Consider the following 71677-nt stretch of genomic DNA (forward strand, 5'->3'; position numbering starts at 1 on the left):
TCTGTCACATGAAGACACAACCAGAGCTGTTCTGGTTAGTTTTATGTCAACTTGACACAAGCTAAAGTCATCTGAGGAGGGTGCCTCAATTCAGACTCTGTCACATCTGACTGTAGGCAAACCTGTAGAGCGTTTTCTTAATTAGTGGGTTGATGGGGGAGGACCCAGCCCATTGTGGGCTGAGCAAACCATGAGGAGCAAGGCAGTAAGCAGCACCCCTCCACGGCCTCTGCATCAGCTCCCGCCTCCAGATTCCTGCCCTGTTTGAGTTCCTGTCCTGGCTTCCTTCAGTAGTGGATTACGATGTGGAACTGTAAACTGAATAAACCCTTTCCTCCCCAACTTGCTTTTGATCATGGTGTTTCATCATAGCAATAGAAACCCCCTATCTAAGACATCCGGAATGTGAAACCTGACCTTGGACTTTTGTGCCTTCAGAATAGTAACAGATGTCGTCCTCTATAAATGACCTAGTATATACCAGGCCAAATAGATTGAGACAGCATTTATCCACTCATTTTAATTAATTTATTTTGAGACAGGGTCTTGTTAGCACAAGATGGCCTCAAACTTGCTACATCCTCTAGGGTGGACTTGAACTCCTGGTCCTCGTGCCTTGATCTCCCAAGTGGCATGCACTATCATGCCTGGCTTTCCATTCATTGTTAAAGTCAAGTTGAGGGCCCACTGCATTCCAGGAATTATTTCTTTTGGGGTAGGGACAGAGAGAACAAGACAATTCAGCACACCTACTGTCTAAAACGTTCTCCAGGCTACAATTAAAGAAACTGAGGCTCAGGAAGAAGGCTGAAGGCTGAGTATGATGCTACTCACTTGTAATCCCATCACTCAAGGTACTGAGGGTCATGGGTTCGAGGTCAACCTCGACTATGTAGTGAGACTTGTCAATAATAATAGTAACAACAATAATAATAATGGAGAGAAGGCCCTTGTTTGTGAATAGAGGTGCCTGTGCCTGTCATCTAAGCAAAGAGCTGTGGGAGTTGGATCATCTTATGTCTGCTTAGTTTCTTTTTTTTTTTCTTTTCTATTTTTCGGAGCTGGGGACCGAACCCAGGGCCTTGCGCTTGCTAGGGTCTGCTTAGTTTCTTGACTGAGGTTTGACCATACTTACAAAGGACCCAGTGATATGGGGCTGCATCACCATGCGTGATCAGCTGAGGGATACAGGGGAATGGACCCCAAGCCCAGATGGGTGCGGTGAGACACGCCCTTCAATATCCCCAGAGTTTGAGTGACTAGTAGAGCCCTGGTCTATCAACCGTCTAAACTATGTCTGGTGTTGTGGGGGAGGCCATGGACATTACTGGGACCCTTTCTTTCAGAGGATCCAGTTGGAGACAAGGTCTCAGTGTGTAGCCCAGGCTGGGTCTGGATGCCTGGATCCATCCTCCTCAGCCCCTTGGAGGCTGAGATTACAAATCTGCAGCACCTTGCCCTTCCAGAAGACTGTGAGGCAGTCATCACTGTCCCCTGAAGAAGAGATGAACCGGAACAAGGTGACTTGCTTAAGCGATAAAGCCAGGGACTAAATGGGATCCTGAACAGAATATGAGGTGTCCCCCCAACTCTGCCATGTGCCTGAGTTCGTCCCTTTAGTCTGCCTCAGAGGACAGGGACAACAGGTCAGCACTGTGCTGTGCTGAACAGAGGCACATCACACTTAGCCGTCACAGCAATTGTCTGAGTCCACAGAACTCTTTCTAGACAGGGATCACCATAGGAAACGGGAAAGACAGGGTGGGGTAGGCTTGGAATCATGGCATTCAAAGTGAGGCAGGGAAATTGTCAGTCTCGAGGTAGCCTGGGCTACATAACAAAACCTTGTCTCTAAACAACAACCCCTAAAATATGATTGAGGGCTGGAGAGACGGTTCAGTGTTAGAACACTGGCTGCTCTTCCAGAGGACCCAGGATCAATTCCCAGCCACTCACATGATGGGGTAACCCTCCCTCCTGCTGCTCCTACCGAATCTCTAGCCTTCTCCCCCACTTCCCCACCCTAGTCCCTACCTCCGGGAACTGCCTAGGTCTCCAGCCTGGGTTTAAGGAAAGTGGACACAGTGTTCCCAACTATAGAGTTTGTTTGCAACTGTCCTTCTGATTGCAGGTTACCCTGGGGAGGTTTCCAACTTCTCTGATCTGAATTCCTTCCAGACACACAGACAGCAGCGCCAGGTTACCTGGCTCTCAAACATTTGTATCTTCAGCCTCAGGGGATCTGACGCCCTCTTCTGGCCTCTCAATAACTAGGCATGCGTGTTACTAGGCACACATACAGGCAAGTAAAACACTCGTATACATAAGTTGTCCTTAAGGATAAAGAAGAAAGAAAAGAAAGAAAGGGGGAGGGAGGGAGGGAGGGAGGGAGGGGGAGAGAGAGAGAGAGAGAGAGAGAGAGAGAGAGAGAGAGAGAGAGAGATGTGGAGCAGAACGTGACAGCATCCTCCCCTGGAGTTGCTACACACTGGTCTGGGGAAGAGGGGAATCTGGGAAGCTTAGAAAGGGCTTTTCAAGTAAAGCAGGAGATTAAGATTAGGACTGAAGAGCTCAGTGTTACTCCTCTCTCCCCAGGGAGTCGCCTCTGAACCTGTAGGAGGTGCAGCCAGCAGAGCTGACCTTGGTGCTGTGGTTTGAGGAAGAGGCTAGAAGTGAAGCCATGTTCTCGGACCTGGAGCTGTACAACCTTCCCAGACCTGCACATGCTCTGGAGGGCCATATTCCTTTCCCATGTCTCCCTAGCTCCTGTCCCCACCCCGCCTCACCACACACAACCATGGGCAGACCCGGAGCAGCGCCAACAACTGCTGGGGTGAAAGACAGGAAGAAGCCACACATCTCCACCTTAGTGGAGAGAATCAAAATTTTCACGTTTAGGTCACACTCTCTGTGCTATCTGCATGAAGCCAGGCACTGTGACACTCTCTGTCTCTGGGGAAAGAATTCAGATCTCAGCTGGGAGAAGCTTCCCCAGGGTACCCTGCAACCAGAAGGACAGTTGCAATCCAACTTCTATAGCCGAGAGCATGTGTGTCCAGTTTCCCCAATCCAGGCTGTAGCCCTAGGCATGGCTCTCACTCTGGGCAGGGTGGGGTGGAAAAGCTAGGGGTGGGGGAGGGGCAGCAGGGGGTGGGGGCCACCCCACCTGTTGCTGCTGCCTAGCAGGGCTGGCAGGAAGAGACGGCCCTCCCCTCTGCCTCCACCCTCACCATGCTCCCATCCATTGTCACCGCTCTGTCCCAGCGCTGCTATATTTAAGACGGTTACAAGGCTCCGGGATCACATTCTTCACTCGTCCTCACTGAGCTGAGGGCAGGAAGAGACCAGGGAGCTTCTTACTGTCCTGAGTGGACACCGCTGTTTCTGTGAGTCACATGCAGGGATGCCTGCTGAGGAACACCCCAACTTTCCACAGCGAATGACCTATGGGGGTGGTATCGATGGTACATGTGTAGTGTAGGTAACTCTAGTGTATGTGTGTATCTGTGGTGTATGGGCTTGTGTATGTGTACATGATGCGGGGTGGTCTGTGCATAGGTTTTCATGTATGTGTGTCTACTGTGTAATAGGGGTAGTATTTGTGTGACAATGATGTGTGTGTGTTATAGTGTGTGGGGTATGTGTGTTTGTATGACGTGTGCATCTATAGTGTTTATGTGTGTATTGAAGGCTATGTGTCTGTGTGTGTGTTATAGGGTATGTGTGTATATGTGTGTTATAGGGTATGTGTGTGTATTTTGTAGGGTATATGTTTCTCTGTGTGTGTGTGTGTGTTTTATATAGTATGTGTCTATGTGTGTGTTGTAGGGTTTGTGTCTGTCTTGTGCTATAAGGTGTGTGTGTGTGTGTGTGTGTGTGTGTGTGTGTGTGTGTTCATGTCCTGTAGGGTATGTGTGTATCTATGTGTGTGTCTTTATAGTGTATGTGTGTAAGTATGTTGGGAAAGGAGTTTGTTTGGTAGATTTGAACTTGGCTACCCCAAGTGAAAACAGGGTACCCCGGAACTCCATGCCTCGTTTCACTAGTCTGTGCAGCCCTGGGTCTTCTGAATGTCTCATGGAAGGTCCTCCTTGATATGAAAGCTAAATATAAAGAAAAGGAAAGGCCCTTGGGAATGATACTTGGAACTGGAGTCTTCGCTGTGTGGAGCAGCAGCCAGTCAGGGAGCCCAAGCTGGCAGGTCCAGCAGGTCCAGCAGCAATGGAGTGTGCAGGTTGAATCCTGGTTGTTCGACCCCAGAGGCCGAGAAAAAGCACAGACCCTGCAGTCCCAAATCCTCGGGCTGCCGTGTTCATCCCACACAGGGGATGAGGTCACAGGGCTCTGCAGGGAAAGGAACATCCTCCGCTAACCAGGGCCAGATCATCACAGCCTTGGTGAAGCAAGGAAGCCGTGCCTGTCCCGGCCTGTGCCGACCCACTGGCCAGGGAGCATCCAGTCCCGCTCATACTGCTTCTCATCCTGTGGGAAAGGGCAGTGGAGGCCACTGACCTGTCCTGCTTAATCCCACACTTTAGTCAGTGCTTTAAAAAGCATTCATGGCTCACCACAGAGGACGGGGTCTGAAGGCCAAATGCCAGTGGGCCGCTGTCCTCATTAGGACAGAGAGAGGGCCAGGGCTGATGTCAGAGCACAGGAACCCTCCTTGTTGGCTGGAGCCTTGCTCCCCACCCCCCCACCCCCGGGGTCAACCCTGTGGGCTGAGGAAGAACCGTTAGCGTTAGCATTAGCGTTAGAGTTAGCGTGAGCTGGCTTGGCTAGTTCTCTGCCGGCAGAGATGCTATCTAGCCAGGAGGAGTCACAGCCAGGCCTGAGTGGGCAATTGTCCTCTGGCTCTGCTGAGATGCTTGTCAGGAGCCAAGGGACCTTTGGGAGCGGCCCTTAATGGTTCCCGATTACTGCAAGCCAATGACCTCCCTGATGGTTACAGCTGGGGGCAGCACAGAAAACCAAACTTTAAGCCCATGGGCGACACTCAGTAGCTAAGCCCCACAACCAGGGAGTCATAAGCAGCCTACATACAGGCAGGAACTGAGCAGGAAGAGGAGGCGCTTTCTAAATGAGAAGCAAATTATAGGGTGCAGGTTAAAAAGACCAAAGGGATTAAAGAAGAGACCTTCTAGGCCTCTTGTGTTTTGACAAGGCTTCCGAGGAAGTTGGTGGGAGTGTCTGACACTTAGGTGGGACTCGCTTCTCCAGGCCTTCAGTTAACCTTTTGGTCGCCCATCCCAGGAGTGTGCTGGACACATTTTATCCAAGGGAAAGCCAAGTTATAAAGTCCAAGGCCACTCCCTTAGAAGCAGGAATGAGAAACTAGGGTCACAGGATTGCACCGGGTCACAGACTCATAGTCCCCATACTGTGTATTAACATGGCCCTCAGGCTAAGTCTGGAGGAGTGGCTGGGGTCAGGAAACCAGCGAAGGCTCAAGGGTATGACTAGACAGAGAGAGGATGTCTGCCGGTTCTGAGACTAGACCCAGCCTGGGAGAGCAGCGTGCAGTCTCTCATCATCTGGAAAGCCAAGCCCAGGAGAGAGGGGTGGACAGGACTGCAGCTGGCAGCCAGGGCTCTGCTCCTCACTGGGTCCCTGCTCACCCACTGCCAAGCTACAAGGGACAATAGAGAAGCTGTGTCACTGCGGTCCCTCACCTTCTCAGGCCTCAATCCCTATGCTCCTATAGAACAGGGGTTCTCAACCCCTTTTGGGGAGGGTCACATATCAGATATCCTGCATATTGGATATTTGTATTACAATTCACAACGGCAAAATTACATAAAATACTTTTATGGTTGGGGCCACCACACCATGAGGAACTGTATTAGAGGGCGGCAGCATTAAGAAAGTTGGAACCACTGCTGTACAGAGAAACAACCTCTCGTGCACGCGCCCGGAGCACTTGGGAAGGGTAGGACGGCTGACCATGCATGCACCTTGGTTTTGACAGGTTATTGTGCTTGCAGCCATGACTCTGCCCCACAGTCCTGGAAGTGCCGGGGAGCCCCAAGCCTCGCAGACCGTGCAGGTCCACAGGCTGGAGCACAAGCATGAGGAGGAGCAGAAGGAGGAGCGGGAGCACAGCCTGCGTATGGGCTCTTCTGTGCAGAGACGAACCTACCGCAGCAGGTGTGCCCTGGCCCTGTGGCCCCTCCTGGCCGTGGCTCCACCCCAGGACCCCAATTTGAAGGGGATGCATAACACGTCTGTCCAGAGACTGCCATCTTAGATGGGTAGCACAGGCCCACCTTCTGAGATACCCCACACCCCCAACTGAGTAAAAGTGACAAGGGGGCAGTCTTCTACAGAGAGGAGACACAGTGCCTCAGGAAGTGTGTTGGGGACTTTTTGTCCCCATGACAAAGTACCTGAAAAACACATTAGGAGAAGAAGAGTGAAGTTTTTGTTGATTTATTTTGTTAGTGTTTGTTTTCCTAGCCCTTTATGGGCTTTATGGGGTGCACTTCAGTCTTAGCTCTATTGCTTTGAAGCTGACGAGAGGCAGAACAAACATTATGCTGGCAGGGTAGCCAGGAACACAGAAAGAAAGAGGGAGGGAGGGAGGGAGGGAGGGAGGGAGGGAGGGAGGGAGGGAGGGAGGGAGGGAGGGAGGGAGGGAAGGAAGGAAGGAAGGTGGAGCCTGGACCAAGGCAAAGCCCCCATAACCTACTTCCTACACCTCTAGATGTTTTTCTTCTGCTTTCTATAAAACCACCAAACTGAACCCATCAGGGATTGGTAATAATGAGTACACAGTTCCTGTGGCCCCCATGGTCCTGTGGTCCTCGTGGTCCTGTGGCCCCTGTGGCCTCTGTGGCCCTTGTGGTCCCTGTGGTCCTGTGGTCCCTGTAGCTCCCATGGTCTCTGTGGTCCTGTGATCCCTGTAGCCTCCATTGTCCCCGTGGTCCTGTGGCCCCTGTGGTCCCTGTGGCCTCTGTGGTACCTGTAGCCCCCATGGTCCTGTGGCCTCCGTGGTCCCCGTGGTCACTGTTGTCCCTGTGGTCCTATGGTCCCTGTGACCCTGTGGCCCCTGCGGTCCTGTGGCCCCCATGCTCCCTATGGTGCAGCCCCTTCTCAGTGAGTATCTCCAACAGCTGAGGCCTAAGTTGCCAACACAAGTCCTTAGGGGATGCCTCATATCCTAAAAGGAGGCTCAGCCCTGTCCAGGGTGGGTAGACATCCTTGCTCTCTGAGACCCCCACATCGAGAGGGAGGTTCAGTCTGAGAAGGGAGCTCAGGGTTGCCTCTGGTACCCTAATGTACGGCCATGGTCTCAGGGACCCCAGGAAACTCCCCCAAGATCCGTGACCTCCCTTTCTCCTGCCAGTGAGGAGGAACAGCAGTTCAGCCCTGAAGACTATGCCCTGGCTGCTGCCCTGGCCCTCACAGCCTCCTCAGAGTTGTCCTGGTAAGTCACACTGTCACTGGACAAGGAAGGGCTGTTTTATCTTGACCCTGTCCCTGGTCTCCAGTCCCCTACCTCTCCGTGGGCTCCCACTGACACACAATGGATCTGTCCAAAGTTCCATTTGGAGGAGAAGGCCTGAGAGGAGTACGAACCAGACACTGTGAGGCCAAGCCTCACACCACCCCCTGGACAAGTCCCCACGGCAAGAAATGACTGTCCCCAAGCAGCCAGTCTCATTACCACAAGGTTTCAGAGAGGAACTTTGGTCATGGGGTACGGGCTGGTAACATTCACAAGCAAGGGAAGGTCCCTGCATGCCTGTGACCAGAGGGACCAAAACTCTGGGACACAGCCATGCTGTCCTTAAGCAAATCATTGGACTTTCCTGCCCTGTGAAATGAGGAGGGGACATCTGTCCACTTGGACACATTGAAAACCGGCCAATTGTTTGTTAAGGAGTCTTACACGCTCCGTTCCTAACTACACACTCACTAAACTCTGGCCGTAACACGCACACAGCTACATGTGCGCTTTTTTGAGACAAGGTTTTACATGGACTAGGCTAGCCTCAAGCTTGCTACATAGCCAAAGATAGCCTTGAACTTCCGGTCCTCCTTTCTCCTGAGTGCTGGGGCTGAAAGCATGTGTATTATACGGTGCTGTAGATCACACCCAAGGGCTCTGCGCATTTGAGACAAGCACTCTGCTAACTGAGCCACATCCCCCAGTCTCCTTCCACTGTGTCTGCCAGATCCAAGGATACAAGGCTGAGCTTCTCCCTAAAGGGTATTTCCAAGTACCGCTAGCGTGTGAGTGCGGGGTAGGACTGCTCCGGCCTCTACGGTATGTCTGAGTCCTGTCTTACAGGGAAGCTAAATTGAGACGCCAGACCACCAGAGTAGAGCTGGAGGAGCGTGGACAGAAGCGGATTGGCTTTGGCAATGACTTAGAGCGGATGGAGATGGCCTTCCTACGGACGCAGAGACTGCTGCGTCAGAGACGAGACAGGAAGGCCCTGCGACAACGGGTGAGGCAGGCGCTGGGGAGACCCCAGCCTTGAATCTGACCCCTGCCCATGCTCCATCCTCACTCCTCCCCCTTCTGCACTTTTATTCAGGAAAAGGCCCTAGATTCCGATTCTGATGCCCCTACCCTTAGCTAGGTGACCTGAGAAAAGTTCGGGCTCTTCTTGAGCCTCAGTTTCCCCTCCGTGACTCGGACGTGGTTATGGCAGCTCTGTGCTGAGGTAGAAATCAAATGAGCTTAGATTTTTTTTAGAGCGACTTCCTAGGGTCTAGAAGACCAATTGTGGAAGGTCTGAGGTCCCTTCCCTGCGCCCTGCCCAGGTCACACTTCACAGGGCTTCTTTACATAACCCCTGTGTGCTTCACAGATTGATTTACTCCTCGCCACAATCCCTACAGAGATGAGCAAATAAGTCTCTTCACTGTCCTCATTTTATAGGCGATAAGAATGAGGCTCTGGGGGCTGGGGATTTAGCTCAGTGGTAGAGCGCTTACCTAGGAAGCGCAAGGCCCTGGGTTCGGTCCCCAGCTCCGAAAAAAAGAACCAAAAAAAAAAAAAAAAAAAAAAAAGAATGAGGTTCTGCCTGTACTCCCTTAACATATTCCCTAGAGCACATTCCCTGCCCATTGAGCAGCACTGCCTCAAGATGGTGGGGATGAGGGCTCAACCAGTGTCAGGGGGCAATGTGGTGGGGAAGCCATCCCTGGCCTCTGGAAGTCACACCCCCCTTCACCTCCAGACAGAGCAGAAGGTCCTGGAGGCCAAGGAACTGATTGAGCTGTGCTCTGGCCGGGGCCCCTGGTTCTGGATCCCACTTCGATCGCACGCTGTCTGGGAGTACACCACAGTACTGCTGACCTGCACCATCCAGGGTTCATTTCCATTCCAGGTCACCTGGTAAGCCCCTCGGGCTGGAGATGAGTCTTCGAGTTATTCGGGGGTCTCCCATCTTCACCCAAGGTTCCTCTGCTTCAGCAAGGCAGACTCTGAGTTCCGCCCACCCTACACACAGAGCAAGAACAGCTGCCTGAGAGTCTCAGACCGGCTTGGGACTTAGTTATTCTTAGCCTGGGTGGGGAAGATGGGAGCCCCCTGGAGAGCCAGCCCTTGTAAAAATATGATTCCGTGACCTGAGAAGGCAGCTGCTCTGTGCTGGGCATCTTCAGTTCTGGGAGTCAGAAGAGAAAGCCCAGAAGCTAGGGAGGAGGTGGGGAGGGCAGGACCCTGCTGAGAGGATGGGCTCAGATCTAGAGTGTGAGCCAAAAGCCAGGCCTAGCTTTCTCTCCTGCCACAGAGTCAGGGCGTGGCCACAGATAGATGACTTAACCCCTTGGATCTGCTTCTGGTTTTGCTTCTGCTTCCAGCCCAGATAATAGGCTGAGGACCCTTATGCAGCTGATTCAGGCTAAGAGTTTAATGCCCCTCAGAAGTGCCTCAGAACTTGACAAAAGCTGGGAAAGAACCAGGCATGGTTGGTGGCGCATGCGTGTGATGCCAGCATGCAAGAGACTGAGGCAGGAGGGTCACGTCTAGAAAAGAGAAGTGGGAAGAGCTGGGAAGACAGGAGACAGCATTTCTTGAAGCATACCAGCACCCCAGACGCCTTATAGCTGGGGGATCCTCTGAGCAAGGTGCTGGAGATGGGGTGCTTGTGGCCACTTCCTAAGGAGCCATTGTCCACAGAGTGGAGTCCCTGATTGCTGGGTCTTAGAACTACTGCCAGCAGGCCACAGATTAAGAAAGGAGTTTCAACAATAGTCGTCATCAGAATCACCATCCCAGGCCCTGTCAGGGTCTCACTCTTTTTTTTTTTTTTTTTTTTTTTTTTTGTTCTTTTTTTCGGAGCTGGGGACCGAACCCAGGGCCTTGCGCTTCCTAGGCAAGCTCTCTACCACTGAGCTAAATCCCCAACCCCAGGGTCTCACTCTTAAAGAATACTCTGCCCAGGGAGAACTGGCCACAGAGAAGTATTTTCAGGGTCCTGCTCAGATCATTGTGGAGAGGGCGAGAGAGGAAGGAAATGGTTATCCTGGCCTGAAATGTCCAGGAAGGCTCCTCAGAAGAGGCGGCATGGGAGCAGGAGGATGAATATCACATGGTCCAAAAACAGAAGTAGAAGGCATCATCTCGCTGGGACCACCTTTACACAGACGGGCACTCTGGTCCCATCTGAACCTTATCTGAAGTCGCATAGCCAAAGTGGACCAGGATTCAGATTTGGGGGTTCTCCTAGCAGTCACAAAAGCAAGAGAGCAACAGGTTAGGGTTTTGGAGGGGTCTGCTGTTTTATTGTTGTTTTTAACTTAAAGCACACAGGTGCTTGAAGAGGGGAAACGTAGGCGGGTCACGACCAAGGGTGACATCTGAAGGAAGCTGGCCTCCAGGCTGGCCAGTTCCAGCTGGCACACTTTCAAAGTCATGCACTGGACACTGTGCTGGGCAACGGGGTGCTGTGGAGACCAAGGCAGTCCCACCTGCCAGTGGCTGGCCCCAGTAAGAGGTCTGCTTCCAACTCAAGTCTGGGCTAAGTCAGCAGAGGGCAGGGCAGAAACCGCTGGCTGTCTACCTGTGGCCAAACCCCACCCACCCTGGCACTTAAGCCCACATCTATGGCATTCCATAGGAGCCTCTAGGAGGGGGGCTGGTTTCTGCTCCAGCTAGCAAGGCCAGCACCACAGAGCCAAGCGTTCTTGAGAGGGTAGAAGCCAAGGCCAGACCCACTGACTTGGTGACCCCTGAGGTTCCTGGCTTGGTGATCCTGGATCAGAACCATAAGACTGGTCTCTGAGGGCGTGTTCCTGTTCAAGAGCCAGGCTTGTCAGGAGAGTGTGTTCACTCAGTACCTACTGAGCATTTCCTAGATGCAGAAGCACTGAGAGGACTCAAACGTGCAGCGTTACCCTAGTGAGGCAGACAGGCTGAGCACTTGGTTACAGTTGCTGAGGACGGACTAGCTACGTAGGGCAGGCAGGGGTGGGGGTGGGGGTGGGATCTGTTCTCAGGATGGTGCATACTTGGGACCGCCGCACATGAACAAGAAGAAACCCAAGAATACCCCTGGGTATTTGGGGGAGCTCAGTGCTCAGAGGCGTGCTAGGAAAAGGCAAAGGGAGGAGACAGCAACTGCTAGAAGTACCCTTTAAAAATGTAATCTAGGGTTGGGGATTTAGCTCAGTGGTAGAGCGCTTGCCTAGCAAGTGCAAGGCCCTGGGTTCGGTCCCCAGCTCCGAAAAAATGGAAAAATATGTAATCTAGGGTTGGAGAGATGGCTTAATGGTTAAAAATGAATACTGCTCTTTCAAAGGACCAGAGTTCAATTCCCAGCACCCGTGTTGGTAGCTCATAACTGTCCACAACCCCAGCTCAACGGAAGTCAAAGACTCTGGCTCCTTTGGGCTTTGCATTAACACAATTCCCCACATACCTCCTGCACATAAGTTTTTTTTTTAATTAAAAATAAAAGGCAAGGCAGTGGTTCTAGGACAAGAGTAAGACCCTGTCTCAAAAAACAATAAGTAGATAGATGGATAGATAGATAGATAGATAGATAGATAGATAGATAGATAGATAGATAGATAGAATAGATTAGAATAGAAAGAATAGACCATGTAATCAAAATATACCAGGAGAATAAGCATAGAGACACAAACCTGTGATCCCTGGCCTCTGGAGGCTAACACAGGAAGGCCACAAGTCTGAAACTGACCTGCGCTGCCCAGTAAGGCAATATCTCAAAGTTAACAATGGAAATTTTAGGCAAATAGTAAGTCACTTTCTTGAGGCCGCTAGGCTGGAGGGGCAGGCAGGATGAGGCTCAGGGTCTGGCAGCTGCTGCGCCTTGAGAGGAAGGCAGACCCTGGACAGCCAGAGGTGTCTGGAATGTTTCCGACAGGTGTGGCTAGTGGGCCTGGCCCTCGGAGCCTGGAGAGATGTGTGCCCAGATTAGGCACTGCCCTCCCAACAGGAGACTTAGATGGGCCCCTTTCCTAAATGGGTACAGCCTGGGGACAGCGTGGATGTGCCACTGTTCCGTGGCCATGGAGATAAATAGAGCAGCCAGAGAAACAGGCCAGGGCCAAGAAGGCTGGTCCTGAGGCTGGGGCGCCCTCTGTCTGCAAGAAGACACCTTCCTCTTCAACCTCATCTGTCTATGCTCGAGCCGGAAGAGGCATTTCTGCATTCACCCCTGAGACACACATACCACACAAGGCACCAACACTGCCACTGCTGCCACCACCAGAACACAAAAAACTAGAGGTTGTTTCGAGTCCAGCACTTGCCTAGCACTTATAGGCCTAGGAGTCAATGCCTAGCCGAAGTATACACATATGCATATGCATACACACACATGCACACACACACACGCACACACATATGCACATACACATATGCGCACACACATGCACACACAAGCACATACACACATGCACACACATACATGCACACTCACACACATATGCACACTCACACACATGCACACACGCATGCACATACACATATGCACACACACATGCACACATATGCACATACACATATGCACATACACACATGCACACACATACATGTACACTCACACACATATGCACACTCACACACATGCACACACATGCACACATACACATGCACACTCACACACATGCACACACACACACACACACACACACACACAACACCAGTATCCAGGTCCTATACCCAGAACTCCTAATTTTACTGGGACACAGCACTAGCCACTGGCTGCTCTGTCCACAGCCTCCCAGCCTTCTTCCAGTCACAGGACACAGAGGTGGTCAAACTGATGCAAAATGGGTCAGCTGTGGCCATGTGGCACCTGTCCCCACTTGCTGTTGACCATTGTCATAGGACCAACCAGCCTCCCAAAGGCAGGGCAAGAAGACAGGTAGTATTTTGGGATGCTCCAGGATAAATCCTGTTTCTTTAGCATTAGAACAGTGATTCTCAATCTCCCTAACACTGGGCCCTTTAATACACCTTCTCATATAGTGGTGACCCCCAACCATACAATTATTTCATTGCTGCTTCTTAGCTGTAACTTTGCTACTGCTATGAGTTGTATTTCCCGATGGTCTCAGGCGACCCCTGTGAAAGGGTCACTGGAGTCTCAAGGGGGTTGCGACCCAAAGGTTGAGAACCACTGGTTTAGAGGGCCCTGATATGGCAAAGCAATGTATGCTCTCTGATGCAGGCCCCACAAGGCTTGCGTTCCAACACTGTCCATAATAAAAAGCCTTCGGTGTCATTGAGACAATTCTGGGTCTCATGCATGGTCTAGGCAAACATCCCACATGCAGCCTGTACCCCACCCCCAGCTCCAGGCAAAGACCTTTAACTTTCCTTGGGTGGTTTAATTGACAGCTAAAATTAGAGAAAGAAAGCCAGATGTGGAGGTGCATGCCTGTTACCCCAGCCTTCAAAAGGCTGATCCCTGAGGATCTCAAATCCAAGGCTCATATGAACTACATAGTGACCCTGTCTCCAAAGAAGATGGAGGAGGACCTTGGAAAGAGGAGAGGGGAAGGGGATGGAGGAGAGGGGAGGGAGATAGAGAAGGATGGGGGGGGGAGTGGGAGAGGAGAGAAAGAGGAAGCAGCAGCAACTAGGCTTGGTAGCTGCACACTTGTGACCCTAGCACTTGAGAGACAAAGGCAGTAGTATTAGCGGTCTGTGGTCATCCTCGGCTATGTTTCTAAATAAAAGGATATCCTTGGCTACTTGAGACCCAATCTCAAAACTAAGGGGAAGCAACAGCAACTAGGCTTGGTAGCTGCACACTTTACAACCCTAGCATTTGAGAGACAAAGGCAGGAGTGTTAGTGGTTTGTGGTCATCCTTGGCTGTATTTCTAAATCAGGGCTAACCTGGGCTACATGAGACCCACTCTCAAAGCTTCAATAAAGAAATAGCAGTACTTATAAGCATCTGCCCTGGGGAGTTATAAAGAGAGGCTTGGAGCTCTCATTGGTACAGGCCCCTCAAAGAGGAGTTCAAATACAAGGCCTTGTCTCTGGTGTGCCCGGGAGCGCCTCCGGCAGCTACTCCGGACTCAAACGGATCTTTGAGCATCTACAGTGAGCAGGACCAAGGAAGTGTTACCCTATCTCAGGGGCGCAGGAACCCTGCAGAGGCAACCCCATGTACAGGGCCAGCCCAATGCATTCCCATTTTCCAGATGAGGACAACTGAGTCTGGCAGTGAAAGTTCCACCAGGGGGGTAGCCAGATGGGGAGCAGCACATTGCCGAGGCTAGAATCCCGGTCTGAAAGCTGCATCCCACCAACTCACCACAGCTACTGTGTCTCCACAGGTACAAGGACGACATCCAGATCGATCCCCGCCTCTTTCCTGCCGGCAAATACCGAATCACCAACAACTACGGACTGCTCACCCTGGAGATCAGGAGGTAAAAACACAGGCAGAGCGCGGCCCATCCCCCATGACTCGGATCCCAACACCACTGAGGCTGGGCTCTGGCACCCCGATTTAGCCATCCTCAGAGGGCCTAAGGGACCAGGGGGAAACTTGTGGATCGAGCAAGAGAGATCTTACCTGAGGTGCCAGGGAACGCTGGGCACCGAAGGGCTCTTGGTTTGCTGATGGGGCCAGAGAGGCACATTCTCCCGCCTACTCCGTCAGGGTTCCTGGGACAGGAACCAGTCAAGCTTCTCTGAGGCACATGTGGGGTTCTTCTGGCTGCTGATGAGACCCAGGCCTGAAATAGAAGGTGTGGGCACTGTACCTGGCTCTGGCATGGACCTAGGCCTCAGCAAGTCTGCTGCCCAGTGTGAACAGAGGAAACTCTGTTCATGAGTTTTGAAGTGGAGATGTCAATAGGGCTGGAAGGCAGAGCCTGAACGAGGTGCAGACAGCTGGGTTAATGTCAGTTGCTGTGTGACTCTGGGAGAATCGCTCCACCTCTCTGGTAATAACGCGGCAGTATGCTACATGATGTTTTCAGATCCCTTTCCCGTGTCATATCCCTAGTGTTTCACAGAAATCCAGGGTCCATCCCAAAGACACACAGCCCTGGGTCTTCCCCGCGTGCCACACCCAGCGGGGTGTGTGTTCCTCATGGAGCCTAGCATCCTCTGGGATTCCCCCCTCCCTCCTTTTCAGGTGCACGGTTGAGGACTCAGCCACCTACACTGTGCTGGTGAAGAACGCCTTTGGCCAGGCCTCTTCCTTTGCCAAAGTCCTCATCCGCAGTAAGTCCATCCATCCCCAACAGACCAGGCCCCACAAGCCGATGGCCATCAGAAAGCCATGAACCTAAGATAGTACTTTAGCTGAGACTGGGGACCTGGAGCCTCCTCTCTCAGACTAGCAAGGCCAACTAGGTGAGTTGATGGTGGAAGTTGATGAGAAGACAGAAGCTCTGTCCCTGGGGAGTGTGTGGAGAGCCACCAGGAGGAAAAGGAAGGATCACCCCTCCCCAGAGCTCTCATTATGCATCGAGTACATACAGTCTGTCTCTATCCTATGCTGGCCTTGACCTGACCTCTGTCTGCAGAGTCAAGCAGGCATGGGTCAGTCACTAAGCTTTGTGTGACGTAGGTAAATGGATTAGAAAGGGGGACTGTGGGGTTGGGGATTTAGCTCAGTGGTAGAGCGCTTGCCTAGCAAGCGCAAGGCCCTGGGTTCGGTCCCCAGCTCCGAAAAAAAAGAAAAAATAAAAGAAAGGGGGACTGTCCTACAAGTGGGGGACAGAACAGACCGGGTTTCAGGCCTCACTGCCCCTGACAGACCTCCATGAAGAACCCAGCCAACTGTTCCAGGTGACCTTGACAGTCCATCTCCATAGCCTGTTAGAGCCGGCCCAGATGAGGGCCTCCAAGAGAGCACCCAGGAGCAAAGGCTGTGCCCTCCCTACTCCCTTCCCACTGCCCCTCCTGGCTTTCTCCTGTGTGCTTTGCTATTGGACTCATCCCTCCTTGACATTGCTCTGTGACTATTCAAAAGTCACAGCTTACAGCAGGTCGGATACATAGGCTTCAGCCAGACCTGGGCTCCCATTCTGGCTCTGCCTTAGGTTCAGGGGGGCCTGGACCAGCCTCTAACCTCTCGGAGCCAGACGCTCATGTCTGGTCAGCAGATAAGTTTGACATGCAGCTCTTGGGAGAAGATGTTGTCTTTTGTCCCTTTGTGAATGCCATACCTGGCCTTAAGGGCTTTGGAGTGAGAGGCCCCAGGTGGTCTATTCTCTCAGTGTGTGTGTGTGTGTGTGTGTGTGTGTGTGTGTGTGTGTGTGTGTCTATCTCTACATCTCTATTTCTGTCTCTTTATCTCTGTCTCTCTCTCTGTTCCTCTCTGCCCTCCCCCACGTCTGTCTGTCTCCCCTGCCCAACCAGGGCAGCTGTCCAGCCCTGCCCTCCTAGCCTGTCACAGTCTTGTTAGACTGTCCTTTGCAGTCCTCTACTGTCTGTGCATTCCTGAGATAGCTCCTGGGAGGCAGCTGTCCCAGTCACCCGGCCAGGTTCTCCGTGTAGACATTTGAGCTGCCCCATAGGCTATGCCCAGAGTGAAACCCAAGGTCATACACTGTGTCTCGCTATCCAGCCTCCCTCCCTCCTTCCATACCTCTGCCCTTCCCTCTCTCCATCAAGGCCAACAATTCAAAGATCCCCACTGGAGGCATGAACTCAGAGACTCTGCTACTGTCCTCTGTCCGTCTCCATGGTGACACGGGGGTCTCTATGCGTATTCCCTTGCTGGGAGACAGGATCCCAGGGTCTAACACCGAGTCTCCCGCCAGCTCTGTGTATCACCTGGAACCTACCCGTACCCTTCCAGACCTCACTCTGGGGGCCAGGAGCACATCATGGTTCAGACTACTGGGGCTAGCTGGGTAACTCGGCCTCAGTTTCCCCATCTGTGAAAGTTGACAGAGTTAAGCTAGCAGGCAGTTGCTCTTAGCTGTCTCTGGGGGTCATGTCCACTTCACTCTGAACCTCCAGCCAACCCTATCAGTGATGATTCCTCCAAAGTCTGGCCAGGATTTCCCCCTTGAGGACTCTATATGATCCCATAGCAAGTTCAGACAGAAGAGAAAAACCAGCATTTATGGAACCCCTACTGTGTGCTGGGCATTGACCAGGGGCTTTATGTATGAAACCTAATTTGTTCATAACCCACCCCACTGAGGAGCAATTACAGCTCCCATTTTGCTGAGGAAGAAACTGAGGGACAGGAACATAAAGGGGTTTCCCCAGAGCTGTTGCAGGGGCCACTGACAAGTCAGAAGTCAAGCCCACATCCACGACCATGTCCCCAAGTGTAGGAGGACTGTGGGGTCTGAGATGTCCCCAGCTGCGTTTGTCTTATTTTGGCAGCTTACCTGGGAAAAGACGCTGGCTTCGACTCAGAGATCTTTAAACGTAAGTGGGCTGGGGATGGAAACAGGGCATGTGGGATCCCCACAGTCCTTCTCAGAAGAGCGCCCATTGCCCTCAAAGCCTATCCTTTGATGGAAGACTGTCACAGGTGCTGATCCCCAACTGACGAGCTGACTTCTTGGTTCCCCCTTCCCACCCCAGGACGTTTTTCCCTACTGATGTACCTTTAAGAACTATAAATCACCAGCTGTGGTGGTGCACACCTTTAATCCCAGCACTGGGAGGCAGAGGTAGCTAGAACTTTGTGAGTTTGAGGCCAGCCTGGTCTTTAAAGAGAGTTCTGCATGGAGGAACCCCGTCTTGTAAGAAAGAGAACAAACTGTGACTCCTGACCCAGAGGAATGGGACAGCCCAGAAGAGTCCTTGCTCCCATTTAGACGCAGAACAGGTTGGTGTCTTAAAAGACCTTGATCTCATGTTTCTAGGATCTATGTTCGGCCCCACCGTGGAGTTTACATCGGTGTTGAAGCCAATCTTTGCCCAAGAGAAAGAGCCCTTCTCCCTGACCTGTTTGTTCTCAGATGATGTGTTAGAAGCTGAGGAGAGAATCCAGTGGTTCAGAGATGGTGAGCCCATGGACTTCCCAACCCAGGGACAACACCCATCCCCACCCCAGGGGTCAGCCATGCCCCTCTCCCGAGCACATGCATACACATGTTCAGAATAAAGAGCTCCTGGGTGGCCCGAGAAAAGGGCTAGAGCAGGCTACTCTGTGAGTACAGCAGGCAGCTGGCCCCCTGATCCTGACTATGACCAGGCCTGCAGCCTAAGGGCAAGGAGCACGGCCACCTACCCTCCTCGTGCCCTTGCCCTGAGCCTAGGAAGGTAGCACCTGCTGGGCAGGGTAGAGTAGGGGAGCCTGAGGGACAGCTGCAATAACAGATGGCTGTGTTCCCAAACCTGTCTATCATTCGGAACAGCGTGCTGACAGGGAGGAGGAGCAAGGTCTTTTCTCCAAGGCAGCTCAGGGCAAGGCTGCTCCCAGAGCACCACACAAGGTCACAGACTGGAGTCTCTCCACTGACCTCTGCCCTCCTCACTGTGTGAGACCCTGGTCCTTTAGTGAGCTCTTATCTCTCAGTAAGGCCCACTACCTACGTGGATAGAGTGCTTGCCTATCATACACGAAGCTGGGTTCTATCCCCAGGACCCCATAAATGGGGTGTGAAAGTGTATGGCTATCATCCCAGCACTCAGGAGTCAGAGGGAGACATAGGCTGCCGGAGACTTTATCTCAAAAAACAAACACTACTTCTGTCCGCTGAGTCTCCTTACTGAGGCTCACGCAGGCTCCTCTTTCCCACAGCCCCCCTAGTTATCCTCCTGCTCACTGCCTTCCTAACCCTTAACACTCTCCTTCAACCCCACCCTCACTGAGCCCTGATTCTGTCCTTCTGATCTCTTTGAGGAGAGTTCAGAGTCCATGAAGTCAGATCTCTGAAAGCCCTCAACACCTACATCCACCACCCACCTGAGCCTCAACCTTCAGCCACACCAGCCCTCTCCTGCACCTTCCGGGGTCTCCAAAGCCACAGGCTTCTATGAGCTCCTGGGTGAGGCCAGGATTCCCCCCGCCATGAGTTCACACTGGTCCTTCCTCCCATCCACAGGCAGGCTACTGAGGTCTTCAACACGCAGGCAGATACTCTACGCAGACCGCCAGGCATCCGTGAAGGTGTCCTGTGCCTACAAGGAGGATGAGGGGTTCTACACCATCCGAGTTTCTTCTCCCTTTGGGCCGCAGGAGCAGAGTGCCTACGTCTTTATAAGAGGTAAGGGGACCTCTTCATCCAAGGCTCCTGCACTCTCGGAACTTGAGTTGCTCTTATGAGGAGGCCGGGGTTGGTCTATAAGAGTCCCTGCAGTAGCATTCTGTGGATCTAAAGGACACAGCCAAGTCTCCACAGTCTCCAAGAGGAGGTGTGGTGGGGACTAGGAGTGGTGGGGACCAGGAGGGAGGGCTCTGTACAGTGTTGGAAGGTCCTCCTTACTGTTGATGTCTTGACCCTGTCTATATTCAGCCTCTGACATGGTCAACTGTTCAGGTCCTTGGTAAAAGACGGGCACTCCCAGATGCTGCTGTGTAGTGGCGGCCAGGTTAGTCCCCAGTACTGGCTGTCCAGGTCAGAACTGAGACCCTGGAGGACTCAAGGGAAGAGGAGGTTAAATGGGTTGGGGGTATGGACATCCAGCTCTCAAATGGTCTCAGGCTGAGGATGAACCCTTTTTTTATTTCTGGGATTCAGATGCTGCAGCTGAGAAGCCAGGAGCCCCAGGCTCCCCACTAAATGTCCGGTGTCTGAATGTGCATAGAGACTGCCTGACCCTGACGTGGGTGCCACCCAGCGACACCCGGGGTAGCACCATTACTGGCTATTCCATTGAGCTGTGAGTTGCATTCTGGTGTGGCAGAGCCCCTTGGGCAGGGTACTGACTAACAGCAGATGGGAGGGGGTGCACAAGAGGTAGAAAAAGCAAACTCCATGCTAGCATGTTGTTTTGTTAAACCGTTTTGAGCTCCTGGCGATTTGCAGGTGCACACCCATTCAGGAGTCATCTCGGATCCGTGGATGAAATACATACACACGTTAGTTTATTTTTAATATGCTTTTAGCTCAGTGGCTGGGTACTAGCCTCCCATGGCTAGTGTGCCCTTCCCTCCATTGGTCCTGGCTAAACACCTTCCAAATCTACCTTTAACTTTGCTGTTCAGTTACCTTCGGAGAAGCCCATTGGTCTTCCCAAGATGCTTTCGGGATGCCCTTCTGGGGACTACTCTCCTTTTCTGCCTACATTTTGGAAGATCTCCCCTGCAGCTCTACGTCTGTCCCATCTCTCTCCCCCAAGAATCTTGATTCTCTTCTTCTCTCCTACCTGTGGGAACCTGGAAGTCCCCGCCTTTTTCTTTCCGCCCAGCCATTGGCCACTGGTGTCTTTATTGATAGATCAAAAACCAATTGGGGGCGAGGACCTTCAGCGACTGTAACACAGATTCCTGATCAAAGCATCAGAACCAGCCCCCTCCATTCAACATTGATTCTCAGAACTAGGCAAGGGCCTGCCTGTAAGAAACAGTCTGGGGACAGTGCAAAGGTGTCCAGGTTTTCAAATCTCTTTCTCATCGATGCCTAGAATTCTGGTACAAACTGTTAAGGACTTTGAAGCCTGGGTACCTGTACCTTTGGTGGCTAGGTCAGATGCCAGAGAGGGATACACTGATAGGGGAAGGGTGGGCGGAGAGACACCTCAATATTCATGTGCTATGGAAGGGTGGGCAGGGAGACAGACCTCACTACTACCTCCGTGTGCTATAAACACTGACGTTGGAGCTAGTGAGAAAACCAGGCCTAAGAGGAGTGGGCCTAGTGACTGCCGTGTGTGTTCCTTGGCTTGCACTCAGTTTCCTAGCTCTCTAAGTATGTATGCCCTGTAGAAGTTAGGGTCTGCCTCTTCCTCCCAGCCCCGTGCTCCTAGAAATAAGACTCAGATTCAAAATATATTCACAAATGCCTTGTCCACATAGCTAGGCTCTTCTCTGACTAGAATCACAACTTGAGATAACCCATTTGTTCTAGCCTACATTCTGCCACGTGGCTAGTTACCTGTGCTCAGGTCAGGTACCATTCATCTGTCTCCTTACATCTACCCGGTGGATCTTACCTGGCTCTCATCCTTCCTCCCTAAGCCATAGGCCATAGGCTTTTTAATAGACAGGTAATGTATCCATGCAATAGGCAAGATATTCTCTCTCCATTGCGGAGTGATTGGTAAGGACAGGGGAGAACAAAATGGCGGTAGGTGTGAAGGGCCCATCATGGTGACAGGGACATGGCAGGCTCTTCCAATCAGTGTGGTGGTGGGAGACAGTGAAGGGTGTCAAGGTCTCTGCTGGAGCAAGGCTTCTACGTGGGAGAAAACTCGCATGGTCACAAGGGAGCTGCAGCCTGTGCACAGGAAATAGACTAAGAAGGGCTGAAAGCCAGGGTCTGTCTCCACAGGTGCCAGGGTGATTCAGAGGAGTGGGTGCCCTGCCTTAAGACCCCTGGGGGAACCTGCCGGTGCCCGATCCAAGGCCTCATTGAAGGGCAGAGCTATCGATTCCGAGTGCGAGCCATCAGCAAGGCCGGCACCAGTCTCCCTTCCAAGGCCTCAGCAGCAGTTGTCATGGGTGACTATGATACAGTCCAGAAGAAGACGGGTAAGATCCTGAGGGAGCATTGTAGGGACTCAGGCAGTGCACTCAGAAGGGACTGCCTCAGGCAGGAAGAGGTGGCCTGGTTTCCCCTTGAAACTGCTGTGGCAAAGCTACCTAACCAAAAAAAAAAAAAAACAAAAAACAAAACAAAACAAAAAAAAAAAAAAACCTAAGAAAGGAAGTGCTTGTTTGGGCTCCAGTTTGAGGGTACAGTCCATCACAGCAGATGAGCCATGAGCCCACAGAGAGGCATGACCACCACTGGCTGTCTCAATTTCTTCTTTTTACTAAGTCCAGGACCCCAGCCCATAGAATGGTGAGACGCATGCTTAGGAAGGGTCTTTCCATTTCATTTGACTCCTTCACAGACACTCGGAGGTTTGTTGCCATGGTAATTATAAACAAAGTTGACAGTCTAACATCAACCCTCATGGGCTGGAGGGATGGCTCAGCGGTTAAGAGCACTGACTGCTCTTCCAGAGGTCCTGAGTTCAAATCCCAGCAACCACATGGTGGCTCACAGTCATCTGTAATGAGAGCTGATGCCCTCTTCTGGTGTGTCTGAGGACAGCTACAGTGAAATTATGTATAATAAATAAATAAATCTTTAAAAAAATAAAAATAAACCATTAACCATCACAGGGACTCCCGAACCAACCTCCAGGAAGCCCTAGTCTCAGACAGAGAAGACAGTGCCCAGGGCCTACTGTGATGAGAACTCATAGTCTTACACTTAGGTACCCTTGGTCTGATGGAGGAGGCACAGTCCTGTCTTTAGGAACCCCTCCTCAGAGAGGGAAGAAACAGCTAGTCTGATGGAAGACACCAAACCCATTTCCAACAGACACCTATCCAAGCTCCAATCAGAGCTGCTACTTGAGGTGCCCTCAAAAGCCCTATGTCTGGGGATGTTGGAGACACAGCTCTCCCAGACCTTAGAAACCACCCTGCTTGGGTTTGCCCCAACTCCATGGAGTCCAAGCACACAGCCCCAGTGTCTTTCTCCATCTACCACGAGCAAGTACCCACTTTGGACTCCAAGAAAGCTAGACCCAACAGGCCCAGACCTAGGGCTGCCAGGCCAAGCAGGACCAGGCAAGATACAGAACCTGAGGTGACTCACTGACGACTCCTGATCCGATCCCCTATGCTCCATCCGGCCTCCTAGAGATTCCCTTTGACCTGGGCCGCAAGATCACCATCAGCAAGAACGATTTTGAAGGTATGTGTGAGCTTCCCTGGCTCTGCTCAGTTCTGGAGCTTGCCTGCATTGGCTGACTGAACAGGGAGCTGGCTAGTCACCTTCAGGGTATAGGAGGGTCTAGCCAGAGGAAACCAAGAATGTGTGTGTGTGTGTGTGTGTGTGTGTGTGTGTGTGTGTGTGTGTGTGTGTGCGTGTGTGTGTCACTGTAGACTGACTGGCTGTGCTTCTGTGTGGAATAAATGAGTTTCTAGGGAAGAGACCTGGGCAAGGCCTCAGGGGACCGGAGTCTGGTACTGGCTCTGTCTAGGTTTGCTGGATAGATTAGGAGAATCTCCTCCCTCCCCTCCCCACCATCCCATGCTTCCTAGCACCCTCTGTGGAATGCAGGGCTGAAATTAGGGGTCTTTGAGGCTCTTTGAGTGCCCACTCATCTCTCCTTTAATTGATTCTTCATTCCAGATGCTGTGACCATTCCCTCAGCCCCAACCAATGTCCACGCCAGCGAGATCAGAGACACCTATGCAGTTCTGAGCTGGGAGGAGCCACACCCCCGGGGCAGAGCCCCACTGACTTACACTCTGGAAAAGGTACCGATGGGAGCGAGGAACACCCCCAGGATAGGCAGGCTCTGGGGTCTGTGGAGGAGGAGCAGAATGTGGAGAACCCCAGGAACAGCCTTGGTATCTTCAGAGATGGGAATTACTGCCTGGAAGGGCCTGAGCAAAGCCTTACTCTGAGGCAGGAGGATGGACTACATGGTGAAAGTCTAGATACTCACAAATAATGTTCCCTACGGCCAGACAGTTATAACAGTAATGAAATCCACTGGTTTACCGGACACCGCCGTACCCCCAGGTCAATGGCATAGAGGCACACTTAGGGGCCAGTGCTCCAAGCTATGTTGGGTGGGAAGCGAGGCCTGTATTTATCAGACAGGGGTGTGGGGGGGGCATGTCTAGCTCTAGGAAGCCATACTCACTAGGGACAGAGACAGAGCTGGAGAGACTGTGAAGGAGCCAGAAGGTGACAAGGCCGATCAGAGGACAGCATTGACAGGAGTCAGTCAAATCTCTGCTGTAAGAGCCTCAGCCAATTCTCTAAGCTCGTCAGTGACTCGGCGTCCTCCATCTTAGATTGAAAAGTCTGCCAGGGGGTGAGGGGTAGGGGTGGGCAGATAAGGGGTGTGGGGGAATAGAGAGGGTGAGGGGAGAGTACCACACATAGCCGGGCTGTGAATATGGTACTACAGAGCTGGAAACTGCGGCTCAGTCTCCTCCCTGAAGGCAGAGTCTGAATTAGTAGATGTCCCAAGGCCTTAACTGAATCCATAAATTCAAAATGTCTAGGGAGGAATCCCCATATCTGATTATCCAGAGAGTCTCTCTTCACCTAACAGATAAATAGCCCTTATTCTCTGGCCTAAGAGAAGTGGAGATAGTTGAATATGTGTGGAGCTGGGAAGACAGTTAAAATACTTACTGTTGGATACCCAGCATCCACATAGAAAACCATCGTGGCGGTGAGCTTCTGTTACCTCATGAATGCATTCAGAAGGATCTGCTCTGGCCATTCAGCCTAGCCAGTGAATAAGCTCAGAGTTCAGTGAGAGGTAGAAGGGGTTGGGGATTTAGCTCAGTGGTAGAGTGCTTGCCTAGCAAGTGCAAGGCCCTGGGTTCGGTCCTCAGCTCCGAAAAAAAGAAAGAAAAGAAAAAAAAACGAGGTAGAAAACAAATGAGGAAAAGTGTCAACATCTGGCTGCACACACACACACACACACACACACACACACACACACACACACACATACTTCCACACACGGGCACATGCTATCCCCACACACAAACATACGTGCAAAAGATATTTGTTTCCTAGACTGTGGGAATCAGATCTGACCTTGGGGTCAGGCTGCCTGGGCTCAAAGCCTGCCTCCGCTAGTCAGTAACAGTGTGACCTTGAGCAAATTGTGTTCGCCCTTCTGTGCCTCAGTTTCTCCCCTGGTACAGTATACATAATAACAATATACACCTTATAGATCTGATGCGTGTGTCACCCGAATGTGCAGAGAACAGAGCCCAGCACACAGGAAGTGCATGGTAGCGTCCACTGAAGCCTGTGGTGATTTTTTTGGCCATGACAGCCATGTGGGCCTTGGGGAAGAACCAGGGAGGCAGGGTCAGAGGGTTTGCACTGTGGCTGGTGACCCTCCATTTTCCAGAGGCATGGGAACAGTTGCCTTCTGGGCCACTGATACAGTGAAGAGAAAAGGGAGCTCGTGCAGCTCACACGAGTTTGCACGCCCTGTCCAGATCCTGCTTGATGGGCGAGTACAGACATGTTATCGGAAAAACCTCAACACCCCCACTCCCTCCCTGGTGAGGAAATTACCATCCACCTTGCAGGGCCTTCCTGAGAATTCATTGCCTTAGTCATCCACTCTCCTCACGTGGGCTGAGACCGACCGACCCTAGGGATACGGTGAGGTGGGGCGTCTGAGAAACAAACTGAGGACAAAAGTCTGGGTACCAAGGAATGAGAAGTAAAATGGGAGGCTTCTGGAGTCTTAGGTATGACTGGAGGCCTTCCCAGTTCTTAGTAAGGAGCCAAGACATTCTAGAACATTCCTGGTACAGGCTCCAGCAAAGTACAAAGGCCCAGAGAGCAGACCGGGGCCTCTGGAGAGCAACAGGAAGACCCAAGACTAATGTAGTGGATAAAGGAAAGTAAATTATGGCCGGATAGGAAGCAAGTCGCAGCGTTTGTAACAGGACGTGGGAGCCTGGAAGGGTTCTGAGCAGACAGCAGTCATAGACAGTGGCTATAGAAGTCGCTCTGACAGCCTGTGAAGAAAAGACCGGAGTGAGGCATGGTGGTGCGTGCCTGTAATCTCAGCACTTAGAAGGGAGAGGCTAGAAGATTGAGAGTTCAAGACCAGCCTCAGCTGAGTTTTAGGCCAGCCTGAACTACATGAAATCTTGTCTCAAAAATCAAAAAGGAACTGGAGATATGACTTGGCAGTCATCAGACAACCAGAGCACCTCGCAAGCACCTGTAACTCCAGATTCACAGAATTGGATGCCCCCTTCTGGCCTCTGGATTCTCTCTCTCTCTCTCTCCCCCTCTCTCTCTTTCTCTTGTGCGCACACATGTGCATACACACACACACACACACACACACATACACACACACATACAAATAAAATGTTTTTTAATTAAAAAAAGATAGCAAAAAGACAGGAGGTAAGAAGGAAGAGAAGAAAGACAAAAGGGAAGGAAAAGTTAAAAGTTAAAGTGTCAGGGGTCAACTACACAAGTCATTCAGGCAACCAGAGAAGCTGCCCTGAGTCAAGGGTGTGTCGGGAAGTGAGAGGTAAAGAGTTAGAATTAGACCCTGGATGTGTTTTGAAGGTGGAGTCCACTGGCCTCGTGGCTAACACATAGATCAGGGTCTCCCGTTCTAAGGGCTGGGGCCCAAGTGACTGCAGGTCTGAATGCCATTAGTACTGTGTGAGCTACAGTGGAACCCACAGTTAGGACTGGCCATGCCTTAAGTGAGGGGCTTAGCAGGCATCAGAGTGGGGAGGTTGAGGAAGCAGACAGAGGAGGAATCAGATGCTCAGGGGCCATTGACGCTGCAGACAGCTGCTCTAGAAGCCAGCAGGGCTAGGGCCCAGCCCACAGCCAGGCTCCAGAAGCCGCTAAGCCCACTCCGGCCTCTCTTGTTCTTCAGTCTGTCATAGGCAGTGGAACCTGGGAGGCCATCAGCTCAGAAACACCCATCAAGTCCCCAAGATTCGCCCTCCTGGACTTGGAGAAGGGGAAATCATATGTCTTCAGAGTGAGAGCCTTGAACCAGTACGGCATGAGTGATCCCTCAGAACCCAGCGAGCCTATCACCCTGAAGGGCAAGCCAGGTACCAAGTAACGCTGCTCCATGGAAGACAAAGACAGACTATCTAGACTGTCAAACCTGGGCTGGGAACTCAGGCTTCAGAGAGGGGCCTTGCCTGCTTCCCTACCACTGCAGCTGAAAAGCAATATGGCCTCCAACCTATAGAGTTTTGAGGTGTCAGAAATCATGTTTCTCTGGGCAGCTTGGGGAGTGATGGGTGTTCTCTCTAGATGAATGGTCCACAGGTGCTAGTGAGTGAGTGACCCTCAGTCCTAAGGTCTCTGCTGAGCCTCTTACATGGGTGGACTTCCTACACAGGCCCCACTCCCTCCACAATGGCCAGACCATATGAAAACTGGCTCTCCAGGCAGACCTAGTGTGGTCGCTTGCCAAGCTCACCCTTCTGGGAGCCCTGGTGACAGTTGCCTCCCCCACCTTTTGACTTCTCCTGAGTTCCCCATGGCGGCTCCATCCTACCCTAATTTCTCAAGGCCACTCCTACTTTAAAGCCTCTGGATTCTGAGGTTTCCCATTCTTTGAGGAGAATCAGATCTGAAGGCTCCCTGGTGTAGCCATCATCCCTTGAGGAGCTGTCCCAGAAAAGTCTGGTGGCTGTAGGTCTTGCCTGGAGAGAACATCGGAGCCCTGGATTTGCCCTGCTTCAATTACACACACACACACACACACACACACACACACACACACACACACATTTACACTCAACATATAAACCATATACGTTTATATATAAATTGTGTCTGTGTGTATTAGTCACCACTCTATTGCTGTAAAGAAATACCATAACCAAGCAAGAAAACTCTTACAAAAGAAAGTATTGCTTACAGTTTCAGAGGTTAGTCCATTATCATCATGGCTGGGAGCATGGCAGCACACAGGCAGACACGCTGCTGGAAAGAAACTAGGCCTGGCATGGACTTTTGAAACCTCAAAGCCCACCCCCAGAGACACACTTCCTCCAACAAGGCCACACCCCCTGATCCTTGCAATCCTTCTCAAACAGTTCCACTCCCTGGTGACCAAGCATTCACCTAGATAAGCCTATGGGGGCCACTCTCATTCAAAGCACCGTAGTCTGTGTGTCTGTAGCACACATGATGAGTTAGTGGGCAGTCAGTATTTTCCTTTGATCCTGGTCTCATCAACATTTAACTTTGATTATGGGCCTCATCAGTGAATGGTTTGTGATTAGATGCCCGCAGCAGCTAGATCAGGAGAAGACACTGGTACAATTCAGGAAAAGAAAGGAAAGTTGAAAAGGGGGAGAAAAAAATAAAAGACATTTCTTTGTATTATAAAAGTAGATTTTACTGAAGAGAGAGAGAGAGAGAGAGAGATAAAGAAGGAAAAGAGGAAGGAGAAAATGCCCCTCTCCTCATGGCTTCTCCTGTGGGGGTCACAATAGTGAACACCAAGATCATCAACTTCTACCCAGCCCTCCCATTCACCCACTCACCCACCCATACACCCACATACATGCACACACACATACACATACACACTCACCCACCCCGCATACATGCACACACACTCACACACTTCATATACATGCATACACACCCCATACTTGCACACACACAACCCATACATGTACACACACACCTCATATATGTACAGACATACTCATCCACTCCATACATGAATACACACACCTATATATACACACGCACTCATCCACCCACCCCATATATGCACACACACACATATACACACACAGAGCCATTCATTCATCCATCTTATATGCATGCATACCTCCATATATACATACAAACATCTGTCCATCCATTTAGCAAGTCACAGAAGTCCCAACTCAAGCAAGTTTGTCATTGGGAACCATAAAAATCAGTACACAGGGCTGGAGAGATGGCTCAGTGGTTAAGAGCACTGACTGCTCTTGCAGAGGTCCTGATTTCAAATCCCAGCAACCGCATGATGACTCACAACCATCCGTAATGGGATCTGATGCCCTCTTCCGGTGTGTCTGAAGACAGCAACAGTGTACTTATATATAATCAATAAATAAATCTTTTTTAAAAATCAGTACAGAAGTTTCAAGAATAGAAAATCAAGTTGTTTGGGGGATTTGTTTCTAAGACTGAAATTAAGGACTGGGAAAAGCTGGGAAATTAAGCTCTGAAATTAAGCTGGGAAAGGACTGAAATTAAGGATTGGAAACGGGTAAATGGGAAGGAGGGAAGGAGGGAGGGAAGGAGGGAGAGAAAAGGAAGAAGAGGGGGAGAGAGCAATTGACTGGGATTAATGTAGAAGGCCTTAGAGCTTGAGTTAGGAAATAAGACGGCTTGTAGGACAAGAGAATGAGTGACAGCTTGAGTGGTCCCAAAGCTCTGTAGCAGGTCTGGAATCTAGCCACTGCTTTGACTGCTGTGGAAGTCCTCCCAAATCCCCCATGCTCCTCCTCCCCGCCTCCTCATCTATCAGAACCATAACTCAGTGTCCTCCCTCTGCTCCTCTGTTTCCCAGCGACCCTCCCTCCTCCGGCTCAAGTTCAAAGTTTCCGAAACACTCAGACCTCTGTGTCCCTTACCTGGGAGCCTGTGGATGGTGGCTCGGAACTCCTGGGTTATTACATCTACTCCCGAGAAGCAGGAGCATCAGAGTGGCAGACAGTGAACAACAAGCCCATCCAGGACACCAAGTAAGTCTGTGTCACCGGCTGCTGGCCAGGATACGCCAGGCCGGCCACTGCTCTAAGTTCCGTGTGTGCACACATAGGTTTGTGCACATGAGTGTGGAGGCCAGAGGTTGACACATGATGTCTTCCACAGTCAATCTGTGTATGCACATATGCTCACACATGCACATGTTTGTGTGTGTGTGTGTGTGTGTGTGTGTGTGTGTGCGCGCGTGCGCGCGCGCGCATACCATCCCGAATATTTGAAGGTCAGAGGACAACCTTTAATGTCGGTCCTCATCTCCCAACCTGTTTGAGACAGGGTCTCTTGTTCACCGCTGTGTACATCAGGGTAGCTGACCTGTGAGCCCCGGGCAATTCTCCTACCTGGTTCCCCATCCTGTTTTGGAGGACTAGAACTGCAAACTACCACATCCAGCTCTTTGTGGCTGCTGAGGAGCCAAGCTTGTGTCCTCAAGCTTGCTGTGCAATGAGCCGTCTCCCTACTCCTACCTTTAAGAAAATGTTTTTAAATTATGTTTATTTATCAACCCGGGCGCATATTGAGGTCAGAGCCTGTGGAAGTTCTTTTTCTATCATGTGGATCCTAGAAAGCAAACTTAGATGGTCAGGTTGAGTTCTCTGTACAACACTTTATCTAATTCTCTGAGGCAGGGTCTCTCAATGAACCTGGAGTTCACTACTTGACTTGGCTTGGCTGGTCGGTGAACCATAGGGACCCTGTCTCTGCCCTCACACATACACCCTGAGCGGAAGTCATACATACACACAACCACACTCCGCGATTGTATTGGTGCTAGGAACCAAGCTCATTTCCTCAGGCTTGTGTGGAACACACTTTACCCAGAGTGCCATCCCCCAGCCCCTCATCTCTGCATGTGGGTGAGAGATTCTAGAAGAATGGGTATTCTTTACAACCCGAAGGACAACATCCTCCGTGGGCCGTTTCATATATCATATAAGACTGAGGCAGTACTTTAGACTAGAACCTTGTTTTTTGGTTTTTTGTTTTGTTTTGTTTTGTTTTTTTCGGAGCTGAGGACCAAACCCAGGGCCTTGCGCTTGCTAGGCAAGTGCTCTACCACTGAGCTAAATCCCCAACCCAGCCTAGAACCTTCTACTCCTATCCCGCTGCTGACCATTTCTCCCACAAGGTGATTGATTCAGATAATGTCAGCTCTCTGGATGCTCCTGACAGCTGAACTTTTCTCTCTCAGGTTCACAGTTCCAGGGCTGAGGACTGGGAAGGAGTACGAATTTTGCATCAGGTCGGTCAGCGAGGCTGGGGTTGGCGAGAGTTCAGCTGTAACACAGCCCATCAGGGTCAAGCAAGCTCTAGGTGAGTCTAGGCTGGCACCCACATGCAATGCTCAGGGAAGCCTGTCCTGGCCGTGCCTTGGAAGGTCTGATTCCAACCCTCTGTCAAGGGAACTGGAGCTCTCTGCTCACCCTTTCCCTCAAGGAGAAAGTCAGGGGACAGTGACCAAAAGTCATTGCGTATCCTGATCCTGGGTCTCTCTAGGCAGTGGGAAGGCTCCCAGGCTCAGAGATGAGACTCCAAGACACCCTTCAAGGGAGCAAGACACTTCTGGCTCAGAGAGGGCTCCTAGATCTGAGTGGGCACCCTCAGGGGAGGCTTCCTGGAGCCCCACTGCCCAGTTCAACCACCCTAGGGAGCCTCTCCTCAGTCCTTGCCTCCTACAGCCACCCCATCGGCCCCATATGACTTTGCACTCCTAAACTGTGGGAAGAATGAAATGGTCATTGGATGGAAACCCCCCAAGCGGCGAGGAGGCGGCAAGATCCTGGGCTACTACGTGGACCAGCATGATTCAGAGGAGTTAGACTGGCACCCAGTCAGCCATCAGCCCAACCCAAGCCGAGTGTGCAAGGTGAGGCTGGACAATGGGCTCAGCTTCTATCACCACTGCACAGGGCAGAAAAGCATCCTGGGAAGTCTTTGCATTCCCCGGGCTCTGCTGCCCAGGAGCCCCTGGAACAGTCCATCGGAAGCTCCCACAGGTCTCCTGTTCTGGCTGGCCCATTGCCGTGATGCCCAGCCCCCTTCTCTGCCCCAGCCTCAGCTTGCACCCTGTCTGGCTTTCTACCTCTGTAGGTCACCAACCTTCATGAAGGCCATTTCTATGAGTTCCGAGCCCGGGCCATGAACTGGGCAGGCATTGGCGAGCTGTCGGCACCCAGCAGCCTGTTTGAGTGCAAAGAGTGGACGATGCCGGAACCAGGTAAGAGCTTGAGAGCCTGTACCCAGACTTGTCCCCACCCTCCCTCATCACAGCAACAACGTGGATGCCACTGCCCGCCCTGGCCCTGTTAGTCCAGACCCCACATTTTACACAGGCTGACCCTGTAAAGCCTGACACAGACTATCTTAAGCCTGCCTGTCCCTAACCACAGCACTGCTGTCCCCAACCTTGACATCGTCTGAACTCTTTCTGGCCAGATACTTCATTGATCCCCAGGTCACACTGTCAGAATAGTCAGTTCCTGGCTTGCCCGGGTCTTTCAATTCACCACCCCTAAACCCGGTATACAGAGATAGTCGTCCACTCTGAACACTGCTCTTTTAACCTTCTGCTCTCTCACAAATGAGCCTCTTAGCTCTCCCAGGAAGAAACGGTCTCTGCTGCCACGTTCCCCTGGTTTGTCTCGATTCTGTGTTCCCCAGAGAACCTTCCGCAAATGCTGGGAAGAACTCCATGGTGGTGGAGCATTTGTTAGCCTATGGGATCCCCTAGGGTTTGCTGTGTGGGTGCGTTCTGCGAACGGCCTCTCTGTTGCCCTTCACAGCCCCATCTAATAAGAGCAGTTATTGCTTCTCTTGAGAGGCAAGGAGACAGGAACACAGAGGCTAAATAACCCCTCGAGTCCCCAACACTGGAAAGGGTAGAGCTGAGACATGTCCCTGGCAGTCTGTCTCCGGAGGTCATGACCTCAGCCTCTACCCTTGACTCTAAAATGGCAAAAGTCTGGGAGGGTTCACGCTGTCTCAGACGGGGAGTGGAGAAGAAGGTCAAGGAGGCTTCTGGGAGGAGGTGATGTGGAGCATATTTTAAACAGTTAACCAAACGTCAGGGCCAAGGTCAAATACTGGGAAACCAAAGCTGGCCAAGTCCCACACACCCAAAGAGAGTGCTTCCAGACTTCGTGTTAACTGGCATCTGCCAGCTTCTACACTGACTGCTGAGCTTGCTGGCTGGCTGGCTGGCTAGAAAGATGGACAGTTGGCTGGTTGTTGCCTGGCCAAACAAACCCACATCTTTGCTCATATTTCCTCCCCGACAGGTCCCCCATATGATGTGAGGGCATCTGAGATTCAGGCCACCTCCGTGATGCTGCAGTGGGAGCCCCCACTGTATATCGGAGCTGGGCCAGTCACAGGCTACCGTGTCAGCTTCCAGGAAATAGGCTCTGAGGAGTGGAAGCCGGTCACCCCAGATGCCACCTCCGACACTCACCTCAGGGTGAGTCCTTGCCCCTCTCTCCTCCCTGCCACAGCATGCAGACTTCAATAGTTCTCAGCAGGCATTTCTTTACTTAATAGCAGCAGAGGACGGGAGAGAGAGACTTGCTCAGGGCCACATGGTAGTAGGTTTGGCTGGTTGGTGGCAATACCTAATCCATGCTGGATAGATACTTCCTAAAAACTCACCCGAGAAACGATCAGTTATAGTAGCATTTAGACACATGCATCTTTGACCCCCAAAATCTGCTTCCGTGATTTCAAGGGAAATAATAAGACATGTGTGAGGAGACCCAAGGACAGTGGCATATGCTCCTTATAATTGTAACTGTAGAAGTGACTTAATGTCTGTCACTGGGGCGTTGGGTGCTGAACTAATTCAGAGTGTGTCCTTCAGAGGAACCGAACGAGAGGGTGCAGAAGAGGTGATGGAATGGCCAATGTGCTTGAGCAATGCGTGTGTGTTGGTTGATGTGAAAACATACATCATGTGTAGGAGGAAAAGTAAACCATAACGGTGTGCTTAGATAGCGTGCATCTACCACGTCATATGATGACATGTGAATATGCATACATGCATATATGCTTTTTGATTAATTTGGTAATAAGGGCAAAAGTTCAGGTATGTACTCTGTTTATGTCCCTGGGTTTTCATGAGAAGCAAACTCCAAAATTTCAGCAGCCCAGGATATATTGTCCTATCGCAGTGTCACGCAAAATGCGTGTGATGTCTGCTCGCGTGACCTACAGTCTGTGGGCACATCTGGATTTATCGGGTGGCCCAAGACAGTTCTCCGTCCAGTGTTGCCCAGAGAAGGTAAAAGGTTTAACACTTCTGCAAGTCTCAGCCCTCCGGGTAACTTATCGATCTCGAAGTGCCCTGAGTCCTGTCCACTGGGACCGTGACTATTTTCGCTTCTGCACACAGGGAAGGAAAGGTTGCCCATGAGGATGACCTGCAAGCATTTGCCTGGGTCAGAATATGGGGGAAGGGCGGTACCCAAGGAGCAAGTCGCTGACTCAGAAAACAGCTCCGAGCTTCCGGTCCCAGCACAGAGGAGGGGAGGCAGAGGCAGGAGAAGCTGAGATGTTTAGATGATGTTAGGTCTGCCAGACAACGGGGGGGGGGTGTCAGTCTCCCCAGAGTAGGGACAGCCAACGCACGGTGATGGCCCTCGCTCTTTCGTGTGTACCGGCCCAGGCCAGGGCAGATGGCCTCAGTAACTTGGCCCTGGTTTCCACCTTGGGATGCTTGGCCGCCACTCAGTATTCACCACCCACTTCTTGACACCTGCTTAGTGCCAGATCTGGAGCAGGTCCCAGACCTTTTAAGCTAAACATGCTGTGGGCGTCTGTGACAGGTGACACCATTTGTTGATTAATGCTACAGGGATCAGGAGGGATTCTGGGAGCCCCGTGGAGGGAAGTCAGAGTCGCTCCCTAGCCTCCTCTCAGAGGCCACTGCTGAATAAGGAAGCCGGAGTTAGGAGCCAGTTGAACCAAGAAGGAAGTGGGGCGGGGTGCTGTGAGTGGAGACCTCAGCCAGGTCTGAGGCCAAGGACCCTGGAGAGGTGCGGAGTGAAGGTCATTTATGCAGGAGAAAGAGGGCAGAGGCTCAGGTGCCTTGGGACACTTTAGGTCATAAGCATCAGACCTTGAAATTGACCCTGAAGACCACTGGAAGACTTAGGCATCGTCAGCTCGGCAGAAGTAAAGGCAGCCTGAAGAGAGGTCCCGGGAGCAGGGGCACCGGAAGCTGTGGAGCTAAACCAAAGCACAGCTGGAACACAGACAGGGAAGCCTCCCCCAAGACTCATTGAGGAGCCACACTGGGCAGTGCAGACCATAATCCCAGCTTCCCAGAAAGCTAAGGTAGGAAGATAAATTCACAGCCTGCCTAGGCTACAGAGCAAGCTCAAGGCCAGCCCGGGCAGTTTACTGAAACCCTGATTCAAAATAAAATTTTAGAGCTGAGGATGTGGCTCAGATAATACCCAATGCCTGCCTAAGATACCCAAGGCTCTGCATTTGACCCCCAGCCCCATGGAAGCCAGGCATGGCGGCGTATACCTGCAATCTCAGTACCCAGGAGGTAGAGGCAGAAGAATCAGGAAGTCAAGGTCATCCTTGAAGACACGTCTGACCTACATGAGACTGCCTCCAAGTTGTAATTAACTTATTTGATTAGTTTTGAGTTGGGATCTAGCTGGCCTGGAACTTATATATAGACCAGGCTGGCCTTGAACTCATAGAGATCGGTGCTTCTGTACTAGGACTAAAGGCATGCACCATCGCATCCAGTCCTTTTTTTTTTTTTTAATGTTGAGACTGTAACTCAATGGTAGAGTGTGTGCTTAGCATGCAGGAGGGCCCGGGTTCAATCCCCAGGACCACCAAAGGAAACAATGGAAATAACTTATTCAGGGCTAAGAAAGGAACGTGGCAGGTGACCCAGGTGCCTCAGCCTCTGAAGAGAAGGCAGTATTTGTGAGAGGTGAGGAAAGATGGGAAGATGTGAGTCGTGTTTAATCTGGTTCCAGGCATCAGCGCCAGAGAACAAAGCCAGGCAGAGAGCCCCAGACAAGATTGGAACCACTGGGCAGTGGTGGTGCATGCCTTTAATCCCGCCACCAGAGAGGCAGAGGGGAGTGGATCTTAGAGTTCGAGGCCGGCCTGGTCTACAGAGTTCCAGGACAGCCAGGGCTACACAGGGACAGCCTGTCTTGAACAAAAGGAAAAGAAGAAAGGAAGGAAAGAAGGAAGGAAGGGAGGGAGGGAGGGAGGGATGAAGGAAAGAAAGAAAAAGAAAAGAAAGAACACCAGAACTGATCAGTAGGCACAGTGGTACACACCTGTAATCCCTGTTCGTGGGAAGCAGAGCCAAGAGAATCAGGAGTTCCAGGCCAGCCACAGATGCATAGAAACTTCAAAGTCAGCCTGAGTTGCAAGAGATCTTGCCTTTAAACAAAACAAAACAAAATATTGGAACTTGGAAGCCAAGAATGATATAAGCCTTTAGCCGCAGCAGACCAGAGGGCAAGGCAAGGGAATGATGAGTCCCAGGCCAGCCTGGGCAGCATAGAGAGGCCTTATCTCCAAAGAATCGCAAACCTGCCCTGGGCCCAGGAAAAGAGCAGGTTCCTGGCCTGCCCCAGCCCACGAGGGGTCCCAACAGGTCCGCCAGTGTCCGCGAGGGCACAGCTTTCCTGCCCTCAGACTTTGCTCTCCTCCCCAGGTGTCTGACTTGCAACCAGGAAAGCAGTATATGTTCAGGGTCCAGGCCATGAACTCAGCCGGCCTGGGACAACCATCGGTGCCCACTGACCCCGTGCTCCTGGAGGACAAGCCAGGTAGGATGACCAGGGAGGACCAGGCTGCACTGCAGGAGACTGGGAGCAGGAGGAGGAACTTAGGGGGAAGATGGGGAAGCCTGGGGGTACAGCAGGAGGCCTGGATCCAGTGGGCTCTGTCCCACCCACCACTCTACCCACCCACTGCCATCTCAACTTTGCCTGATGGCTTGTGCCCCTCTCCCTCCCATCCCCCTCCCCCTCCCCCTCCCCACCTGTGTCTTCCACAGGCTGTGAGGGAATCTTCCCTGACCTCTAAGCCGTATGTGTGAACTTACACAAATCCTTCAACTGATAGCCAACTCCACCTCAGTTGCTCCATGTCCTCTGCCTCTACTGAGCTCTCAGGACCTGTGGTCTCTCCTGCTAAGCAGCCCAGAGTCGCTCCTAGGTCCCTCGCACAGTAGTACCCACTTCTAGTGCAAAACATTTAAACCACAAGGCCCACAGGCAGCAGCCGGCAGACTCACCCACACTGGTGACCACAAAGCACTCGTCTATTAAGTGCTCCATCAACAACTTCTCGGGGACACGGCTGCAGATGAGGAAGCAGAGCTCTGCTGTTGTGAGGGGGGAGACGGGGACACAGGGTGGACGGACAGTAAAGACAGATGGCAAAGTAGTCAGGAAGTCTTAGGATAGCCAGGAGTAAGGCAGGGATACCCCTCAGTGGTAGAAGGCTTGACTAGCTCTGGGTCTTGTCACAAACTGTAGGGATGAGAAGAAAGAAGAGAAAAGGAATGTTTAAAGACAGGAGCCAGTTGTGGTGACACACACCTGTAACCCTAGCTAGGGCTCCAGAGGTCAAGGTTGTAGAATCGTGGCTACCCTGGACTACATAGTGAATTCAAGGCCAGCCTGGGCTAATGTAGCAAAATTGTATGTCAAAGAGAAGAACTGAGAGGGGCAGGGAGAAAAAGGAGGAAGAGGAAGGAAAATAGAAATGGGGGGGGGGGAGCCAGCAAGAAGGACTTCTTGGAAGAGGTGACATTTGAGTTGGGGATCATGAAAGGCTTTCGAGGTCACAAAAATCCCCGTGTCCCTTCCTGAATCTCACCCCAGATGCCCATGAGATTGAAGTTGGTGTGGACGAAGAGGGCCAGATCTACCTGGCTTTCGAAGCCCCCGAAGCCCCTGACTTCCCTGAGTTTCAATGGTCCAAGGATTACAAAGGCCCGCCAGACCCACAGAGGGTGGAGGTTAAGGATGAAATTAACAAGTGAGTGGGGCGGGGCTGAGGGAGGATGGAGTGACGGGGGTGGAGGGGAGAGAGCACCCAAGGGTGGTAGACCTGGTAGGGAGACACACAGGTTGTCCAGGGCTGCCTGGCCAGCTCAGAGAGAAGCAGGGAGATGCCTTAGGGGCAGAAATGGAGGCCTTCTTTGGGGTTCTCTTGTGATAAGCAGTCATGAGTGCCACCGCCTTAATTCCTGAAGCAGACAGAGTCGCTGGCTGGTTGGTTATAACGTGTGTGCCACACTGCCAATCTAGAGGGGACCTCAAGGGACTGCAAGGGTCCAGCTTGGCCAGGACCTGGGAAGGAGCTCAAGTCACGAAAGATTCTCCAGCTCCTCCCCTCAACTTTCCTTACTGGCTTGTCTCTTTCCCCCTCTTCCCACAACCTCTTCCACAGGCTGTGAGGGAGTCCTGTGTTTTCAAGGCCAAAGCCCCATCTCAGAGGTCAGCTTTGTCTCTCTCTGCCAGGTCCAAGGTCATTCTGAAAGAACCAGACCTTCAGGACCTGGGCGTCTACTCAGTGGTGGTCACCGATGCTGACGAAGACACCTCTGCTAGCCACACACTGACAGAGGAAGGTAATGGCCTTCAGAGGAAGGTATTGTCCTCACGCCCTGACACCTCCCCAGGGAAGCACATCCTGACCCAGAGCCCAAGCACCCGTGCTCATAGAAGCCAAGCAGACACTGAGGCTCAGCCCACCCACTGAGCACTGATGTGGTCGCTCCTGCAGAGCCTGGTGTGTAGAGACGCTCCTCTGAGGGGACAAGGAGGATATGCAACCTTGGGGTGACCGAGACTAGCTGCGGCATCTCCCATAGTGCTCCAGGAGCAAAGCCCACGGTGCTTACCAGCAGTCTCTGTGGAGCATGTGGCCCCTAGCTGATGGCAACGTGGAGCTCTCTCTCGGAACGTCTCAGCATGGAGGCCCTGGGCTGGCTGTACTCGAACCCTGTGACCTAACGTTGCATCTGTTTTCTTCTGTGCCCCTCCCTGCCCCAGAACTGAACAAGCTGAAGAAGCTGAGTCACGAGATCAGAAACCCAGGTAAACACCGAGGCGAGCCTGCTTCCTAAGCAGAGCTGAGCCGGGCAGGGAACAAGGATATAGTGTGAGAGCACGGGAAAAGGGAGCCACACACTGGAAAACCAGAGACCAGAGGCAAAGGAGGCAGGGAGGTGCAAAGGAGGGAAGCAAGTCGGTTCTTATCATCACGAGCCTCACCATCATCTCCACCACCATCATCATCATCACTATCATCACCACCCATATCACTGTCACCATCACCATCCCTGTCACCACCACTATCATAATCACCATCAGCACCACCACCGTCACAATCGTTATCATCTCCCTCAGCATCATCTCCATCATCATCATCTCCATCATCATCATCATCACCATCACCATCACCACCATCAGCACCACCACCATCATCATCACCACCATCACCACCATCAGCACCACCACCATCATCATCACCACCATCACCATCATCACCATCCCTAACAGCTCTTGAGACGACTGGATGTTAGATCATCCAAACCTCTGCTTCCCTGCCTTGTCTCTCCCTGGACGGTGGAATCCTTAAGCCCAGCCAAACACTTGATCACGTATTGGAATCACATTGAGAACTTTTCCAAATCCCACACCCAGGCCAGGCTCCAGCCAAGTTAGAACGGGCAGGGTGAAGCCAGACTCCAGTGTTTAAGGTCCGTTGAAGAGGAAATGCGTTTCTGAAATCAGTTCGGTTTACGGAGAGCTTCTAGGCTCCAGCCAGGCCCGCAGCTCCTTCAAACTCTGCACATTCACTGCCAAAGCAGAGCTGGGTGGGGAGGGGCGGGGCTTAGAGGCCGAGTGGGCGTGGTCGGACAGAGAGGAGCTGGGCGGGTCCTGGGGGGAGTCGGAAGAGGAGAGGGCTCCCACCCACACCCGTCCTGTGTCTCCCAGTCATCAAGCTGATCTCTGGCTGGAACGTGGACATCCTCGAGCAAGGTGAGGTGCGGCTGTGGCTGGAGGTGGAGAAACTGTCGCCAGCTGCGGAGTTGCACCTCATCTTCAATGAGAAGGAGATCTTCAGCTCCCCGGTAAATGGTGCCCACAGTCCCTGGGGAGGCTCCCCTGCCCCAAACAAGGCGGCCTCTCCTAAGAAGTGGGGTCTGGGGCCAGCTGTCATTTTGGTAATAGCTGCCTCTTTGGCTGTCCCTGCAGTGGGGCGTCCAGGCCAGGTCGCCTGGCTTTCAGTACGGGTGGGGTGGAGTGGAGTGGGGTAGGGTGGGGGTGGGGGTTGTTATTAACCAGGGCAGGGACATTTGCACGCCCGCTGCCATTTTCAAATGTCCTTCTCAGCATTCCTAAGGTGAGAAAGCCTACCTGGGGCTGACAGTTTTCCAAGCCCTAAACCTCCGCTTTAGACGTAAATATTAAAGCACTTTCTTACAGGCCCAACAGACACTCGGGGAACAGGTTTTCTACTCCCTGCCACTTTATGGTGGTCTTTCCTTTTCCTGTTCCAGTCCTTTGCTTTTCTCCCCTCTCCTTACAAATCGGAAGCGAATTGTATCCAAGAATGTCAGTGGTACCTAATTGTATCCAAGAATCTACAAGCTAACACACACAGCCAACATACACGGGTTTTATTTTAAATGATATTTGCACAAAATGTTACACTGTTTTCATTCTAAAGCTGTAAGAATGGTAAATAGGTTTGTGAGGAACCGGCTATTATTCAATTGTTTTTATATGAAAACCAACCGATTCCAGTCTTAACGGCAGTGTCACATCATTTGCGAATTTCATCTCCAGGAGGGTAAAGCAGTCATCCGAATTCATAGATTAGGGCTGGCGAGCAACTCAGAACTAGAGCTCATGCCTAGTGTGGGCAAGACCCTGAGTTAGAACCAGAGAAGGAAGGAAAATGGAGGGAAGGAGGGGGAAGAGGGAAGGAGGGAGAGGGAGGGGAAGGAGAAGGGGGAGAGAGGAAGAGAGGGAGAGAGGGAGGGAAGGGAGGGAGAGAGGGGGGAAATATATATTCCAGAGAAAGGGATGATGGTTTTGGTCAGAGGAAATATCATGCTGGGGAATGCAGGGTCCACATAGAAGAAAGAGAACACAGAACTGACTTCTGCAAATAGTTCTCTGAACTCAACATATGTGCTGTGGCCTATGCACCCCACCCCCAACAGAGAGAGAGAGAGAGAGAGAGAGAGAGAGAGAGAGAGAGAGAGAGAGAGAGAGAGAGAGAATATTAAAATGTAATAATTTTAAATTTAAATTGTAAAAGAAGTTGATAATAAGCAACAGAGGCACGGTACAGCTACAAAGCTTACTATTAAATTATAATTAATTCAGGCATGGTATGCTGGGGACTCCCAGTTTATTCAAGCAGAAAAAAGCTACCCCGATCCCTGTACATAGCACCCCAATCTTGATCAGACCCAGAGGTGTGCTCCCAGCAGAGCTCCCAGGACAGGAAATGCCTAAAAAGGACTTGGGGATTTGTTCCGCCAGAGCCGCAAGATCAACTTTGACCGAGAGAAGGGCTTGGTGGAGGTCATCATTCAGCAACTTTCCGAAGATGACAAGGGGTCCTACACCGCCGAGCTCCAAGATGGAAAAGCCAAGAACCAGATCACCCTCGCCCTGGTGGATGACGGTCAGCCTGGTCCCGCTCCTCCCGGAAGCGCCCTCCCCACCAACTTGAACCCATCCTAACCGTGTACCCTCCCGAGAGGCTCTCGGCTCTAAACACGTCCCTGGTCTTCTGTCCACCCCAGTTCCCTTCGCTCTCTCCACTCATGCCATTTCCTCCCGGTGTATTCACAGATTTTGACAAGCTTCTGAGAAAGGCAGATGCAAAGAGAAGAGACTGGAAGAGAAAGCAGGGTAAGCCATTGATCAGTGCTGAAAAATACCAACCCGGGGTTGGGGATTTAGCTCAGCGGTAGAGCGCTTGCCTAGCAAGCGCAAGGCCCTGGGTTCGGTCCCCAGCTCTGAAAAAAAGAAAAAAGAAAAAAAAAAAAAAAATACCAACCCAGCCAGGGAGGCTCACCATGATCTGGTCAAGTCTCGCCTTGATTACAGAACAAAATTTCAATTTCCAAGCCCGAGGGCCGGCCAGTGCCTCCTTACAGTTCCCTTCCTTTAAGGAGCCCCCAGACCCCTTGCTCCCGCCACCGCAGTCCTTGCCCCCACCCGCAGTCTTGGTCTCCGGCCCAGCTGGTTTTCCTGTCTGGCCACCAGGTGGCGCCCTGGTTCAGCTTAAAGCGCATGACTGAGTTTGTTCTCTTTCCCCTTGCAGGTCCCTATTTCCAGGATCCTTTGACCTGGAAGGTCACAGAGGACTGCCACGTGCTTCTGACGTGCAAGGCAAGTCTACACCTCACCTCTAATGAGCCATCAGTCCAGTGAGGCGTGGCCTGTGACTTGTCCCCAAGCCCAGTACACAATCCCCCACACACTCACACACACACACACACACACACACACACACACACACATACACACACACACACAGTGTCTGTATGACTTGATTTCACCTTCCTCACAATCATCTATACCGTGCCGTCTCAGCTCAGCAAGGTCCTGGGCATTCATAGTTCCCTTAGGCCTCTGGGAACCCACAGCCCAAAGAGAATTACTAAAAACAACATACCTTATGCTCCGTCAGATACGTTCAGGAAGGCTATGCCCTATAGGGTACTTTAAGGAGGACTTCCTGGAGGAGGTAACATCTGACTTCATTAAGAGGCCTAAGTATTTACAAGAAAAACAGAGTCAAAGAGGTCAAGAGGCAGGAAGTGACATTAGCAAAAGTCAGGACCCAGAGGTCAGCACTTGAGACATAGTATAAGGAAGGGATCAGCTGGTTCTTGTGCACCAGGAGTTTCAATGGGCCATGTGAAAGGAACCTTGTCAAAGTATATGGGTTTTATTTTAAAACGAAGTCTTATGGAGGCCCCTCATGCCCTGTCCCCTTCAGGTAACCAACACGAAGAAGGAGACTCGCTTCCAGTGGCTCTTCCAGAAGAAAGAGGCGCCCCGTGGGCAGTACAGCCCGCAGACCGGAGATGGGAGTCTCTGCATTGAGGAGGTAAGTGCAGAGGGGGCTGGGGGTTCACCCTGCTCAACTGCCAACTGAATGTGCCAAGAGTGCTGGGCGGAGCCTGAGCAGAGCTGATCACGCAGGAGCGCCAGGGCCCAGTCAAGATAAGGCCAGGGGTTGGAGAGCTGGCTCAGGGCTCAGCGTTCGAGCCCTTGCTGCTGCCGACCGCAGTCTGTAGCTCCAGTTCGCCCTCTTCTGGCCTCCGTGGGCATTACAACCACATGATGCACAGACATGCAGACACTCGATCATACACGTAAAACTTTTAAAGACAATGTTTTTTAGAAGATAAATACTAGGACCTCGGAGTGTGGTTCAGCTGGTAGAGAGCTTGCTGAGGGAATGAAGTGTGGAAGCTATATAAGGTGTTTGAGGCCAGCCTAGGCTATGTGAGTCTTAAAAAATAAAATAAACATAAAACCCTAATGCCAGGCTTGGTAGCTCACTCCTTTAATCCTTGCACTGGAGAGGCAAAGGCAAGGAGAGCTCTGTGAGTTCGAGGCCAGCCTGGTCTATAAAGTGAGTTCCAGGACACCCAGTGTGCAGAGAAGCTCTGTCTTGAAAAACAACAATCAAAAAAAATATAATTAAATTAAAATTAAACAAACCAAACTAATTTATGCATTTTTAAAAAAACTCAAAATTAACATTAAAAATTGGGATATAAATATTTCAAAACATAAGCCCAATACTACAGATTACTGACTTTTTCCCATGTTGCAGGATCCAGGCCTGGTTCGGTTCCAGCATATGCAGCCTTGAGCTAGTCACTGACCCTCTCTGACCTTACTGTTGTTCTCTGTGAGCTCCCTGCCGTAGTCAGGGGTTGAGGACAGGAACGATGCCCCCATGAGGCAAGTCAGAGAAAAGCAGGCTCGGAGCTGGGTTCTTTCCTCAGAGGACTAAGACCTCCTAACCTTCCGCTTGCCACATACCCGTCTGCTGCTGACTTCCAGAGCCCCTGCTGGGTCCTGGGGATACTGGGTAGTTGTTCACAGGTTCTTACTAGGAAGGAAATGATAAGTCAAGGGTCTTCTCCCACATCTTGATTGGGACATGCTCCTCAAAAGGGATGTGACATTCAGTGGGTGCTTAATATTCATGGAGTCCTGGGGGGCAGGGCTTTCTGGCCTTCACAGTGTTAATACCTGGGTCCTTGAAGGACAGCAAGAAGACCAGAGCCACTTCATAGATGGGTAAACTGAGGCTCTGACACATGAAGCTCAAGGACATAAGATGAGAGTTGGGTCAGAAATCACTCCCTAGTGGGTGCAGCCATGTCTGTTCTACTAGGCTGAGGCATGCCTAGATTTCTGTCCACTCCAGGGCCTTGCTCGCTCCAGTATAACTGGGACTTTACGACCTTTGGTGGGTAAAAAAAAAAAAGTTTTAGAGGAAAACCTACCTCTGCCTTGGATCCTTCTACAGTGTCCCAAAGTCACTGTGTGGAAGTGGCCCAGGTGGGAGGGATCTTTAAGGATCCCTGAAGGAGTTGCCTTACGATAAGACGTCATTTCTGACCTCCGCTACTTGACCCAAAAGCTCAACCCTGGGCTGAGGCTGAGCTTAGTAGGTGCTTTGTGTAGCACATGAGATGGCCAAGGTTCCATCTTCAGTAAACATTTTCCAAACTGCAATCACGCTTTCAGTTCAGTGACTGCTGCTGCAGATTTGATTCAAGACTGCAAACACGTGCCAGAGGGACTCCCCGTTCTGAGCCAAGGAACGCACGCTTCCCTCTGGGGAAATACAGAGGGTCCTTGCGTTGGAGCCTCAGGGAGAGGAGAATGTTCATGTCCTGTACAGACAGGCTCTTCCTAGGCTCTACAGACCGAGCTGGGCTGCGCTCTAAGGAGTCTCCTGGAAAACCAGATGTGTTCATTTCTACCCTCAGTACACACACTCACAGACTCAGACACACATACTCATTCACAGCCACACATTCACTCATACACACTCATTCACACACTCACACACAACACTCAAAAACACATGCTCAGGGGTTGGGGATTTAGCTCAGTGGTAGAGTGCTTGCCTAGCAAGCGCAAGGCCCTGGGTTCGGTCCCCAGCTCCGAAAACAAACAAACAAACAAAAAAAAAAAACCACATGCTCACACACTCACTCATATATACTCACACACATATACGCAGTCACACACACTCATACAAACACTCACACACTCAACACACACATAAAAACACATACATTCATACAAACACTCACATACACTCACACATACATAACATACAAACAAACACACACATACACTTACACACATAGATTCACACATACACTCACATATGCAAACACTCACACATATACTTACACACAACTCGTACAAACACACACATACACTCATACACACATACAGTCATGCTCATACACTCACACACATACACTCATACACACATACAGTCACGTTCATACACACATACAGTCACGTTCATACACTCACACACACACTCACACACATACAGTCACACACACACTCTCACACACTCTCAGACACACATACACAATCAGTCACATACACTGAAACACTCACACACATACAGACACTCATATGCACTCACACAAATACACTTACACACACTCTCACACACATACACAATCAGACTCGCATGCATACACTCACACACATACAGTCACATACACACACACACACACACACGCACACTCACACACTCTCAGACACACATGCATACACTCCCTAGGCCCACCAACTCCAAAGCTGAGAGAGCCCACACAGGGTGGGGACCTGGCACCTCCTGACTTGCTGTCACCCCTCACACACACTGTCATCCTCTTCCACAGTTTTCCAAAGAAGACCAGGGACTCTACAGAGCAGTGGTTTCTGATGAGCGAGGGGAGGATGACACTGTGCTGGACCTTACAGGGGAAGGTAGGCGCCAGTGATGACAGGGAAGGGAGGAGGGCTGTGAGGAGCTCACACAGGAGCGAGAGATTGTGGTGTGACGTGTGGCCTAAGATGTGTGGGGTCGCATGCCACTTGGGGAAACTAAGGCACCAAGAGGTTAAGTGAGTTGCCCAAGGTTACACAGCTAGCCTCTGCAGGGATCTGATATGTGTGCTGTTATGGTATGCCACAGTTAATCCAGGCTTGAAGACCCTCCACCCACAGAGGGCCCTGGCTCTTCTGGAGGCTGGTTGACACAGCTCACAAGAAAATCAGAAGGAGCCAGGTAGTGGCGGAGGACATCTTTAATCCCATCACTCAGGAGGCAGAGACAGATGGATCTCTGCGTTTGAGGCCAGCCTGGTCTATACAGAAAGTTCCAGGTCAGCCAGAGCTACACAGAGGATAGATAGATAGATAGATAGATAGATAGATAGATAGATAGATAGATAGATAGATAGATAGATAGATATCAGATGGCATCATTTTACCTGATCCATCCATCCCTCAACACCCAAAAGCCCCTCCCACCCTCAAGTCATTCTCCAGTCTCCACCCTCAGAGAGGCTCTGAGCTTCCTCACCCTTCTCCAAAGCCACCATCACCACCACCCCTGGACATGCCTAAGGGAACCCACCCAGCTGACCATCTGTCTCTCTCCAGCCCTAGATGCTGTCCTCACTGAGCTGGGCAGGATTAGCGGTAAGTGAGCACGCCTTCCTCTTTGTCTTGGCCTGACGAGCCTCCGAGAACTCCCCCAACAGCCTTAGCTTCAGGCATGGGTCCAGCATCTGCCCTCGGAGAGCGGGGATGGAAGGCCCTTCCCCTCTCCCCACAGTAGAATGTTCCCTTCTTTCTTCTCTGGAGCTGCAGCAAGCAGACTGGCTCCAAAACTCCAAGGTCCTCCCGGGACACTCACCTTTCTCCTCTGCATCCTCAGCTCTCTCTGCAACTCCATTGAAAATCCAGGGGACAGAAGAGGGGATTCGGCTCTTCAGCAAGGTCAAATACTACAATGTGGACTATATGAAGACGGCTTGGTTCCACAAGTAGGTTGGCCGTGCCCTGGAGCCCTTGACAGTCGGAAGGTTCCAGTGCCTGTGCCTTTAGGATTCTCCTCTTCCTCTTCCTCCTCTTCCTCTTCCTCCTCCTCTTCCTCCTCCTCCTCCTCCTCCTCCTCCTCCTCCTCCTCCTCTTCCTCCTCCTCCTTACCACTACCTAGCCCTCTCACAGGTCCCAGTCCCAGGGTGAGCAGCAGGAAAGCTCTCCCACAGGTTCTGCCCTCAGGGATGAAAGGAACAAAAGAGGCATCCCTGGGGAAAACTGGGATGCTGGTGGTGGTAGGGCCATTTATCTGAGGTCTCCATGACAACGGAAGGATTATGGTACCTAGAGTGTATCTGGAAACCGAGGGAGGAAAGGATGTCGGAGTCAGGGAGAGCCAGTCATAGAGGGCTGTACACTTACAGGCCCCGTAGCCTCAACAGAGCCAAGTGTTCAGGCTAAGGAGGAGGCCAGGAGGCAGGTCCAGGAGAGAGAGCTGTGGGAGGGTCAGGGCAGGAAATCAGGAAGGTTTCTACAAAGATCCGGGCCAAGTCACCCCAGATAATCTGAGAATAGGATCTCCCCAGAGTCCCTCGTCACAAGCAAGCCTCCGCCTCGTGGAGCAGACATGGCTGCACCCATTCTATAGGGAAGCCATGGGAAACAACTTGGGAAATTTTGTGCAATGAGAGTGAGGGTCACAGGAAGCTTCAGAAAGATGGGGGTGGGGGGGCTTCTCCAGCCAGAGTTTCTGAGTCCCGTGACAATAGGCTTAGGGAACAGAACACTGGGGCATGGGGGTGGGCAGAAGCACCAGAAGGTTGGGATAAGAAAGCAGAGGAGTGACCCCCAAGAGCAGGGAGGTCACTGCCCTGAGAATGCCCTCCACCCATCGCTCCAGCCTGCAGGGCATACCACAGACATAGACCCAGCTTTTGTATGCAGACAGTCTGCCATGGGATTGGACAAAGGGAGGGAGGGGTGGCTGAATGCGGGATGGATGGATGGGTGGAGGGTCAGACGAGGAACGAAGCACTATACAATGAATGCATGCGTGGATCTACGGCAAGTGTCGGGTGGGTGGCCAGGGAGTCAGACCCCCAGTCTGTCCTAGCCCTTCTGTGCCTCTGCGATCAGAGACAAGCGTCTGGAGAGCGGCGATCGGGTACGGGCGGGCACCACCCTGGACGAGATTTGGCTCCACATCCTGGACCCCAAGGACTCAGATAAGGGTAAATACACCCTGGAGATCACTGCTGGGAAGGAAGTCTGTCAGCTCTCAGCAGACCTGTCTGGGCAAGGTGAGTCATCCTCTTGTCTGTCTCTCTGTCTGTCTGTCGAGAGCTCTGTCTAGACAATCCCAGGGGTTCAGGCACCATGGCAGGAGGATCTGGAGTTCAAGGTCGTGCTCAGCTACATAGTGAGTTTGAGACCAGCAGCTCAGACTCCCTAAAACCTTGTCTCACATCAGAGGGTGGAGAAGTGGCAAGAAGGTCCAGGAGTTAAAGGCCCTCGCTACTCGAAACTAATTCCCTGAGCTCATAGGAAACCAGAGGAAGAGAACCGACTTTGTGAAGTTGTTCTCCGACCTTTTTTAATTTAATTTTTTTCACTTATTCACTTTATATCCCACTCACTAACCCCTGTCTCCCCCTCCTACAATCCTTACCCCATCCCCTATCTCCTCTGAGCAGGCGGGGGGCCCCTCAAGATTTGCACTTCAAGTCTCTGCAATGCTAGGTGTATCCTTTCCCACTGAGGCCAGACAAGGCAGCCCCGCCTACATGAACACCAAGCTGCACATCTGCTACACACGTGCAGAGTGGGGGTAGGGATGGGGGGGTGAGGGTGCTAGGTCCAGCCGGTGTATGTCCTTCGGTTGGTGGTTCAGACTCTGAGAGCCCTCAATGGTCCAAGTTAGTTAGCCCTGTTGGTCTTCCTGTAGAGTTCCTGTCCCCTTTGGGACTGCAACCCTTACTCCTATTCTTCCATTAGAGTCCCCAAGCTCCATCCACTGTTTGCCTGTGGGTGTCTGTATCTCCCTGGGTCAGCTGCTGAGTGGAGCCTCTCAGAGGACACCATGCTCCTGTCTGCAAGCATAACAGAGTAGCATTAATAGTGTCAGGGATTGGTGTTTGCCCATGGGATGGGTCTCAAGTTGGAATGGTTATTGGCTGGCCATTCCCTCAGTCTCTGCCCCATCCCCTGTGCCTGCATTTCTTGTAGACAGGATAAATTTGGGGTTGAAACTTTTGTGGGTAGGTTGGTGTCCCTACTGCTCCATTAGGGTTCCTGCCTGGCTACAGGAGGTGGCCTCTTCAGGCTCCATATTGCCAGTGTAGTGAGTCACAGCTAAGGTCACCCCCGTTGATTCTTGGGCGCCTCCCTCCTCCCAGGTCTCTGTCCTTTCCTGGAGATGCCCCTCCCCCACCTCCTCACCCCTGTCAGTTGCAGATTTCCATTCATTCTCATGGCCTGCCCCTCCCCAAAAAATTAAAGGAAATTTTCGAAATGAGGTCAGACAGGGTGACACATGCCAGTAATCCTAACACATCGGAAGTGGAGGCAGGAGGATAGCAAGTTCAAAGTAGATCATCCTTGGCTACACAGTGGGAACTTGTCTCAAAAAGATACATAGAAAAGGTCTTTTGGGAGGCTCTCTGCCCCTCTGAACCTGGCACTGCGCTGTGAGAATCCCAGAGTGGGAGGAAATTGGCCACAGTCCCCTCTCAGCCCTGTTGTGTCTTCTGTGTCCTACAGCTTTTGATGACGCCCTGGCAGAGCACCAGAGACTGAAGTAAGTTTCTCCTCGTTTTCCTTGTGAGTCACAGGCCCCCTCGGGGTTAGAGCGACTGTTTTGGGGCCTCTACTGGGAGCACTAGAGTTTCTACCTTCCTTGCCTCACACAGGGAGAGAAGCTAACACTCTGTTCCCTTTTCTGTGTTTCAGGGCTTTGGCTGTCATCGAGAAGAGTGAGTCCCTGGTTGTCTTGTTCCTCGTGTTCCTGAGTCTAGGCTGGCTTCTCTAGAACCCCAACCTCCAGGCAGGCTCAGGGGACACCTGGGAGCTAGCTGTAAAGAGACAGATGGATAAGGAACCTAAGGACACCTGAAGTCAGTTGGACAGGCTGGTGCGGGTCCGGTGCCGAGCAGGTGCACGCGACCCTCGGCGGGAACCCAGTGGCGGAGAATGAGAGGAACGAGGCTGGTCTAGCCTTTGCAAGTGGGACATGGGAAGGGGGTGTCCTGGAACCTGAAGGCTTGCAGGGTTGGGGGAGGCGATGGTGGGTTTAACCCAGAATTAGCCTCAGGCATAAGGGATGTGACAGCTTCCAGAAAGCCACACCAATCCATTTTCAAATCTATTCCACTTATGAGCTCACCCCTGCCCCCAGCCAGCTTTGAACAGCCCAGTGTTAGGAGTATAGCTCTCAGGGCTTCCTGGCCCGGTGATGGAGGTTCAGTGAAGGACGGGGACGGCAGCAGCCGAGTCCCACGGCCTTACGGGCCTGACAAGGGAAGGACCTACTTAGCTATGAGCATCCAGGACACTGCAGGGCCATGAACACAGATATGCTGGTGCCTCTCCCTAGTGTCCCCAAGTGACACAAAGGACAAGCATTGGATATGTAACTGCAGTCGTGACAATCCTAGGTTCCAAGTGATCTTGCAGGGTCAGCCACCCTTGGAGGAGACAGCACAGCCAGCCAGCTTCACCTGTGCTCAGGCCAGAGGGACCCTCACACAACCACCTAGTTGTACACCCAATGCAAATGTTCCGTTCCATCCAGGACTTCCATAGAAAGAACTTAAACGACCACGTGTGGTTGCTGGGGCTTGAGAAACTGGAGTCGGGGAGGGAACTGGATCACCTCCTCAGCTGTGGAAAGCTAATACTAACTCCTGCCCACGACTGTGTCCATCCCGGGGACTTACGGGTCTGACTCAGGGTCCTTCTCCCTCACACTGGACAGCAGCTTCTGAACCAGGCTTTGTGCATAGCTAGGACACATGGTCTAGGCCGCCCTATAGCCTCTGATGCAGTCTCAGGGACGTGTTTGACTCCCTATATAGTAATTTATAGCCACACTGTCTTCCTGGGACTACCTCTTTGGACCAGAGTCAGGGTGTCCCAAAGGCTGCTGCTTTCCCTGACCCCCTCTTGGTGCCCCACCCCCACTATGAGTCAGGATTCATTAGTTCCGGTTCAGAGCAACTCACTCACCTTCTTGCTCTCGAGGACAGATGCTGGTCACTGTAATCCCTGGGTACCACTAGTGTTTCAATGGTAGAAACAGCTCACATATCGCGTCTTCCACCCATGGAGACAGGGAGCACAGGAGGAGATGCTGAGGGAGGAATTAGAAAGAAGCCTCCCTGATATTAACCCTCCACTCTGAGGAAAGTCGCTGGGCAGGAGGGCGGCGTCAGGACTCAACCACTCAGGACATTTCTTTCCATTCCAGATCGGGCTAAAGTGGTGAGGGGCTTGCCAGACGTGGCCACCATCATGGAAGATAAGGTACCACTCCTCCTGGCCCACAGCCAGCCATCCCATGCTTTTGTTCCGTCAAGGATCCCTTCCAGGGGGGTTGGGGATTTAGCTCAGTGGTAGAGCGCTTGCCTAGCAAGCGCAAGGCCCTGGGTTCGGTCCCCACCTCCGAAAAATAGAAAAGAAAAGAAAAAAAAAAAAAAGGATCCCTTCCAGGTCAAAATACAGTGGAGTGTGATGGATTCAAGAGCTAAAGATGGCAGGCTAGTCAGAGAGGTGGCCCTGCCACCGCTGGTCACGTGACTCAATGATGACATGTGTATCAAAGAAAACCACTGAGCCTGGAGTCAGACCCCTGTGCTCAACCTGGCTCTGTCCAGGTTATACAGGTTGGTGGGAGCCTGTGACTCCGGTTCCCACAAGAACTTAGATGACCCCTAAAAGCTGTGGTGTTTTCAGGAGTCTGTCTGCTGTTTGCTTTGTGCTAGTACAAGATGGTCCACGTATCCACTGATTTTGCCCCCGAGGCCAGCACTAGAACTAGGGTATTAATTCTAGTCCCGCCTGACAGCAGGGGAAACTGAGACCTAGAGTGGTTAAGGGAATAGTGAAAGCCACGCGACCTGACAGGCAGAGCTGAGGCTCGTACCCTAGCTGCTCAATTCCAGAGCCTGCGAGTTTAACCGTTGTGCCGTAGGCTGCCTTAGAGCTCACTCGAGAACTTCCAAGTTCAGTTCACAAGCCTCTGTGTGTAAGCAATACAATCTCAGGAGCTGAGGCGGTCCAGCAGATAAGAGCATTAGCTATGCTTTTTTTTCCTGGAGCTGAGGACCAAACCCAGGGCCTAAATTCCCAACCCCAGCATTAGCTATTCTTCCAGAGGACCCAGGTTCAATTCCCAGCACCCACATGGTGACCCACAAACATCTGTAGCTCCAGTTTGAGGGGATCCAGCACTCTCTTCTGGCCTCCACAGGCACTGCACATATGTCTTATACATATATGCATGCATGCATGCATACATACGTACATACATGTATACATACATGCATGCATACATGCATGCATGTATACCAAACATATGTACATACGTGCAGACAAACACTCAAACGCATTTTTATTCTTTGAGACAGGGTTTCTCTGTGTAGCCCTGGCTGCCCTAGGGCCTACTACTAGGCCATTACTAGAGAATTGTCTAAGATTCTACCAAGTAACTTTTTCTGTAAAACGTTGAGGGTTGGAGAAGGCGGGGTTAAAATAAAACATGTCTCCCTTTGCATGGTACAGTAGGACACACGGACATGGCTCGGTTGGTAAAGTGCTTGCCTAGCATGCACAAAGCCCTGTGTTCAACCTCCAGCACTGCATAAGCTGGCTGTGCCTGCATCCTAGCCCTTAGCATGTAGGGACAGGAAGACAGGAGTTCAAGGTCATCCTCAGCTACCTATCAAGTTCAACGCCAGTTTAGGATACATAAGACCTTGTTTTTAAAACATGCACACACACATACGCATGCACATACTAATGCATGCATGTGCACATACCCTTTGTGCAGAGCAGCCTGGACTAGTAGCCCTCCATGTGCATGCCAAGGTGAATGCCAAGTTCACGTTATAAGGATGTAAAATTGTTTTCTTCCCGTCCACCGAAACAGACCCTGTGCCTGACCTGCGTCATCTCAGGAGATCCGTCCCCTGAAATCTCTTGGCTAAAGAACGACCAGCCCGTCTCCTTCCTGGACCGATACCACATGGAGGTGAAGGGTACAGAGGTCACCATCACCATTGACAAGGTCACCAGCGAAGATAGCGGGCGCTATGGGATCTTTGTCAAGAACAAGTATGGTTCAGAGACAGGCCAGGTCACCATCAGCGTGTTCAAACATGGGGAGGAGCCCAAGGAGCTGAAGAAGTAATGAGAGTGTTGGGGGGCAGCCTGAGATCCACCCTACAGCAACCAGCAGGCCAGCCAAGGGGTCATAAGCTAGCACAGGCTATGGGGGTGGGACAGGGAAAGGGACAGGGACATGACAGACCCAGATCTAATACACCAAAGAGAAGCAAAGCTTGGGGCTGGAGAGATGGCTCAGCGGTTAAGAGCACCCGACTGCTCTTCCAGAGGTCATGAGTTCAATTCCCAGCAACCACATGGTGGCTCACAACCATCTGTAATGGGATCTGATGCCCTCTTCTGGTGTGTCTGAAGACAGCTACAGTGTACTTATATATAATAAATGAATAAATAAATCTAAAAAAAAGAAAAGAAAAGAAAAGCTTTTGCTGGGGTTCTCAGAGGACCCTGGAATGTGGGATGAACCCTGGCCTTAGAAATCAGAAGCTGGGGGGCTAGAGAGATGGCTCAGTGGTTAGAGCTCCGACTGCTCTTCCAGAGGTCCTGAGTTCAAATCCCAGCAACCACGTGGTGGCTCACAGCCATCTGTAATGAGATCTGATGCCCTCTTCTGGTGTGTCTGAAGACAGCTACAGTGTACTTATATATAATAAATAAATCTTAAAAAAAAAAAAAAGGGAAAGAAAGAAATCAGAAGCTGGGGTATAGAACTTAGTTTCCACAAAAGCTCTTCCCAAGCCTCGCCTTTCACATCCATCAAATGGGCATTCTTCGCCACTCCTCGGGGCTTTATGAAAACCTCTTGTCAGTCTCTACCGGTGGCCACAGAAGGAGGCACCTTTGCTCTGCAGGGGACAGTTGGCAAAACTAACAGAGTTTGGTTGTGACCACTGAAGTATTTGCTGACATTGAGTGGGTTAAGACCACAGTTGCTGGAGAGCACTGAGGCTCCCATGGCACAGGATCTATATTCTCTTTGAAAATAGGACTGTCACCTTTCTACATGTCCGTCACTCTTTGGAAGTATGACATACACAAGGCTGAGGATGGCCCCAAAGCTACCAAGATAAACATTACACAGAACGGGACCTGGGTGCAGGGGTCACCAGGGCAAGGCAGGAGGTAACGAAGTTCACTAAATGGGTGTAAGGAAAGTATCTTCATTGATCAGAGGAAGTGGGCAATGGCCGATCTGATTGGGAGATGCAGGGCTTTGCAAAGCCCTTCCACACGGGGCGGGGCAGTGTTGGGTCTTGAAAGCTGAATCCAGTTTGGCTGTGGAGATGAGAAGACATTTCAAGGAGCAGACATGGTGGGTGGTGAGGAAGAAAGGAGTCTGCCTAGGTGACCTGAGATGCTGGGCAGTGCAGTTGATGACCCTCAGGACTTCTTGGAACATGGAGCCTATGTGGCCGGTGACAGACACCTTGGCTGGCCTTACTCAGTGGATCTCAGTACACGACTGGACATTTCTCTGCCTTCCGATTTCCTCCAACAAGATGGGGAGGGGTTATAAGATTCTCACTATCTTTTGCCTAATCTTAGGTGATTTTGGAAATTACGAAGGAGGGAATAAACCATCTGTATTCTCATCGAGAGGCAGCATCTGTGGTCTCTGAAATGCCTTTGGAATTAAGGGGCAAGATGAACCATTCTTCAGCCCGGAAGCTGTCACCCAGTGGAGTATGGTGGGTCCTGGCAGCCCCCAGGGGCTTCAGTTCCTGGCTCCATGGTGATCAACAAGACCTCTGCTGAGGGGAGATGGGGGTGGGAGGAAAGTCCTGGTGAAAGTTTGGGGAGCCATCAGACCTTCTGATATTACTTTTTAATTCGTGTGTGTGCGCACATGGGCACGCCGTGGCACATGTGTGGAGGCAGAGGATGAATTATGGGAGTTGGTTCTCTCCTTCCATCATGCGAGTTCTGAGAGTCAGACTCGGGTCACCAGGCTTCAAGGACCAACTCACCTGCCAATACCTCTGGACTGCAAAATACCTTTCGGTCCACTAGCCATGGGTCTTGCAATATCCATTTACCTTTTCTAAGCCTCGGTTTTAAGGCGTCACATGCCTGTAGTCCCAGAACCTTAGAGGTGGAGACGGGAGAATCATGAGTTCAAGGTCATCCTCACCTCTGCAGTTCAAAACCAGCCTGAGCTACATAAGACATGTCTCAGAAATGTTTTTTTTTTTTCTTTTCTTTTTTTCGGAGCTGGGGACCGAACCCAGGGCTCTACCACTGAGCTAAATCCCCAACCCTCGGAAATGTTTTTTAATTAATCAATTTTAAAAGTAGTGAGCGAGGGACATTCCTCTGTGGGCAAACGTGATAACCTGAGTTGGATCCCACGTAAAAGCGGAAAGACAGAACCCACTCCACAGAGTTGCCCTTTGACCTCCCCATGTGCACACACCCACATGCACCATGCACACATGTACACATGCATAAATAACAATTAATAAATGAAATAGCGAAATGACTCTGGATAAAAGCACTTGCCTTCCACGCCTGACAACCTGGCTCAGTCCTGGGAGCCACGTGAAGAAGCCGGATGTCATCCCTGAACTTTTACATCAGCATGGGGGGGAGGGGCAGAGACAGGCGAATCTTCCAGAAGCAGCAGGCCAGATCACCTAGAGCTTGCAACATGGTACAGACGGGTATCCCTGCTGCGACAACAGATGTGGAAGGAGAGAACCAACTGCTCAAAGTTGCTATCTGACCTCAGGCGTGTGCCTCGTACACCACGCATCCCCTGCGGTACAATAATGGATGACTAAGCCGATAGACAGACACGAAAACACCACTATCAAAAGCAATTTCTAGGGCCCGTCCAGTGGAGACACTAAATCTTCGTTTAATTGTTAATTTTCCACAACTCGGTTCTCCTTTGCTTTTCCTTTCCCGTGAAAACGTCCTATGGAGAAAATTTTCCCTTCTGGCCCAGGCTCCTGTTCACAGACTCGAAATCTCTAAAAGGAATCTTTGCGGCTTCCGCGGGTTAGCGATTCTATTAGCCATCATGGAACGTGGTATGAGCGCCCCCTGTTGACGTGGTTTGGGTTTGCACTCTAGGAAGCCGATCCTAGGGAAAATGGGAGTGTCTTAAGCAGGTGACACAGACCAGTTTGGGAACAGAAGCCGGTCCCTCTGCTTGCTGCCTTAGAGTCTCTGCAGTACAGTAACCATAGGTGGGGAACTTTTTTAAAATTCTCGATCTGATCAATTCCAATATCCTGGTCATCCCTGAGCCTGACTCTTATATCTGTTCCCTCTCTAACGCGAGGTCAGCCTTTTAGACTGCCTTTGTGTTTTACTGTGGAAAGACAGATCAGACAAACAAGGTCAAAAATAGCTGTCAAAAATAATAAGCAGGCTTTTAATACTGAAGGAAGTGTCAAGGGTAGGGGAGGAGAAATATTATCCAGTGTGTGACTGGATCTGGGCAGTCTCATGTAGCCCAGGCTAGCCTTTACCTGGCTATGTAGCCAAGGATGACCTCTGTCATAACTTCCCAAGTATACCCAGTTTATGAAGTGCTGGGGATTGAACCGGGGACGTCATGAGTGCTAAGTAAGCACTGAGCTGCAGCTCTAGCCCTGAATCTCAAGCTGGGAGAGAACCTGTGTCCAGTCCCTGAGCTCACACACCGGCCCCCCTCATTGTTTCTCTCTCACTCCCCAAGGTAAGATTGGAAAACTACAGGGCTGGAATTAGGTGTCCTCACCTCAGCTGATTAGGACCTGGTGAAATGGCCTTCTAGAGTCAGGTTCTGACGGGACCAGAATGTCCTAATGTGTTTAAACAAACAAACAAAAACAAACAAACAAAACTGGTTACACTTTCCTCCTCCTATTGGAGTCAGATGGGATTTTTCTCAGCTCTTCACTGTGAGGACATGCCCTGGCTCCTTCAGGTAAAACTCACAAAAGTGGGGGAGCTTCCAAAGGGCAGGATCCCTCTGGCTTGGTAGACTGAGTCTCCCTTGAGTCATCTGTTGAAACTCCTATTTGGACCCCAGCACTAGTTCCTGAGTCCCTGTGAGGTTCTTGTGTTCACCTGTCCGTCTCTCTACCATTAGGGACAGCAACATGTCCTGTGACCTCAACTTCTCTGACAGATGCCTACGAGAGCAGTCTGTTAATTATTCTTAGAATGGAGTCACGACTTTTAACATTCTTATAGACTGGACAGCAGAGGCTCCCCTGCTTCAGGTCTGAAGAACACAGTTCTCTGTGTACAGCCCCCCACCCCTGTGGAGGCTGGAGAGCTGTCTGAGACTCTTTTCTGGTTGTGACCTGACAGACAAAAGCAGCTTAAAGTAGGAAGGGTCGATTCTAGCTCACATCTCAGGGGAATAGTTCATCGTGGCAAGGAAAGCAAGGCGGCAGGAAGTTGAAGCACCTGGTCACTTCCTACTTGCAGTGAGGCGCAGGGAGCGATGGATGAATGTATGTGCGCCAGGGCTTAGCAGGATCCCTTTTTTACAACACTGGTGCTCCTGCCTAGGGAATAGTGCCACCCACAGTGGGCAGGTCTTCCCAGTTGAGATAATCCTTTACAGACACTCTTGGGGGCCCATCTTCCAAGTCATTTTAGAGCTCACCCAGTTGACAATCAGTACTAGCCATCACGAGACCCCTGGAACCTTCCACTGTACTTTGACCTCTTGCACTTAGTCCTAAGGAGATCTGCAGTACCACAGGGACAGGACCCAAGTGAGGGGAGAGTCTCACTGAAGGCTATGAACCAACAACCTCCTGTGGGTTTTTTCTATCTCCAGTTTTTATATTCCTTGAACCTGGTATAAATGGCCCAATGAAGACAGACTGCCCAACTTTTTAACTCTTTATATCTAGCAGTTTGGAAGCCTGTCTATCCCCAACTCTCCTTTCCCAACCTGTTCCAAGACCCCCCTGACTCCTGCATGTTCCTTCCCATGTCTTGTGTTGGTATCAGGAATGGCTTTATGGCTGATTGCAGATCACCTCCGAACCCAGTGATGATGGTGGCATCACCCATAGAAAATGGAGAACTGCCCATCTGTTGCCATGGCAATGGCCATACCTTCCCAGCATCCATTTGGTTTACCTCCCACCTATACCTGCGAGTGGTTGTGTCACAGCCTAAATAAAAGGCAGACCCTTCCTGACCTTCACCCCTCCTTCTTCTCTCTCTTTTCCCTCTCTGTTTTCATCACCCCTTTTGCCCCCTTCCCCAACAATGAACCTCTCTCATGGGGAACTGCACTGGCCTGGTGTGGTCTGTCTGGACTCGAGCCTCAATTCTATCACAACATCTTGTTCCTTGGCTGATTCTAAACATCAGCCTCTCCTACTGTACTTTGTCTAACTTCTGGGAATAGCTCAGATCCTGACGGCTGGGTAGTCTGGCTCTTGATCTCCTGCGTGGAGCACTGTAAAACAGGAAACTTGACTCTTCCCTGACAGCATCCATTAACACCACATAGGCAAAAAAATTTTTCAGAATACTCTCAGCATGCTAGTCTTTCAAAAAGCCCAGGTCAGAAGTGCAGGCTGGAGAGAGCAGAGGCAGCCAGCAGGGTCCCCTCATTAACACATTAGCTACCTTTCCCTACACTAACTATGCCGCCCTTCACAGAGTAAGCGGGCGTGCAGTTCTTGGCCCAGAGCATCCAAGCATTTGACAGGAAGAGCACCAGGTAAAGCAGCCTGACAGGAAGCGGCAGGCCTGTGTGATAATTACTGCCAGGCCTCTGCTGAGGCTCCAGTTGCCCACCCCCCTTGTTAATTAACGGGTAAAAATTCCAAATAGCTTTAAGCAACAATGTGAGTGACATTTTCACACCAAAAACAGTTTCTAAACCCACACTCCTCGGATGTCTGCCGCGAGGGGAAACCAGACACTGGATTTTCAGTATTTGAGAAAATGGTACCGCAAAGCTGGAGACCGTTCAGCAGAGGGTAAGGGTAAAACAAATCACACAGCCAGGAGGAATGTGCCCCGCCCCTCCAACCACCCAGCGATCCACCAGCCCTTTTCCAATGACCTGTCCTATACTAGCCGACCTACAGAGAAAGAAACTCTGCGGCCTTTTCTTTCCCAGTGAGGACTGTTCACAAAGAAATTAGTCTCCGGGTTTTCGCTTTAAACGCTCTGGTGTACAAAAATTCAGAAGTTAGGAAAACAGTGATGTTTCTTAGGAAGGCTGAGGTAGAAGAGTTTCTGTGAGAGTAGGAATAGAGTGAGCAACTTCCGGGCCAGGTAACAGAGAAACCCTGCCTCAAAAAGCACACACACATGTGTGTGTGTGTGTGTGTGTGTGTGTGTGTGTGTGTGTGTGTGTGTGTGTGTTTTGAGGCAGGGTTTCTCTGTGTAGCCCTAGCTGTCCTCTGTGTAGACCAGGCTGGCCTCGAATACATAAGAGATCCGCCTGCCCCTGCCTCCCCAGTGCTGCCAACACCGCCTGGCAACGGTGCTGATTCTTAAAGCCCAGTGAGTGATAGGAAGCTAGAATTCTCCGTTTTGCTTTTTGTTTATGGTCAACATTTTTTTCATAGTAAATTTAAGGAACCCCAGGAAAAAAGAAACTCTCAACTAGAGTCCTATTACTTGTACCTAGTGGTCATTTTAGGGCAGTGGTTCTCAACCTTTCTAATGCTACACCCCCGTAATACGGTTCCTCATGTGTGGTGACCCCCAACCATAAAGTTATTTCGTTGCTACTTCATAACTGTAATTTGCTGCTGTTATGAATTGTAATGTAAATATCTGATTTTCAGGATATCTAGTTAGCAATCCCAAAGGGGTCTGGACCCACAGGTTGAAAACCGCTGTTTTCAGATATTGACTTTGGGCATGAGTGCAGACTTCCTCTCTTGTGATTTATATAGCCTGTTCTTTTTCAATTGTCCTAACTATACTTAGCAAATGGCGTATCAGAAATACTTCCCTGGGGGCTGGGGATTTAGCTCAGTGGTAGAGCGCTTACCTAGGAAGCGCAAGGCCCTGGGTTCGGTCCCCAGCTCCAAAAAAAAAAAAAAAAAAGAAATACTTCCCTGGCCACTGAGATGGCTCAAAAGGTAAATGACCTTGCAGCACACTCCCCACAGTGACTCTTCCTGAACAAGTAATGCACAGTCTCCCAGCTGACTGTGATGTGTCCGTCCCCTGCCCTCCGTCATAGCTGGATCACAGTTGGGAGTGGAAGTGGTGAGTTTGGGCTGGAACCCGCACACCAAGGCTCTCAGAGTCTGCAGGCACCAGATCATGTTCTTGCAGGGCTGCCTCAATCGGAAAGGGCCTGAATCCTGAATCCTCCTGTCTGACAGATTTTACTTTGTTTTGTGATTTTAAACAGTAAAATCCCTGGCTTTTAGCAAGTTATTTAACATGACTTCTTGTAAAATATCTTTTTTTTTTTTTTGGTTCTTTTTTTTCGGAGCTGGGGACCAAACCCAGGGCCTTGCGCTTCCTAGGTAAGCGCTCTACCACTGAGCTAAATCCCCAGCCCCGTAAAATATCTTTTTATGCTGGAGAGATGGCTCAGTGGTTAAGAGTACTGACTGCTCTTCCAGAGGTCCTGAGTTCAATTCCCAGCAACCACATGGTGGCTCACAACCATCTGTAATGGGATCTGATGCCCTCTTCTGGTGTGTCTGAAGACAGCTGCAGTGTAGTCGTATAAAATATCTTTTTACATTTGTTTATCTTACATTTTACTTATCTATATATTGTGAGGCATGTGCGTACGTGTTTGAACGAGGATGTACGTTTGAAGGTCAGAGGTCAGTCTGGGAGTTGTCTTTCTCAATGGTGTTCTACTTTACTTTTTGGTTCTTCTTTTTTTTTTTTTCCTTCGGAGCTGGGGACCGAACCCAGGGCCTTGCGCTTCCTAGGCAAGCGCTCTACCACTGAGCTAAATCCCCAACCCCTCTACTTTACTTTTTGAGACAGGGTCTCTTGATGAACCTGGAACTCACCACTTCCACTACCACACTGTCCAGCAAGCCGCAGAGATCGTCCCGTCTCTGTTTTTCCCAATGCTGAGACTATGGGTCTAAGCCACAGTGTCCAGTTTCATTACGTCGGTTCTGGGGATCTGAACCTGGTTCCTCAGGCTTGCAAAGCAAGCACTTTATCCACCAAGCCATTTCCCCAGCCTCTGAGCCAGATTTTTAAAGAACAAGAAATGGTTTTCCCCCTTAGGAAAACTATTCACGAGCAACTGAACTGGGACATAATTAGGTTACTTTTTTACGTAATTATCTGTTCCAGAGCAAACCTCAGCCTGCATATCCCTGCATGCACAGCTAATTAAATGTAATTAATGCTGATCTGAAGGGCACTTACAGCTTAAGGGCAAGGAAGCAGGCTCTAATTGCTAACCTTGCATTTTTTTCTCCTCCTACTAGATATAACTTTTGGCCACTTGAGTCCTTTGTTTATGTCAATGGGAAGTTTAAATTGTGGCTAATTAGGTAGTTAACTAACGGATTGCTCTGTGCCTATCAGCTAGCACATGGCTTACCTTAGTAACAGATTGATTTGCAGAGGCTAAATTTTGTAGAATTCTGTGATTTCTATTGAGAATTTTTTTCAATTATGTGTTCCGGTGTGTGTCTGTGTGGGGGTGTATGCACACTCATGCAGGTGCTTGCTGTGGCCAGAAGAGGGCGCCACATTCACTAGAGCTGGAGCATTATGGGCGGTTGTGAGCCGCTGACATCGGTGCTAAAATCAGACTCCCATCTTCTGCAAGAGCTACAAGAGCTTCTATCTGCTGAGTCATCTCTGCACCGCCTTGGGGGTTTTATTAACAGACGAGGAAAGTGCAGACTCAGATTTGTGTGTATTTAGTCCTATCAGCCTACTTCTCCTTACATTCAAACATAGAAGCCCATGGACACCACCACCTCACATTGTGTCAAATGGTCCATTGATTTTTGGATGTAGGCATTTATGTGCTATAGAAAAGTAGAGTGCTATTTGCAGACGACATGATAGTATATTTAAGTGATCCCAAAAGTTCCACCAGAGAACTACTAAAGCTGATAAACAACTTCAGCAAAGTGGCTGGGTATAAAATTAACTCAAATAAATCAGTTGCCTTCCTCTATACAAAAGAGAAACAAGCCGAGAAAGAAATTAGGGAAACGACACCCTTCATAATAGACCCAAATAATATAAAGTACCTCGGTGTGACTTTAACCAAGCAAGTAAAAGATCTGTACAATAAGAACTTCAAGACACTGAGGAAAGAAATTGAAGAAGACCTCAGAAGATGGAAAGATCTCCCATGCTCATGGATTGGCAGGATTAATATAGTAAAAATGGCCATTTTACCAAAAGCAATCTACAGATTCAATGCAATCCCCATCAAAATACCAATCCAATTCTTCAAAGAGTTAGACAGAACAATTTGCAAATTCATCTGGAATAACAAAAAACCCAGGATAGCTAAAGCTATCCTCAACAATAAGAGGACTTCAGGGGGAATCACTATCCCTGAACTCAAGCAGTATTACAGAGCAATAGTGATAAAAACTGCATGGTATTGGTACAGAGACAGACAGATAGACCAATGGAATAGAATTGAAGACCCAGAAATGAACCCACACACCTATGGTCACTTGATTTTTGACAAAGGAGCCAAAACCATCCAATGGAAAAAAGATAGCATTTTCAGCAAATGGTGCTGGTTCAACTGGAGGGCAACATGTAGAAGAATGCAGATCGATCCATGCTTATCACCCTGTACAAAGCTTAAGTCCAAGTGGATCAAGGACCTCCACATCAAACCAGACACACTCAAACTAATAGAAGAAAAACTAGGGAAGCATCTGGAACACATGGGCACTGGAAAAAATTTCCTGAACAAAACACCAATGGCTTATGCTCTAAGATCAAGAATCGACAAATGGGATTTCATAAAACTGCAAAGCTTCTGTAAGGCAAAGGACACTGTGGTTAGGACAAAACGGCAACCAACAGATTGGGAAAAGATCTTTACCAATCCTATAACAGATAGAGGCCTTATATCCAAAATATACAAAGAACTCAAGAAGTTAGACCGCAGGGAAACAAATAACCCTATTAAAAAATGGGGTTCAGAGCTAAACAAAGAATTCACAGCTGAGGAATGCCGAATGGCTGAGAAACACCTAAAGAAATGTTCAACATCTTTAGTCATAAGGGAAATGCAAATCAAAACAACCCTGAGATTTCACCTCACACCAGTGAGAATGGCTAAGATCAAAAACTCAGGTGACAGCAGATGCTGGCGAGGATGTGGAGAAAGAGGAACACTCCTCCATTGTTGGTGGGATTGCAGACTGGTAAAACCATTCTGGAAATCAGTCTGGAGGTTCCTCAGAAAATTGGACATTGAACTGCCTGAGGGTCCAGCCATACCTCTCTTGGGCATATACCCAAAAGATGCCTCAACATATAAAAGAGACACGTGCTCCACTATGTTCATCGCAGCCTTATTTATAATAGCCAGAAACTGGAAAGAACCCAGATGCCCTTCAACAGAGGAATGGATACAGAAAATGTGGTACATCTACACAATGGAATATTACTCAGCTATCAAAAACAACGAGTTTATGAAATTCGTAGGCAAATGGTTGGAACTGGAAAATATCATCCTGAGTGAGCTAACCCACTCACAGAAAGACATACATGGTATGCACTCATTGATAAGTGGCTATTAGCCCAAATGCTTGAATTACCCTAGATCCCTAGAACAAAGGAAACTCAAGACGGATGATCAAAATGTGAATGCTTCACTCCTTCTTTAAATGAGGAAAAAGAATACCCTTGGCAGGGAAGGGAGAGGCAAAGATTAAAACAGAGACTGAAGGAACACCCATTCAGAGCCTGCCCCACAGGTGGCCCATACATATACAGCCACCCAATTAGACAAGATGGATGAAGCAAAGAAGTGCAGACCGACAGGAGCCGGATGTAGATCGCTCCTGAGAGACACAGCCAGAATACAGCAAATACAGAGGTGAATGCCAGCAGCAAACCACTGAACTGAGAATAGGTCCCCCGTTGAAGGAATCAGAGAAAGAACTGGAAGAGCTTGAAGGTGCTCGAGACCCCAAAAGTACAACAATGTCAAGCAACCAGAGCTTCCAGGGACTAAGCCACTACCTAAAGACTATACATGGACTGACCCTGGACTCTGTCCCCATAGGTAGCAATGAATATCCTAGTAAGAGCACCAGTGGAAGGGGAAGCCCTGGGTCCTGCTAAGACTGAACCCCCAGTGAACTAGACTATGCGGGGAGGGTGGCAATGGGGGGAGGTTTGGGAGGGGAACACCCATAAGGAAGGGGAGGGGGGAGGGTGATGTTTGTCCGGAAACCGGGAAAGGGAATAACACTTGAAATGTATATAAGAAATACTCAAGTTAATAAAAAAAAAAAAAAGAAAAGAAAAGAAAAGTAGAGTGCTGCTTTGATTTTCTGAGACAGGTTCTTACATAGATGTAGCTCAGGCTAGCCTCCAGTGAAATGTGTAGCCGAGATGAACCTCCATTCATGAGCTCTACGATTTCACCACCCAAACACTGTGGTTATGGGGAGACACCTCCACATCCAGATCTTGGTGTTGGTGTCCTGGAACTCAAGGTGATCCACCCCTGCCCCCTCCTCAGTGCCACAGTTTCCCCCCAGTGCTATGAAATCAGTAACCTGGTGGCAGGTCTAGCTAATTTCCTCTTTTTCGATTAGACTCTGGATGGATTGAGGGCAGATGCAGAGTCCCCCTGACTGACTGACTGACACTTTGTGTCTTTACCATTCCAGAGTCCTTCTCACCCTGACACTGGTGTCCTTCCCACCCCGGGAAAATTGCAGAATGTAAAAAAAAAAAAAAAAAGGAAAGGAAAAAAATCTTTGTTGACAGCAGAGAAGGGGGTGGAGGGCAGAGGCTCAAAAGCAGTTATCAGCTGCAGGAATTTGGCCAAAGGTTCACTGAGGTATGACATAGTTATCCTCGGGCCTCATGCTAGGCCTCATGCTGGAGCTCCGGCGACTCTGCCTGGGCCAAGCCTCTGGACACTGTGGAAGGCCACTGTTGTAATGCACACTCAGTCCATACCAAGAATGGGCCCTGAGGGTCTGCTGCTGACAGCTGTTTGCTTGTGGGAGGGAGATAACCGCAGCTGACTACAGAAAGGTCAACTCCACTCCAAGTGTCTTGGTTATTTGTCTCTCTGCTGTGAACAAAGACCTTAAGTAGCCACTAAGGAAGAAAAGGTTTCTTCCTCTTTGCCCTTCCAGGACACAATCTATCCTGGCAGAGGTGGAGGGGCAGGACCAGGAGACAGGTACAGTCAGAAGCAGAGTTCCCAGGACACTGGTGCTAAGCTGAATCCTTTTTATTCAGAGTGAGACGCCAGACTATGGGATGGTGCCGCCCACATTCAGAATGGGACTTCCTACCTCCAGTAATCCAGTGTAGAACCCTCTCACCGACACACCCAGGGCGATGTCTGCTAGATGATTCTGAAGCCAGTCATCCAGATTAACACCTAGCGACACACTCAAAATGGTGAGCAGGAAGCTGAATGTACTCACATACCAACACGTGGAGCTGTGTTGTTCATAACAGCCAGAAAGAGGAAGTATTCCAGTGTCTGTTCTGTCAACAGATGACTCACGTGAAATCCATCCACCCATCCATCCATCCACCCACCCATCCACCCATACAACTGGATATATTTTTTAAGATTTATTTATTTATTATATATAAGTACACTGTCGCTGTCTTCAGTCACACCATAAGAGGGCATCAAATCCCATTACAGATGGTTGTGAGCCACCATGTGGGGCTGGGAATTGAACTCAGGACCTCTGGAAGAGCAGTCAGTGCTCTTAACCACTGAGCCATCTCTCCAGGCCCATACAGTTGAATATTAGTGGGCCTTTAAAAGGGGTGAAATTCTAACACATTATACAACAGGGATAAGCCTTAGAAGGCAGAAGACACAAAAGGAACCACACAGTATGATTCTCCTTAAATCAGGAACCCAGAATAGGCAAATTCAAATGGAAAGTGGGACGGAGGTAATTACCAGAGCCTCTGGGGGGTGGGGGGGGGGGGAGTCTGAGAAGTTATTGTGTGGGTCTAAAGTTTCTGCTTGAGAACATTTTCCATGAGTAGACAGTGATGTGACTGCAAAACACCTTAAAACAACTAAATCAGGTAAACTTTATGTTGTGTGTATTTTACCAATATTTAAAAAAAATCAATGGAAACCAGGGTTGAACCCTGGTGACTCTGAAGTCTGTGACATACTGTGAAGGGGTGAGGAAACAGAGGCCTCAGGCCATGTTGTCTACACTGGGCTCGGAGAAGGCTGCATTCTGGACTGAGATTTGAAACATGAGAGAGAATCAGCCATGAGGAGAATGTCTAAAGGCAGGAAGCCACAGGAACGCTGTCCAGGGCACCAGCCAGCAGGAGCCTCTGAGCTCCAGAGGTCATACCGGATGGCCAGCCACTGGAAAAGTCCCAAATCAGGATGCCCTGGGGACCAGACTGCAGAGAGGCCATGTGTAAGAGCTAGGAGACAGTTACGCTACTGCCAGGCCAAGATGGCTTAGCACTTAAGAGCACTTGTTCCTCTGTCATGAGGATGGGAGTTCGAATCCCAGCATCTACCTTAGGAGTCTCACAAAGGGGCTGCAACCCCAGCTGCTTAGGCTCTGATACCCACTCCAGGCTTCCACGGGCGCTCGCAGCACACACATTTTTTTTTTTTTTTTGGTTCTTTTTTTCGGAGCTGGGGACCGAACCCAGGGCCTTGCGCTTAACACACATTTTTTAAAAGGGGATCTGGAGAGGTGGCTCAGAGGTTGAGTACATAGTGTCCTTACAGAGGACCCGAGCTAAGTCCCCAGCAGCCACATCTGGTGGGTCGCATGCACCTATAACTCCAGCTCCAGGAGATCTGGTGCCCTCTTCTGGACTCTGCAGGAAACTGCACTCACACATGCACATTCCAACACATACAGGTCATACCTTAAAACAAAAACAAGAGGTATGCCACCAGCCAGACTTCCTTCACCCAATCTCTTTATGGTTTCCTTAATCTCCTCCTCCTCCTCCTCCTCCTCCTCCTCTTCCTCCTCTTCTTCCTCCCTCTTTTTTCTTTCGAGACAGGATCTCTCTACATTGCCCTGACTGTCCTGGAACTCACCACGTAGACCATGCCAGCTTTGAACACACAAAGATCTAGCTGCCTCTGCCTCCTGATTACTGGAATTAAAGGCGTGTGCTACCATGTTCCGCTAAACACACAGTTTCTCAAATGTGGGTCATGACCTGACAGGAACTTCTGTGACCGAATATGGGGACCTTGGAAAGTATGGCAACCACAGAAGTTTTTTGATCCCTCGACCACAAACAAGTGAATAATTCAAACATAATGAACCCAAGGTGTTTCTGATGGCCTTCACACTGCCATGTCGTACCGTGAGACTTCATTGCAACCTTGGTTGCAAACATTCAACACGGGCACTTCAATTTGCCCTTGGCCACACACCACACAGCAGCCACGAATTCTGCCTGAGACATGGCCGCTGAGATTCGAGACTGTTGTGTGTAACGACCTGCGGGATACGTACTAAGTTCTCTGCTCTTTGGGAAACATAATGACTTAAAGGCAGAAAATAATGACTTTTCATACTTCCCTGCCATCACTTCCTCAGCATGGTATCAACTTAGTAGATCTTTGCGTCTCAGCCCTATTGACTTGGGTCCCGGAACCCTGACGGGAAAGCAAGGGAATGAAGAAATGTGTGGTATGGCTGGGGTCAGATGGGGATGGCTACCTCCTCAGTCCAGAACCTCCATGTGCTTATGAAGTACAGCCCAGAGTGAGGGCTTGGCTAATCTCAGGAGCAGGTCTCTGTAGGGGAGCCGTCTCGGGGTGTAAATCCGGGAGTGGGAAGCTGCAGTTGCTAGTCTTGGCACACAGTGGTCAACAGCCTTTATACAGAATCCCAAAGAGAGCTTGGCCATCCCGGCTGAGCCTCACCCAGAGAAGGCTTAGCCACTGTGGGCCTGAAGCATTGGGGTCCTCAACACCGTCATGCCAACAACACACTTTCAAGTTCGCTCTGGACTTCACCCATTCAGAGCTTCCTCTATTTCTGACATCTTTGGATTAAACTGTTCAAGAATGCTTGATTTTTAAAATGGCCGTTACTGCCAGGCGTGGTAGTATATAGCTATAACCCAAGGAGGCTGAGGCAGGGGAATCAGGAGTTTAAAGTCATCCTCTACTGCACTATGATTTCAAGGCCAAGCTGAGCTGTGTGAGACCCTGCCTCAGAATTAAATAAATGGGTCCGTGAGTAAAAGCACCTGCTTCCCAGCGTGAAGACCTGTGTTCAGATCTCCAGCACCCTCACTGGACTCATGAGGTTTCCTGGTGGCCAGTCTAGCTGGAGCCTCGGTGAGAGATACTATCACAAGGAAGTAAGGCAGAGAAATGACAGAGCAAAGACCAGAGGGGGGTATCCTCCTCTGGCCCAGTGTGTGTGTGTGTGTGTGTGTGTGTGTGTGTGTGTGTGTGTCGTACACACACACACACACACACACACACAACCACATCACCGGGTGGACCAAAATGTGGTTTACTGTAGAGTGTTTGCCTAGCACACATAGGGCCCTAATACTAGTTACCCTCAGCAGCACACATACGCGCCATTTAAAAAAAGAAATCTGACTGGATGTGGTGGGCCACACTTTTTTTTTTTCCAGAGCTGGGGACCGAACCCAGGGCCTTGCACTTGTTAGGTAAGCGCTCTACCACTGAGCTAAATCCCCAACCCCTGTGGGCCACACTTTTAATCCCAGCACTCAGAAGGCAGAGGCAGGCAGATCTCTGAGTTTGAGGCCAGCCTGGTCTACACAGCAAGTTCCAGGGCTACACAGAAAAATCCCGTCTTGGGCTGGAGAGATGGCTCAGTGGTTAAGAACATTGATTGCTCTTTCACAGGTCCTGAGCTCAATTCCCAGCAGCCACATGGTGGCTCACAACCATGTGTAATGGGATCTGATGCCCTCTTCTGGTGTGTCTGAAGACAGCTACAATGTACTCATATAAATAAATAAATACTAAAAAAAAGAAAGAAAGAAAGAAAAAAAGAAAGAAAGAAAGAAACTCCATCTTGACGAACTAAAAATATAAAAAATAAAAAATAAATTTTAAAAACCTGCTTTAGCGAGCTCTTTATGTATCAAAGTGAAGCCAAATGCAGGGGGGCCGTGATGTCCCTTCCCTCAGACTTTCTCACCCACATTACAGAGTGCAAATTCAAAGACTGAGAAAAACAGGCAGATTTCCGAGCTCTGCTCACACCAGAATTCATCCCTCATTTGCCCTGCTAGTGAAAACTATTTCAGACCTGAAGACAACATCCTTGAAAACTTCTCTGGAGAATGTGCAGAGATCACCATGGCAACCTGTCCCGGGCCCTGCCTGGCAGGGCTCCAAGGCACACAAATAACGCCACTGGAATGTGGTGCAGGGCTCCGGGTGGGGTGACTAGAAAAGCTGCCAATTTTCCATGAAAACCACCGGTGAGAAGCCTCAGCCTCAGGAAGGTGTCAGTAGAGAGGGCTGGGTTCTCTCTGAGCACCAAGGGACAGGCTGTGCGCAAGCATGCGCAGAAGCACACTCACCGGCCTCCTTTGGGGCAGGGCTGCCTGAAATGAACCGGCTTCAGTTTTGTGCAGCTCAAGGGCACAAGGGCAGTGCCCTTGTCTTGTACGCACAAGGCCCTGGGTGCCATCCGCAGCACACTCGTGGATCCCGGATAAGGAGAAAGGGGGAGAGAACTCCGGTGCCTGCCTCACAGCTCTCCTTCTACTAGGAAGCTTCCACATGCCCACTTCCCCACCTCCAAGTCTGTGCCCCATCACCTTAAGCAAAATTGCAGCTTCCAGCTTCACCGCAGGCTTGGTATGCTGGCTAGCGTTTTGTTACTTTGATACAAGCTAGCATCTAGGGAACCTCAAATGAGAAAATTACCTTCATCAGACTGACCTGTAGGCAAGTCTGTGGGACGTTTTCTTGATTGGTGATTGACACGGGAGGACCCAGCACTGTGGGGCAGAGCCATCCCGGGGCAGGTGGTCTGGCTTGTCTAAGAAAGGCTGCTGGGAACACCAGTAAGCGATATCCCTCCATGGCCTCTGTTTCGGTTCTGTCTCCTGGTCCCTCCCCAGACTTTCCTCGATTATGAACGGTGACCAAATAGACCGTTTACTTATGCTGCTTTTGGTCTTGGTGTTTATCGTAGCAGGAGAACGCGCACCAAGACACATCATCTCTGCCTTGTTTTGCCCCCCACACTCAACAGCCCCTGACAGCCCCTGTATTGGCTTCTTCTTGTGTGCTACCCAGCTGCCCTCAGCTCCAGGCTGGGGGTTTTGTCCATTTCATCCATGTTCCATCTCTGCCACCTAGAACAGCCCCGGAGGACACATAGTAGGTACACAGGGAGCATCATCGGGTGAATACCTGGGGTTTCTCTGACTGCCGGTTCTACCTACAGGTTAACGTGAACACCGAAGAGGGGTTGTGAGTTAAGGACCCCCCTTTGGCTTCTGCCCTAGTGCCGTTTCCCAACAAAGCCAGCCTATGGGGACAACTGATCACGAGCAGACCCCAGTTGTCTCTCCTTAGCTCACATTCGAGAGTGACTCTCAGGGGACCGAAGATGCAGACTGAAGGCACTTGCTTACTGTACACAAGGCTCTGGGTTCCATTCCCCAAACGAATGACTTTTATGACATTCTACCTGATATTTAGGTGCAGAATGACAGGGACATAAATCAGAGATTCCACACTGAGAGAGATCTCCTGACTCCGTATTTATTAAGACACCGAGAGGTTCTTTTTTTTTTTTTTTTTTTTTTTTCCCATTGATAGATGCAAGGTCTTCCAAAGAACAAAGGAAAAACAAGGTCACATGGCATTCAGCTGTGATCTCGGCCTTGGGAGTTGGGGGAGGCAGGGAGTGGAGACAGTCCTGTTCCATATATTGGAGGGCATCCTGAGCTACAGAATGAGACCTCTCAAGAAACAGTGGAGCCAAAGTTACGAGGGATTGCTCAGATGGTAGAGTGCTCACCGGAGAAGCACAAGGACCTGAGTTTGGTTCCAGAACCTGCATTAAAGAAGTTGGGAGTGAGTCAGCTCACACTTGTAATCCCAGTGCCGGAGCTGAAGACAAGTGAACCCCTGGGGCTCAATAGCCAGCCTAGTCTAATGTGTTAGCCTTGGGTCCTAGTGAGAGAAGCTGTCTCCAAAAAGAAGGTGGATTGCTCCTGAGAAACAATAGGAAAGGTTGACTTGTGGCTTTCACATGCACA

The 71677-nt window shown here is 50.6% G+C and overlaps 1 protein-coding gene across 2 annotated transcripts; it reads left to right on the top strand.

Moving 5' to 3' along the window:
* Positions 1-3302: 3302 nt before the first annotated feature.
* On the top strand, positions 3303-53699 carry Myom3 (myomesin 3). 2 transcript variants are annotated; one of them, NM_001107987.2, is given in 37 exon segments: positions 3303-3386; positions 5969-6147; positions 7346-7426; positions 8294-8453; positions 9192-9349; positions 14775-14870; positions 15584-15672; positions 17797-17841; positions 18285-18425; positions 19470-19631; positions 20106-20247; positions 21858-22057; positions 23223-23276; positions 23718-23845; positions 26986-27169; positions 29647-29821; positions 31036-31157; positions 31523-31710; positions 31935-32061; positions 33122-33300; positions 36535-36649; positions 37712-37868; positions 38354-38463; positions 38888-38932; positions 39836-39972; positions 41396-41540; positions 41711-41770; positions 42186-42253; positions 42867-42977; positions 45805-45892; positions 46571-46609; positions 46848-46956; positions 48089-48252; positions 49712-49748; positions 49901-49923; positions 51417-51472; positions 53097-53699. In NM_001107987.2, coding segments are annotated over 36 exon segments (4317 nt in total). In that variant the 5' UTR covers positions 3303-3386; positions 5969-5986; the 3' UTR covers positions 53358-53699.
* Positions 53700-71677: the final 17978 nt, after the last annotated feature.

Source organism: Rattus norvegicus, chromosome 5 (genome assembly GCF_021556685.1).
Source record: "Rattus norvegicus strain SHRSP/BbbUtx chromosome 5, alternate assembly SHRSP_T2T, whole genome shotgun sequence".
Lineage (NCBI taxonomy): Eukaryota > Metazoa > Chordata > Mammalia > Rodentia > Muridae > Rattus > Rattus norvegicus.